The sequence below is a fragment of the Rhododendron vialii genome, chromosome 11a, assembly GCF_030253575.1.
Source record: "Rhododendron vialii isolate Sample 1 chromosome 11a, ASM3025357v1".
NCBI classification, from domain to species: Eukaryota; Viridiplantae; Streptophyta; class Magnoliopsida; order Ericales; family Ericaceae; genus Rhododendron; species Rhododendron vialii.
This window is the reverse complement of record NC_080567.1, coordinates 28,587,008-28,659,096: the sequence shown is the minus strand read 5'-3', so window position 1 is coordinate 28,659,096 and position 72,089 is coordinate 28,587,008. Positions and strand designations below refer to the sequence as shown.

Below are 72,089 nucleotides of genomic sequence, written 5' to 3'. Positions count from 1 at the left end.
CCATGGCCGGATTTGATTCTTTCGAAAATGGGTAGAAAGAGGAAACACCAAGCCACGAGTAGAGCAGAGACAATACAAGCACATGAGACTAACACAATCCAAACGACCCCATCTGCAATGAAGACAGATACAAGGCATGATAGGGTAACAACACCTGAAACCAAGACAGAAAAGAAAACCGTCAAACCAAACGGATAGCATCACTCAAACCCAAGCAGACAATTTTGATTGGTTTTTTAGTTAGTTTCAGTGCGCTCGGTTTTGAAATACTAAACATCAAATTTCGGTTCAATTTTGAGCTTAAAATTAAGATTCGTACACCAATTAAAACAGAACCATTATATTTGTACAATTGGATAACTACTGCATTTTGAGGCCTAAACCGATAGCATCGAACTACTTCAAAGCACAATGGATGGATTCGGTTATTGCAATTGATTTAATCACATGGATACCTGAGATCAGGACATTCATGTCGCGGATTCGATGGCAGTAGAGAAATTGCCCAGTGGTTTGCTCCTCCTCCTCCACTTTCACTGCTTTGGATTTGAGCAGAGCTGCTGGTGTGAAGACAGAGATGCATAGTGTTGCGAGGGAAATGGCTATGGCGGCGGGGCGAGTTTCAAATAGAGAAACTTTTCGGTTCTGATATATCTGGATGAGGCCCAGAAGCAACCCGAGATTGGCCAAGACCAAAGCATGCCATTCTGCAGATGAAATCCTTTCTGTTGCCTTTCCAATAACAACACTATTACAATTACCACAATGGCAAAAGTGTGAGTAGAAAGAAAGGGAGGACATCAGACTTCATCATTTTAAAAATATAATTTATGCAACCGAACTCAATTGGTTGGAACACAAGACTCGTTGCTTGACCAATTTCTAGTCCTAAAATAATGGGTTGCCCCAAGCGTTGAGCTGAAACCGATGTAGTATAATATCCGGTAAGTCCAGAGTCGAATCCACAAATACGGTGATGTGTGCTGACTAAAAACTCAGGTTGTTACTGATTAAACGGGCTCTTAGGTAGCCACCCTTTGTCGATTTGATTGAGATTAACTATAAATAACAGATAACTTGCTCAAATAATTAAAAAGAGAGGCACGGTCGTAGGGAATCCGGCGCTCGCTACCCAATCAGAATCCGCTCGCTTTTCAAAGTTTTAAAAACGGTTAAATTAGGGAGAATTGGAAACTCCGAAAAATGCGAATCCTTCTAAGGTTACCGGTCCCGTACACAGCGGCGAACAGGTTTTGGTCCCCCGTTCCCGCTCACATGAGTCCCGACAATGCCTCGGATTCGTCTAACGGACGTAGTTTTCACCAACTAAATTTATTTAATTAAATTAATATACGAAAACGCTGCGAGGAATCCTAATTGGGTCGCTGCGCGCTTTTACCCAGCGACCAAACCTCAGGAAAACTACTCACTCAGTATTAAAAATAAAAAGAATAAAATCCTAAAATTAATCATGCCTTTATTACGCGAGATAAAGAAAATAAATAAAAGATAACAACTTAATTAAATACCAGCGAATAACTTTAATAAAGAACATAAATCAATACGAATTACCGGAATGCAAAGATCTTAACAAAACTTTAAAAACTTGAAGGGAAAAGAAAATCTGAAAAAACGTAAGAAGAACGCTGTAAAATAATTCCCGGCCCTTCCTGATTGCCGCTCCCGTTCTTTTTTTCTGTTCTGTGTAAGAAGTCCTCTGAGAATAAAGCCGCACGTCAGAGCCCCCGTGCCTGTGCACAGCTCCTCCTTTTATAAGCTATATTGCTTCCAATTACAAAAACCCTCTTGGCCTCCTCCAATCAAAGCTGTGGGCCATGCCCCTTAGCCAGATTCTTTTACTTAGTCTAATACTAAGTTAAAATAAGATATATTGAATAGAAGCTCTTTGGGCCCACCATAAAAACATCTACAACTTTTATTCTTCTGCTGCCAATTGCGCCTTCATAATCACGTTCGCAGTTGGAACATTTTTAAGGCTCAATTCTTGTACCTCTAGTTATGATCAGGAATGTATTTTAATATATTCTCTAAAATACCTACAACACAAAAATTAAGCATTGAACTCCGAATAATAATATAAATAGGACTTAACAAAGATAAATTAGGGGGCGCTAATGTAAATATTTACGCGCCTATCACTCATTTAGTTTGGGTTGGTTAGTATTGTGCATTTAACTTACCGGTAGTACATACGTCATCTATTAAACTCCTTCCGCCCTAAATTGTTCATCCCCATTTTTTCCCTTGTATTTTCAGTATCTCGGGAAAAAAAAATCCTCTTCAAAATGCAATGACCAAAAGTTGGTGAGTACACCGTTCTCTTTCAAGTTAAGGTTTTGTACTATTGACAGTCCTATTGGGTGTCTATAAGGCATGAAAAACACACAAAAAAAAAAAATTACAGTTGAAAATAGGGAAATATGAGAGAAGATGAAAATGAGCCTTGTTGGACTTGCGTTTTGTCATAAAGTAGTAATTATAATTCCATGAACACATTGTAGTCTAGAGACGAAAGTTCAGTGAATGAAGACTTGCGTATGAGTAATTAATTATTTAGTGACTTTCAGGTATCGCCACGTGATGTCCCAACACTTCTCCATCACATATTTGGTAAGATTCATACATTTAGTCTCAAGTAAAACAAGAATATGTGGCAGAGAAAAGCATTAGGATCACCATGTGGCAGTGTCCTGAGAGCACTCCATACGTAGGAAACGCAGTACACTGCAACTGTAAAAATGTTTTTTTACAAATGAAATAACGAAAAGTCTGAGGTTCCCGACGGGAAATCCCGACCGGATTCCTGATGGCCCGCTGGGCCCACTCCGGCCATCGGACGGCTGATCCGAGCCGTCCAAAAATTCTAAAAAAAAAACCCGAGTGGGTTTGCTCAGGAGCCCGCTGGGCCCACTCCGGCCATCGGACGGCTGATCCGAGCCGTCCAAAAATTCTAAAAAAAAAACCCGAGTGGGCTTGCTCAGGAATCAATGGCATCCGAGGTGTGTAGGTGGCCAATCCAAGTACTCCATTTTTGTGCGTATAAACACTAAAAAATGGAGTGTTTATACACACAAAAATGGAGTGCTTAGATCGGCCACCTACACATGTCGGATGCCGTTGATTCCAGCAAAGGCCGGAGTGGGCCCAGCGGGCCGTCGTGAATTGTAGCGCTGCTCATGAAATAAATATTTATTGGGTCCTGTGGCTCACCGTTCCTTTTGTGTTGCTGACTATTGCATTTTTTGCAGCTGCTTTTTTCCGTTGTATTTTTTAAAAAAAAATTTCGATAACCATGTGTCTCCACTAATTTTGGGATCCAGATCATCTACGAGGCTTCTTCCCTATAAGGATCATGTGATGATTTTCATAGAATCCGGACCGTCCATCTCGACAGTCAATGGTCCGAATTAAAAACGAACTCGTATGTGGAAAAGTTAACTTTTCCTCACTCTTTTCTAGAAAGGTGTTGAGAGTTCGTTCGATGGATCAACCCGCCACTGCATGTTCAAGGCCCAATTTGTATGGGAGTAACGGCAAAAAGTCCACCACATTACTTGGACCTAATATAGGTTGAATGACCCATATCCACTTAAAAGGCTAAGCCATGTAAGTGGTAAGCCATCCAATTGTATATTAAGGTCCAACTCTTTTTCCTGTTTATCCGATGTGGGACTTAACGTTCACACATGTTCTAACAAAAGGTTTGTTTTCAATCCAAATCGTTAATTATCGAAATGGACAGTCTGAATGAAAACCCTCATATGATCCTCAAAGATAGAATCCTCACCCTGCCCACGTACTGGTCTATGCAACATCGGGCCATCATTCTCAGTATCCATATATACTAGATCTGGGGAAAAAATATTTCAAAGTAAAAGGCTTCGAAGGACTGTTTGCTATACTTTTTTTTGATGTTTGCGGCCAAAAACAAATTACTTTAATTTCTAATTAATTTGAGAGGGGCGAAATAAAATTTGGGGCTCTTCCAAGCCGGCCCTCTTTTATCACTCATTAGATGTTTAGGCCCTGTGCGCGTCACACCCATTCCGCACAAGTCCTTTTTTTCTTACTCCCACGCGCCTTGTGATTTTAGGATAGGAAAATTATCCCATGTGGATGAAATATTATACTGTAATGTCCCAACTCATGTACCCCATAATTATATATAGCTCATATATAGTTAAAACTTCAAGTAATTATAACTTTTGTTGTGCATAATCAATTTTGAAAAGAAAAATATTTTTGAAACCTAATCGATGAGATCTTTCAAATAAGATTCATTTTGAATATGAAATTGTATACACATAAAAAATTTATTTTATACACTTAATTAAGAATCCACACCCCTCCTAAACAAATTCACATTCTCTAAAATAAAAGAACTCACACCTCTCAAATAGAGCTCCTGCGAATGAAATATAGATTTATGGTCTCCTAGGGTTAATCGAGGTGCATGCGCGTAAGTTGGCTCGAACATTTTTTTATATAAAAAAAATCATGTGTATACGATCGTAAAGACTTCTTACATGGAATATTAGTTGTAAGAACCCTACATTACACGAACGAAAATAAAAAATAAAAAAATAATCACGTGCCTACTAATACCGAGTTGTTAAATTTACTGAGTGAATAAAATAAACAGTAAAAGACAGAAATTTGAAGCAAAGGGTTAGTTCTACTTCTACTCATGGAGTAGTAAAAAATGGACAAGTTTGAAATTTCAAGAAAAGAAGAGAATAAAAGAGTCAGGGGTACTCACGGAACTGCCAGATCCCACTGAGACTAGACACGGCGATGAAAGTCAAAAGCGTCAAACTTCAAAAAGCCCCCCGCTAAGAGCATCTCCTACTCATACTCTATATCTCAATTTAAGAGTATCAAAGCATTCCAACCCATCTTCTCAACCCTCCTCCATTTGAGAGTATTGGATTTTGATCTTCTATATTTAGACGATAAGAGAAAATATAGAGGATCATCTCCATAATACTATTCACCTTTTTAAAAGACATTTTTGTCTTTGTAAGCTTTTCTTACTAAATTTTTATACCAACCATATACTTATGAGAGTATAAAAAAAGGTTTTTTTTTTCATAAAGTGATTTTAGAGGGAAAAATAGAGAGTTTGTGGTTGGAGTAAATAAGAATAGTGATTTCCTCTAAAATCACTTTATGAATAAAATAGAGTATTTTGATACTATAAAATAGAGTATTGGATTGGAGATGCTCTGAGTTGCTGTCGCTAACCATATTATTATTACTCTCCCAACAGGCAAACAAGTCTTAATTTAACCATAATTATTTAATAGTACTAAACTTGTACTTCTATTGCGGCTTGTTTTCTTCTCTCTCACATGGCTCACCTCACCTCTATTTTTTTTTAAAACTCTTTTTTTCAGACACTTGATGGGGTTCATAATAAGCGGTGGTGGAAAAGTAAAATTTTACACCGACGATGGATAGAATTTATTCTCTAATTGTATTCCTCTCCCATCCCTTTCAGAGGAGTATTTTGAAAACCTAAACCGGCTAAACCCAATCGCCAAATATTCCTGATATGAGACTGTCTTATTTACAGAGTGTTTACAGCACCAACCAATTTCAGTCGTCTATTTGTGCAATTAATGGCTGTGATTCGTTTTCAATCATGACCGGTCACAATTAATTCTTTCTTAAAAAAGTTTTATTAACTTCTTCAAACGTAAAGAAGATTTTCTCTCCTGACATTACAATCCAAGGACTGCGCAGTAAAACAGGGAACTAGAGAAGCAAAAATCAGAAAACAAGATCATAGTCATGACCAAGGGGAATTGGAGAGAGACGAAATGAAGGCTAGCTTCGTAGTCCGTAGACACCACATCCCGATCGAACAAACAATATAATGAACAGCTTAAATAAGTCTGAGCGTGTGTGTATGAGAGAGAGAGAGAGGGGAGTATACATGGATAAAAAATTTCTACTAAAAGTAAGCATGCTTCGAGTGCATGCATAAGAAAGAAAGAAACATAACCAAGAGAAAAAATGTTACCGCGGATCATCTCCGTGACGACGACGATCGCGTATTTTCGGGTCTTGATCCTCTGGTTCTCCTCCTCCAAAGTGTTGTAAATATTCCTCTCTGCATGCGCGCGAACGTGTAAGTTTTTAATTAGTACTTAAAAGAATTAATGGAAGTAGTAAGTTGAGTTAAGTTACTGAGATAATTACATACATTTTTTCCTTGTAATTATCCCTCGGCAAATGATCAGTACGTACTATATAGGATTAATTCAACATGAATATGTGCTTACCTCGTGATGAAGATGTTGAAGGTGGCAGCTGCATGTCGCGGCCGGCGACGATGATGAATGAACAGTTGATGATCAGGCCTTGTTGGTCTTACCATAACTTCCTTCGTGGCCGGCCGTACGTTGAGATCTGAAACCCAGTAACTTAACTAACAATGGCTTCTTTTGCTAGTCCCTGGGATATATATAGGACTCTATGGGGGCTTCTTTTGCTTACCTCATGATCCCGTAGCTTTTAGGGGGCTTCTTTTGCTTCTTTTGCTTACGGAAAGTCTACAGTTACTGATCTAGAAATTTCGATCGGAATCCCGACGCCTTGCTGGGCACTCTCCGGCCACCAGATGGCCGATCGGATCCGTCCAATAATTCTAAAAAAAAAACCGAGTGGACTTACGCAAGAATAAATGGCCACTTACACATGTCGGATACTGTTTATTCTTATGTACGCCCACTCAGTTTTTTTTTTAGAATTATTGAACGGATCGGATCGGCCGTCAGATGGCCGGAACATGCCCGGCAGGGCATCGGGATTTCCCGATCGGTAACTGTAGACTTACTCTTTTGCTTACCTCATGATCCCGTAGCTTTTAGGGGGCTTCTTTTGCTTAAGTTTCTTAAAAGCGGGCTTCTTTTGCTTACCTCATGATCCCGTAGCTTTTGGGGGCTTCTTTTGCGTATCCCGATCACGGCCCACCCAATTAAGATGACCCAACGCACTTTAGAAGCGCGTGTAATTGCATTTACGCCATTATTCTGCTCTTTCTATAGTCTTTAGACTTTTATTGGAGATTGCCTCCACGCGCCATAAGTGAGAGTGGTGATCATTTGTGAGGTTGAGGCTGGCAAGTTGCTTCTTCTCTGGCCGATCTGTCCGGTTGTCTTTCTACCGACTTGCCTGTCTCTTGCTTGGACTGGGGGCCTCCGTCTCCTGCTTGGACGGGAGGCCTCAGCTGTCCCTCAATAGGGATCTGCTCTGGTCTTGTTTTGATGATTGAAAACGTTCATTTTGTAGAGCTCGTCAAGTACAACAACTCTGTAAAAAATCAATTCGATCGGATATTATTAAGTGCTTGATCAGACCATATATAACTCTCCGATAATGGATTCTAATGGATTTGATTCAGTGTTTCTGATTCATTCTTTCCAAGATAAAAATATTTCGACTAGGTATTTAATGATATCCGATTAAGCTAATTTTTTGTAAAGTTGTTCTACTCGATGAACTCTACGAAGTGAATGTTTTCAATCATTTTACCAAATCGAAGCGGGTCCTGTTTAGCCGAGACAGCAGGTGCTGCCCTTATTGAGGGACAGCAGAGCCCCCATCAGTGCCCGGACTTGCTCATAAAATTCTTTAATTATAAATCCCGTAGACCATTCTTTTTTCAACCAACATGCACACGAAAATCTTTACAAATCCAGTAACACTTTAAACAACTTGCCCGTGGCTTTTGTTTGGGACCGTAACACTTTAAACATGTAAATACTCTGTTGCGTTTTTCGCCCTTCGCCTTATTTACAAATCCCGTAGACCATACAGTAATCTGGCCGTTTCCAGTAACTTGTTGACAACAGTTAATTTTTAGTTTTGTCTTTATTCAATTTTTTCTCACGTATGCTGGTTTTACGTCAAATTTTTATATATTAAGCATTCGTCTTGACAAGAAAAATCGAAAAAGAAAAAATTTATTACTTTTACACAAGTTAAAAATTTTCCCTTGTTTACCAAAAAAAAATTGGTTTTATGAAATTTTTGGAAAAAAAATTACAATTTTACATACCACACAAATTAAATCTACATACCATTTACTATGATTAAAGTTACCATAATGTATACCCATACATATATTGTACTATGAGAGAGATTTAACCAATGGTTGATATTTAAAAATAGAGATCCGACGGTTGAGGAAAAATGGGGATGTCAATGCCTCTAAACCGGACTGGGGCATCATAGCCGGATCCAAAGGATTGTATGTCCCACAGCAAAGTTCATGTTTTCCAATACAATCCGACTAACTGCACAGCAATTGTGCACAAATTATAGTATGGGGCCCACTCCAAGTCTCATGCAAATGATTCAAGTCATTCGTTAAATGTAAAACTTTTTTAAGGGTTTCTGCAAAAAATCAGCTCAATTTGATATCTATAGGTGCTCATTCTAATCACCTAACTTTTCATTCAGATTTTAGGACTCTGAAAAATTAAATGATTGGATCGAGTACTTATATACATCGAATTGAAAAGATTTTTTACAGGAGTCTTTGAAAAAATGTTTTATATTTAATGAATAGCTTGGATCATTTGTGTGAGAGCAAGATCATGATCTGTGCACAATTGTTGTGCAGTTAGACCTTTTTTTTCAATATTCTTTTTAGAGGATAATGATTCTTCCAAGTCCACTGCAAGTCTCCGGTTTGCACCATTTATGAGCTGAAATTATACAATATTACGGGAGTACCACCACGATGGTACTCCGAACCACTTTACGATCACACATTTTTGTGGGGTTTGTCACTAAGTATATGGACTCCACAGAAATGTGTGGTTGTAAAATGATCCAAAGTACTACAGAGTGGTACTTAGGGATGGCAATCGGGGCATTCGGGGCAGATATGGGGATTTCCGTACCCGATCCCCGAAACCGAAAGCCTACCCATATCCGTCCCGATACCCGAACGGGGAGAGGAAGGAAGAACCATAACCAAACCAAATGGGTCCCCGAAACCGATTGGGTACCCGAATTTGGTACAAAATCAAAAACCAAAAAAAAAACCCACAAAATCAGCAACTCATATGGGCACCTGTGGATTTTGAAACCATAAAAGAGTACAAAATAGCTACCAACAGTTACAGAGATCTGTAGGGAGAGAGAAGCAGAAGATCTAATTTTTGTTCTCGGCCTTTACATATATAGGAGTATATTTTTTAAAGCAGTAGACCTGGAGGAGACTGGAGAAATGATTTGATTTGAGGAATTTGGGATTTTGATTAACTTCCAGCCCTTTGAATTTGTTGTGGGATCAATTTCTCCATTTGAGGAGGTTCTCTGCCTTAGGTGGGAGTTGCAGAAACCCATAATGGCCGGAAGAAAAAAATCAACAACGATGGCAATTGGGGCCTACTGAAGATGTACGATGACGGAAGAGGATGAGCGGGCTCCGTGGCCAGCGATGAATGAAGTGAGAGAGTTTGGGGGAGAAGGGAGTGGAGGTGCTTCGTGGAGAGAGAGAGAGAGAGAGAGAGAGAGAGAGAGAGAGAGAGAGAGAGACAGAGAGAGAGAGAGAGAGAGAGAGAGAGAGAGAGAGAGAGAGAGAGAGAGAGAGAGAGAGAGTTTTTTTGCAGAGAGGGAGAGAGAGAGACCTTAGATCTAAAATCGCCGCCTGGAAGTGAGAAGTGAGAAAATGAAATAGGACTGGAAAACCCTAACTCACGTATGTGTGTATATATATAGGCAGGGGTAATTTTGTTATTTACTAGTTCGGTTCAGTTCGGGTTCGGGTATCGGCTAAACCATAACCGAACCGAAACCTGTTCGGTTATCTTGTGTGCCAACCATACTCGTACCCACGGGGAAAATTTCGGCTATGGTTTGGGGATAATTTCGGTTATCGATTCGGGTACTCATCGGTTTGGTTCAAATTGCCATCCCTAGTGGTACTCCTGAACTATTAAATAATTACTCATTTATGAGAGTGGGATGTCCCACAACTCAGTTGCATGTTTTCAAGATGTTCCACAGCTTAGTTGCATGTTTTCAATTTGAGAAAAACTTATATATTGAACTTTGGTAAAGAAAATTTACAGAGCTCAATCTCGATATTTCAAAAGTGTATTGGATGGTCTGGATTGAAAATAATTTATCACCGTTATTAAATTATCTATTAACGGTAATAGATTGTTTCTAATCCGGACCGTCCACACATCCGTAAAGAGCTGCTCTTTCAATTTTCTTTATGATTCTTCCTAGTCACCGGCAATATCTGGCTTTCGCAATTTATGAGAGTAACATCTCCAAGAAAGTTCATATTTTAATCTACTTTGTGTTATTCTTGGAACCTACCCCTAAGTTGTTGATCAGTACTAGCTCTGTAAAATTGTTTAGTTGATAATTGAGGATTGGTATGGCTAATGAGTCACTTGGCTTATTTTTTGTCTTTATTCAAGAAATAATTCGCATTTGTTAGATTCGAGTCAATTATTTTGAATTATTTGTTAGTCTCGATCGAAACAGATCAATTTTTTTAAATAAAAATAAAAATAAGCCAAAAAGATCTGATCTATTAGCCAAAACCAGCCCTTCTAGTTGTATTTTTCCTGGATTGGTTTGTTGTTTTCTTCCGAGGGTATGCCTCTTTGTAGCTGGTAAGTTGTAAGGTTTTCTCTTTTGTTATAACTAGTGATTGAATTGACTCCACGCGCGACGCACAATCTAGGCCCGTTAAATGAACTTTCAAAAAAATACATTTACGAAAAATGAAGAGAGTTCTATTGCTACTGGCCGGTTGAAGTTCTACAATTTTAGTGTGAATTCCACCGGCAAATTAATTGAGAACGGATATGAGAATTTCTAGAAGAACTGTCAAACCAAAGGATCCTAGATTGAGAAGGCCATGTTGTAGAAGACAGCACATGGCATGGCAGCTCTTATAGCTTTAATGATCTTTTGCCCAGGAAAATTCTAAGAAGTACGTTGTTAACGTAATCCATGCATTTCGTGGTGATGATTGATTCTTCATCTGGGTAATGCTATCAAAACGGTTCGGGTGGAAACAAAGTCGTGCACAAAATCAAAGTCATTATCATCTTTCTGAATTTCACAGCGACGAAACACGACAAAAGTCACGAGATTGAACACCGCGTCCATTGCAATCTAAATGAGCGCGCAAAAAAAAAAGAGAGTAAAAAATCGAGCTTCATCAATAAAGTATCACCGGATCAATCTCAAAAACACAAGTTAAAGCAATTGTTTCAAGAACACCACATTTATCCCACACGCTTAACAGGTATTCTACAAATCACAATAACGTACATAAAGGAAATGAAAGAAACAGAGGGAATAAGATGAAGTCCCTTGCTTGCTTTAACATAAAAAAACACCACCCTTTTAAGAGACGATCCAGAGGCGTCCGTGCTGTGATTGTGAAGGCGTGCCGGCGTTTTGTTGGTGTTATTTTCCTTTCAAGAGTGGACCGGTGTGCCAGTTTGGGTTTCTGCTTCCGATTGACAATTTCATCTCGCGCTTACTTTGGGTTTGAGATGAGGATCCTTTTGGATCCTCTACTTCTGAGTCATTGACAGGTCTCTCATACCGGCACTTAGAGTCAGTTTGCTTCGGCAAAGTGTCATTGAGTCTGTAACTTATGTGCTTCTAGCAGTAACTTGTGTCTTTGATTTAGTAGTTTTGGTTCATTCTTGTATATTGTGATAAAATCTTTTCCCTTGGGATGATGAATGTAGTGATTGACGTTGATAAAAAAAAAAGAGAAAAAGAGAGAGAGAGATGCTCCAAAGCACTTCTATTGAATGCATTTTTTGGAACTAGACCTCATGTTTTCATCTCACAAATCTAGCCCCTAAAAATTTGAACTCAAACAGACACCTCCCATTCCAAAATGTAAAAAGGAATTGAAGGAGACATAATATGATGGTTGTCTTTATCCACTGATAACCAAATTAGCAAAAATCTTACTGGTGGTAACCCTAGCCCCAATCAAATCAGAGAATTCCAATCCCAAATCAAGCACCTACCAGGCGAATTATCCACAACACAAGTAAGCAGTGAAACCCCCTTCTTGTTTAAACATACCCTACTTGTAAACCCTAATCATCAAAACAAAAATAGCTTTTTTTTGCTTTAATGGAGCGTCAAAGGAAAATCAAACAACCATCTAGTTTAAACATACCCCCATTCGTACTCAACGTCACAGCAAAAAAATCAAACAACCACCTGCCATTGCTTCCCTACTATACATAAAGAGTGAGTTAAGGTTAGAGCATCTACATATCTCTCTCTCTACTCCCTCTTCTATTGTTGTCAGCCTCTATGGTCCCTTTGGGACAGCAGAGTCCCCCCAATCCCAAAAATTGTAAATTCCACTTCCTTTTCTTTTTTTCTTTTTTATCTATCATTGTAAACTCCGCTTTGAAGAAGCTACCAAGGCGAATTTAGATCTGCAGCATATTTTAAGGGATTTTGTTGTGTAATTTTGACTATGTCTCTGTCTCCAAGGTGTCTCGCGATATTGTGTGCCCTGCGCACAAATTTGGCCAAGTGAACCTTGTGATATTGTATGATGTCTTAGTTGTTGTTTAATGAATATGTTTTGTTTCTTAAAAAAAAATGGTCCTTGATCGGCCATCATCATTGTTGGATCAAACCTTCTGGCTCACAAATCCCTTACATAAAATTAAAAGGGAAATGATATTAATACTCCAAAAATTGATGTCGGCGTTCCAAAAAACAAAAGAAAGTGGCTTTGGAGTTACACTGATTTTGAAGTATCTGCATCAATTTTTGGAGTGCCAATATCATTTTCCAATTAAAACTGCATAGTGGGACCTACTTCGGACCCCATAAAAATACCCATAAATCAGCTTCAACAGATATCGGTAGATATATGTTTTTTGAATTCGTAGGGGCGAAATTTCGACCTATGAAAACATGAGTTTTTTTACTTTTCAATTTTACCTTTTCATTTCAATTAAAGTAAAAGACCTTAAAAATTTATTCTGTGCTTATATTTCTTAAATGTTATACTTGTTGCATAATGCATCCCACAAATATCGCAAAAATATATAACACAGAGGCTCCCAATTCCCAAATACCCCTGAAGTTTGGAGGGGACCTGATCCTCTCTCTCTCTCTCTCTCTCTCTCTCTCTCTCTCTCTCTCTCTCTCCAGTTTCTTCATCTTATGCGGGTTTTCTTTTTGATCCATTCATCTTATGCGGTTGAGATCGGATTACTTGAACCTGCCTTGCCCAATTCCCTAAGAGGAAATCTGCCTTGAAGCCATGAGTTAGCATCATCTAGCTAACCACTTCACTTACTGTCTTGTTTGGTTTTAATTTTGGTGTAGTACTACTTGGGATGAAAAGGTCAACATGGATGTCTTCTTAATTTATGTTTGTTTGTTGCCTTCACATATACAGTATACCATAGAACACGAGCCATATTGAAAATGCGAGGTTACGGATTATGGGAGACCATATCCAGACCATAAATAAAAATTTTAATTGTCAATTTGTGTAAAAATTTGAGTGAAAGCTCCAGCGCACTAATGGTAATGGAAAAGCCAGTTTTGGGTTGAATTTCAAGGCGACAATGGGAGTGCATCAGAAAAATCAATGGAGGCAGAGGATTCCAATTGAGTTCTTTCTCTTCATGGACTGCTTAGTAGTACTACTAGAAGCAGAACCTGAGTTTTGAAAGTACAACTCCTTGATGGTGCAATTCCTTGGGGCAGGTTAGTAGATTCAATTGTGCTTTGGTTCTTCTTTATTTTCTTAGGTAGATTGCATTTGGAAGTAGTTTGGAACACACACGGCGACTGATGTGATAGTGTTCATAATGCAAGATACAATATTTAAAATTGTAAAAGGTTGCAATTAGCATACATACAAGGCAAACAAGTTTACAATAAGACCTCTATATATTCTCATCACTTTTAAGTGGTTTGTATTGCGATGCTTCACACATGATCATATGATTAAAAAGGGAAATCATACACTTATTTAAGCTATAGACCTAGTATTCGACCATAATACAGCTCTTTCTAACATTTTATCTTGGTTTATATATGTATGTATAAGGATCAGGGATAGTGGAAATCTGACAAATGTTGCAAGATGGAGAATTACACCCTTCCTAGCCCCGATTCACCATGGCCGGATTTGGTCCTTCCAAAAATGGATAGAAACAGGAAACACCAAGCCACAAGTAGAGCAGAGACGATACAAGCACATGAGACTAACACAACCCAAACGAGCCCATCTGCGACGAAGACGGATACAAGGCATGACAGGGTAACAACACCTGAAACCAGGGATGAAAAAGAAAACCTTCAAACCAAACGGATAGCATCAATCAAACCCAAGCAGACAATTTTGATCGGTTTTTAAGTTAGTCCCGGTGTGCTCGGTTTTGAAAATACTAAGCATCAAATTTCAGTTCAACTTTGGGCTTAAAATTATGATTCGTACACCAATTAAAACCGAACCATTTTATTCGTACAATTGGATAACTACTGCATTTTGAGGCCTAAACTGATAGCATCGAACCATTTGATTCGATTATTGCAATTGATTTAATCACATGGATACCTGAGATCAGGACATTCATGTCGCGGTTTACACGGCAGTAGAGAAATTGCCCTGTGGTTTGCTCCTCCTCGTCCACTTTCACTGCTTTGAATTTGAGCAGTGCTGCTGGTGCGAAGACAGAGATGCATAATGCTGCGAGGGAAATGGACATGGCGGCGGGGCGAGTTTCAAATAGAGAAACTTTTCGGTTCTGATATATCTGGATGAGGCCCAGAAGCAACCCGAGATTGGCCAAGACCAAAGCATGCCATTCTCCAGATGAAATCCTTTCTGTTGCCTTTCCAAAAACAGCACTATTACAATTACCACAAATGGCAAAAGTGTGAGTAGAAAGAAATGGAGGACATCAGACTTTGTCATTTTAAAAATATAATTCATGCAACCGAACCCAATTACTCGTTTAGTTTGGGTTGGTCGATCAGTACTGTGCATTTAACTTACCGGTAGCACATACGTACTCTATCAAACTCCTTCCGCCCTAAATTGTTCATCCCCATTTTTTCCCTTGTATTTTCAGTGTCTCGAAAAAAAAATTCCTCTTCAAAATGCAATGACCAAGGTTGATGAGTACACCCTTTTCTTTCAAGTTAAGGTTTTGTACTATTGACAGTTCCATTGGGTGTCAATAAGGCTTGAAAAAAAAAAAAAACAGCTGAAAATAGGGAAATATGAGAGAAGATGAAAATGAGCCTTATTGGACTTGCGTTTTGTGATGAGTAATTATAATTCTATGAACACGTTGTAGTACAGAGACGAAAGTTCAGTGAATGAAGACTTGTTTATGAGTAATTAATTATTTAGTGGCTTTCACGTTTCGCCACGTGATGCCCCAACACTTCTCCATCACATATTTGGTAAGATTCATACATTTAGTCTCGAGTCAGACATGAATATGTGGTAGAGAAAAGCATTAGAGTCACCATGTGACGGCGCCCTGAGAGCACTCAATATGTTCGAAACGTAATACACTACAACTGTAAAAATATTTTTTTACAAATGAAAATAAATATTTATTGGGTCCTGTGGCCCACGTTCCTCAACACATAGAAAATTGCATTTTTTGCTGCTGCTTTTTTCTGTTGTATTTTTTTTTTTAAAATTTCAATAACCATGTGTCTCAACTAATTTTGGGATCCAGATCATCTACAAGGATTCTTCCCTATGAAGATTGTGTGACGATTTTCATTGAATCAGGACCATCCATCTCGACAATCAATTGTCCTGATTAAAAACTTACTCGTACGTGGAAAAGTTAATTTTTTCCTAACTCTTTCCTGGAAAAAGTTTGTTTTCAATTCAAATCATTAATTATCGAGATGGACAATCTGAATGAAAATATTCATAAGATCCTCACAAATAGAATCCTCACACTGCCCACGTACCGGTCTATGCTACGTCGGACCATCAGTATCAGTATCCATATATACTCGATAAGGGGAAAAAATATTCCGAAGTAAAAGGCTTCGAAGGACTGTTTGCTATACTTTTTTGATGTTTGCGGCCAAAAAGAAATTACTTTAATTTCTAGTTAATTTGAGAGGGGCGAAATAAAATTTCTATCTATTTGGCAGTAAATATTGACTTCTCGAATTTACGTTGCACGAAGAGAAAAAAAACCAGTAGTAAATATTGACTTCTAATTTGAGTCCTCCCTCTGATGGTCCCCACCCCAGTCCTCCCTCCTGGTCCAATTGGAGCACTGCATGGTGCCATAAACTCTTCTCTATCTTATATTTATGCGGCGTTTCATAATTTGTGATAGACACAAATATGTGATGAAGAATGAGTTTGGAACATCACGTGACGGTACCCCAGGTGTCAAGTAATAGTAGTCAAGGAACTACCAGCTCAGCTCCAAATGACGTCAGCTCCACCAATCAGTCAAAGTCTAGCTGGCAGTTAGCAAGTTAAATTGAAATGCAGATTGTAATTCCATTGAAATGTAGAGTGAAATTCCTTTGATTCATTTCATGTTCATTTCGGGTGTAATTCTGTATAAGTAGGGATACGTAATCATTGTAAGTCAAGTTCAATACAATGAAATGAAGATCAAGTTTCAGATTCTTCTCTCTTTAATTTTCTGTTACCAGGGACATTGAATAATTTTCCCTCTCCTGCCCCCTCTCTCATCTCTGGGTCAATTCCCAACTTCTGTGTCTCTCTCTCAGACTTGGAGATGTAAATTGTAATCAATCTGAAGTTCAATATTTGTAATCTTAATTGACAGGAAGAGAAAATCCCTTTAAAAAAAAAATTAGATGAAGAGAATTGGAGATGGTAATCTTATCTTCAGAGGAGATTAATCTTCAAACTTTGAATTAATTGAAGATTAATTAAGGGTGACTTCACACTACATATTTTGAATAAAAATAATTTTTAATAGTTTTTGTTTAGCTTTTTGCCGCGTTTCTTGTAATTAACCGCTTGTCTCGACAAAAAGAATCAAAAAAAGTATGAAATTGTAAATCGAAGTTGAAAAAAAATCATAATATATATTAGATGACACTTTAAACAGCTTTTCGTTTATTTTTGGTAAGGCTTTTTTAAACGACGCTGTAACACTAGAAAGGGTATACGCTGGGCCCATCTCATCCGTTGAATTCTCCGTTTAAAGGAGGTGCCCCCTCCCTAATTAGACAACTGGAAGATGTTTGGAGGCAAACTTAACAGAAGATCTCAATCTCTCGCGGCCCTCCTTCCTCCCTCCCTTCCAACATAACCCTATTCCTCTCCCGCCTAAACTGCTAAACCCAACTGCAAAATATTCCTAAAAATCAGAGCCGACCTGACTTTTCAGGGGCTTAAATTGAAAATAAATAATGAGACTCTTTTTTAGGACTATTATAAGAGGTTTAAAAAAAAGTAGGAGGGGACCTTGAAATTCAAAAAAATTTAGAGGTCTAAAACGATCGCAACACAAGTTTTAACTCAGAATCGGCTCTACCTGAAATCGTGACATTACACAATCCAAGGACTTCGTAAAAAAAGAGAAATAGACACCACATCCTGAACAATGAACAGCTGAAATAAGTCTGTGCGTGTGTGTGTGTGAGAGAGAGAGAGAGAGAGAGAGAGAGAGAGAGGGGGAGGATCGAAATCGCTGCATACAAGTATATATGGATAAATATGTGAGCACTGTTTGTCGGGGAAAAAAACATATGAGCACTAGATTTATATCTGTCTACTAACAAGTTACGGAAAAGAAAGCATGCCAAGTGCAGAAGAAAGAAAGGAACATAACCAACAAAAAATGTTACCGCCGATCATCATCTCCCCGACGACGACGACCACCATCACGTATCCTCGGGTCCTGATCCTCCGGTTCTTCTCCTCTCAATTGTTGTAATTCCTCTCTGCATATATTTTTTAATAACTAGTTAAGTTACTGAGATTACATACATTTTTATTCTTGTAATTACACCTTGACAAGTGATCAGTACGTATAACTAGTATTCAACATGAATGCTAACCTCATGATGAGGATGTTGAAGGTGGCAGCAGCATGTCGCCCGTGTCGACGACGACGATGAATGACCAGCAGTTGATCAGGCCTTGTCGTTTGTCGTACCATTCTTCCTTCGTGGCCGTGGAGAGATGAGATCTGAAAGTACTTGAGAGTACTAATGGCTTCTCTTGCTAGTGCATTGACGAGCCCCTTAATTTCCTTTCAGGTATAAGTATGGATCGTAGAAGTATATAGGAATCCGGGGAGGGTGGGTTTATATATTGGAGTAGCATTTACTGTCCGAAAAGTGGGTGTATTCATTTTTCAGTACAATTCGAAAAGTGGGCCCATCAACAACACAACAAAGGATTCGCGGGGTTGAATTCCCAGGTGGGTGTATTCATTCTTGAGTGCATGCAATTCGAAAAGTGGGCCCATCAACAACACAACAAAGGATTCGCGGGGTTGAATTTGCGGGTGGGTGTATACATTTGTTTTGAGTACAATCCAAAAAGTGGGCCCATCAACAATAATTCACGGGGTTGAATTCGCGGTGGGTGTATACATTTTTTTTGATCCGCTGGTGGGTGTATACATTTGTGGACTCAGATCCTAGTGCTGAGACAGTGATGTCTACCGCTGTTTAATTTTTTGAACAGCAAAGAAAATATATTAATTTTTGAAAACAGATTAGAAAAATCAGTGATGTCTACTGCTCGTCATTCCTTGAATTGTGGTTGAGGTTTTGGGATGCCCAAAAATCGTTGATTAAGCTTCCAAATTTATGGTTATGTCTCGTATCATTATTGGAGATCTAAGGTAGTTTGGGAAGTCTCAAATTGAGGTGTCTACAGTGTCCATGAAAGAAAATGAATGGTCCAGATTTAAACTATCTGAACCATTCATTTTTTTTATGGGCACTTTCATGGATCGAGTTTCATGTATTGCATCAATCATGTTATACTAATCTTTGAAATATGGGATCCGTTTTTGCCCAGGTCGTTATAGGGGGTAGCTTCCAAGAATAACACAAAGCTAGATTTATTTCTCCAAAAGTAGATCATTCAAAGTACCAGCCATGTTGCCATCCAATGGCTCATTAATGAGGTGTCGTCCTCAGGTTGAAATGTTTGGAAGATATTGAGATAAAGAAATGGGGAGAAAAGTCCACATTTGTTTTGAGTACAATAAAGGAAGCGATCTCACATTTATGGGAAGAGCCACCGCGTCTAGTTATCCTACTTCTTTCAAGTTTTTTTTTTTGAAAGGCAACTTCTTCTTCTTCTTCTTTCAAGTTTCAACGATCTACTTTTGGAGAAATAAATCTAGCTTTGTGTTATTCTTGGAAGCTTCCCCCTATAACGATTTGGGCAAAAACAGATCCCATATGTCAAAGATTAGTACAACATGATTGATGTAATACATGAAACTCGATCCATGAAAGTGCCCATAAAAAGAAATGAATGGTTCAGATAGTTTAAATCTGGACCATTCATTTTCTTTCATGAACACTGTAAACACCCCAATTTAAGACTCCTCAAACTACCTTAGATCTCCAATGATGATATGAGACATACCATAAATCTGGGGGCTTAATCAACGATTTTTGGGCATCCCAAAACCTGAACCACAATTCAAGGAATGACCAGCACTAGACATCATTATCTCAGCACTGAACACTCCGACCTCCACCCCAATGCTAAACAACAACTCCTCAGTGCTGGGAATCGTTTTCTATTTCTGACAGCTCTGACTGCTACAAGAATTTCATCATGACCCTACAAAACATCTAGCCGACTCTAAGTCTGTAAGGACACTCCTTCGTTTTTGTCTATAAATAGAGGTATTTAGAGCCACATACACACACAATACAACAAACCCCCCCACCCCCCGAAACTCTCTCTCAAGTTTGGAGCTCCTTTCTCTCTCTACAAATATATATACACTTGATACTTGAAGAGAATCTAAAATATCTTGTATTTTGAAGAGTAAAATCTCATTTTCATCCCAAAAATCCATATATCCTCAATACTTTACTGTAAAAATCCCTTTCATCATTTCCCAACTCAAAACGATCATCAAACCATTCAAATTAATACTCAAAGTCTTGATCAAGCACTAAGGTAGAAAGCTACCTGCATTTTTAGTTTCTGTTTATTTGAGAAAACCAGGAACCTAAAGCAGTGATACGAGCAGACTAATGCGATCATGGGCTTTCGTTACGAAAAAAAATGTAACTGCGTATGCCTAGCGCTGGGCATTCCCTCCCCAATGTTGAGCACTTCCTATTGGACTCGCTAATTAATTCAATATTAGTGGATCCAGGGGCTTTTACGTCTATTTCTAGCATTTATTACTCGTTTTCAATACTTTTCAATACAGTCTCCCTACTGTTTCATCTAGAAACACCACAAAATATTCTCAAAAAGCTATTATTCATGCATTTTTAATAATTAGTCCACTGTTAAGATAAAAAAAAATATTTTCCAAAAACTGGTCTAGACAGTAGCCCAGCGCTGGGCACAGGGACCACAGCACTGGGGTGTTGTCTTTCTGTAATTTTTGACAATTTGCATTCTTTTCATTCATCGCATGTAACTTTCTATTCTGTTTTACTCTTTTATATACTGAACAATCAGCACATGCCTACACCATACACTTTACTTGCTATATGTTTTTAAAGGTTAAGAATATACGCATATTCTAAAAATCCCACAAATATTTAGTAGAGACCAATCTTTGTATCGAGCGAGAAGAGTGCCGAACAAAAACCTTCTCTTCTTATAACGTGGCTCCCGAACTCAAAATCTCTGATTTATCTTTCAAACTCAAATATCATTTTCAAGTTCAAGGTTTCTTGGGTGGAAAACCATCTTACAAAAACTCGGGTGGCGACTCTTTTCAACTTTTCAATAAATAAAAACGAGCGGGGGCCTGGCCTGAGATTTGGTAGCCCACAGTGGCGACTCCACTGGGGAGAATTAATCCATACTTTGAATTTAATACACTCGTGAACAATCCATCAAAAGTCTGTCAAAAACAACAAATGCTCTATGCTTGTTGAGAAAGGAAATGTCGATTCTAACTGGATTCTCGCATCCGGCCTTTCTGACCTGGGACTTTTCCGATTGTTCATCCGTGTAGTCTCTTCAAAGTATTGATTAAAGAGAGCCAAACTTGAAAAATATTTGTGAAAATTTGAAAAATGCTTATATTCTTAACCTTTGCTTTCCACTTGCATTGTTCATTAGCCATGCTGGCATATTTTGGCAATCCTGCTAATGTCAAGGAATCCCAAAATGCACAACCTCCGACAAAGAAGGGTCACGCTGCAGTTCGACCACTGACCAACATACGCTCAGCAGTGGGAGGCATATCTATGACTCTGAGTCTGAGGAACCCTTCTTAAACCAAAAGCCGGCCTTTTGTACTTGTACATAACTATAGAACTTTCTCAACTAGGACAGGAACCCGTGGTTTAGGGTTATGTGGTATATCCTACTTATGTGCTGCATTGTTTTCATATATTGCATGACATCCTCATGTTACATCGTACATGTATACAGTTCAAACGTTAGGATGGTCATGGAAAAAAAAAAGCTTCTTTTCCCACAGTCCGAAAAGGTTGTTAAGACCCAATGAAGAGTCGTACATCCCATCAGAAGAATGTTTTGTCTCAAGATAACCCGTTTCAAACGATAAGCCTTGGGGGAAATCAAAACCTGCTACATCCTTTGCCCATTCGTCGGCCAAAGATTCAATGGAGAATGAGGAAAGGATCAAGTAATAACGTCATGATGCCCACACCGCTCAAACAATGGTGCCACGTCACCATTTGGCTAAAAGCGTCACGCCGCTCGCGCCACTATGGTTACGGTCTCATGTCGTTATTGCTAGGTTACTTCCAAAGTCAAAATCAAAACTTTGAATGAATGGTGAATTAAGGATCTAACCCGCTTTGGCATCCCCCGAGTCTTGTCCTTTTCCAATAAAAGGGCGCATCATTAAAAGAAACACTGAGGATCGAGGCAACCTTCGAGGGCCATTTCCAAAGAGGATCGAGGCAACCTTCGAGGGCCGTTTCCAAAGATTCTAAGAGACTTAAAATCTATGGAGCATACCTCCAATGTTAACCGTGCTCGAACGGCTCCCTGCTCTTGTTTAACCTTAAAATCCATGGACTAATAATCACAATGTTAATCCTGCTCAATTCGAATTAATTCCAACCTCAATCCCATTTTGTTAACAATCTACCAAATCTACCATGGTCATCAATCGAGATCTCTACCATAATAATATTATAAGTGGTCATATATTCACCTTGTATTTTTCCTTTTTTTCTTCTTCTATGCTTCTCTTGACAAAACAGATACTACCTCTATCCCAAAATGTTTGTCCAGTCCGCAAAACGCTATTCATATCGTAGCAACTCAAGACTCATAAGCGGTCAGTGTTTGCCGAGAAATTTGAACAGGCAGATGATTTGCCCCCAAAAGTCAAAATTGCGTTGTATTTGGTCAAGGATTAACAAAGAAGATACAGTATTATTGACGATGCAGAATACAAATTGATACTTACAGAAACATAATAAGCCTAAAAAACACAAATCGACAGCAAATTTTTACAGGGCCTAACAGTAGATCAATCTCTCACATATATAGGGTCATAAGACCAATCAATGGAGAGTTGAAGACATGCAAATGGTGCACTTCCAACACTCCCCTCCCCCCATCCAGAGGTAATATTAATACTTAATGAGTTAACTAATACTAGCTTTGACAGTTCAGTAAGATTGATTGATGCAGTCTCGCTGAGTGTGTTGATAACTTGATAGTTGATACAATCATTTTAAAACACCAGAACTTATTTGTCCGTGTCAAAAAAAGCGGCTTGTACATCCTCACGGCATAAATAAACTTGCTTACATTAACTAGGGCGTACGTTGTCGGGCCAAAAAACATAAGTGCTGGACATGATATCCATAGTACTGGAATCGCTGGATCATGGGTGGGATTAACCGAGATCAATTGCAGTCAACTTCCACCTTTTCATCCTGAGATGCTGCTTAAAGCAGGTTTACAAACACTTTGTGAACTGTAAGGGCTTCTGGTCGAGGAGAACATGGACATTTAAGGAGATAACAAGGTCACATCTACAATTTCAAGTTCTATTTAATGGTTGTATCAATGCTTAGAATAATTCTCTGTATTATAGACAGGTGATGATGCTAATGACTAATGCCAGCGCCGAAAATTTTCACATTTCAAGAGATACTCTTTTGCAGCTTACACTAAATGTGTTCATGACTTCATCTCAGTAACAAAACGGTAGAATGCATAATTTCATAGCTTCTAAATCTGTTTATAAATAGGCCAGACTGTAGAAAGGCAGTTCAGGACTTAACTAGATTTTAAACCATTACAAGATTTATCCAAGAGAGATCCCAGCATATGTTCGTAATATTAGTTAATAAAATGTCCTGACACTGAAGGGAGTTAAAGAAGAATAGTATGCACTTGGTAGAATGGAAGAAAATGGTAACTAACAATGTGACATATATCACATAAAGCTATTACCAATGAAAAACATTTCATTGGCATGAGAAAACATTAAAAAATAAAAACTTCATCCAAACTGGTATGACAGATTTATCTAATTGGGAAAAACTCCCCAAATTTTCATCAACAGGAAATGCTTACCTGCAAAACCTTTCCCAATATGACACCTAGCCTAAACATGCTGCTCATCTGGATTAACTTTCTCCGCAATATGCTTCTGCAGATTGAAAGGCAGGAGGGAAAGAAAGGCACTTATCGTACTATCCTTAAAAACAATTTAATGATAGCATTATACGGATTTCAGCAATGAAACCCTAATCTTAGAACACTGACCCTGGTCGATTACTCACCAGCACAGATAGGTTCCGAAGAGACTATATACTTGAAGAAACAATATTTGCAGCCTATAGCTCATATTAACAAATCATTGAGGGTTAGTCCAAGGAAGTAGAAATAGGATGAAATGATGACAAAGTAAAAACAACTGATATAGTTCAGAAACCTAAAATGGTACTTCACCATGAACGGGAGTTCAAAAGAAGAGGGAAAAGATACGGGGATGTGGTAGAAATCAGTCAACTCATAACAATGGAGAAATGAAATAAAGTGTAAAGACAATTTTGGATTTGCATACGTGGTTTTAAAAAGAGGGAACAATCACATAAGCCCGGGACCCTGGCCTCCAAAATGGAGCGGAGTTGCACTTTCTTGTTATTTTTTTTAAATCCATTTTGTGTTTCATTTCGTCTTGCTTGGTCTAGGCAAGACAAAAGTGGATCACAGCTGATGAGAAACCAAGTATGGAAGAACCAGTAGGACCAGAACATCTGTTTTCTGTTGAATGGATTTCAAAAGATTTCTATGTTCTGTTCTTCGTGTTTCGTGAGTGAAAAACTCTGGACTTAATTTTACTCCTTATAAGAAGAAAATCAAGTGGTCCGACATTTCATTTGACAGTACCACTGTTCAAAAGAACACAGGGAACTTCCGAGGAATATCCTTGTGGAAACTAACTCCACCAATGGTAATTAATTTGGCCAGTATCATCTCAATATGTCTCTGGAGGTATCCATACCCCACTTGTAACGGGCTGGTAGTTGATTGCTCTGAAGATCACGAGGCAACAATGGATGTTGAGGATATTTCTCTTCCAGATACACCAAATCAAAAAGAATGTGTTGAAAAAGTTCGAAGATGGTATTACAACCATTTGCAATACCACTAACATGAGGTGGAGAGGATAAATGTCCAAGCCCTCACCATCAAGATTGCAAAAGAGTCAGAAACTACAATGTCCTCATCCACCAACACCAGCACATAACCAATTGGATTGAGCTTTGTAAACACTGCAGCCAGTAACAGACAAAAATCGAAGGTTGAATCAAAGCCCTCATCCCTCTCTTTAGATTTCAAAACCCTCTTTTCCAGTTAATTAGTTTAAAGTTTAAACAATCGAAACTCAAACTTTCATTTACTCTTCGAATTATATAAATCAATTGAATCTACAGCAACTTAGCTTTTAATTCCTTGTGGAGGATCTCGGACTTAAATACCGTTCTATGGAATAATTGTTAATTCTGTGTTTCATAAATTTATTTTTGGTGCGATGGACGACAAACCATGTAGTTTTGGCAGATATATATAGAAAGGTTATAAAATTTAAACCGTAAGGAATAAGTAAGTACAATCTTCATTTTGAGCACACCAAATTATGATGAATGATGTTCTGCAACTATGATACTGCTTGCCATCGGAAGCTATGGTAGAAACAATATTCAAGATTTTTTTTGGGTAATTAAACCATTTTAGTAGAAAACATTTCAAGATCAATTCTTTAACTCATCAAAATTCATTCCATAAAAACTCGAATGAGTGGAATTCATCTTGAAAAATCATCCAACCAAAACTCCTCTCCTAGTTCTGCCCATCGACCTCGATTCCTGATTACACCACTGCGCTTAGCACACCCATTACCCTCAACTCAACCATAGCCCAATGAGGTGCATTTACAGGACGGAAGTGCACAATGTCAATGTTGGTCCCACATGTAAAATCTTTAAAATGGAGTCAAGCACCCAGTCAGTTAAGTACTACTCACCAGGACTGAACTGCTCCCCTTTTATCAAATTAACTGCTTTGCATTCATACTCCAGGCCTGTATTAAAGCGCAACAGTAAAGATAATTCAATCATCAGTTAATCAAAGATTAGGGTTACGAGGAGAAATCGAAAAACTCGCATACAAACGGATTGACCAAACAAGAAAATAGATAAAGGGAGAACCTTTCAAATTGAGAGCAAGAACTCCGGAAGTAAGAACAAAGCTTCAACTTCTTTTGCTCCTCCACGCCACTCGCCTGATTGTGGATTAGCATCGTTAAACCCAATATTCAGTTGTTTCAATTGGTTCCAACAGAAAATGTGTTAGAACTGTAGCTCATGCGTTAAGTATGAAGAGATACTAAGGAGTTCTAGAAAGAAGGTCAGATGCTGGAGCGTAGCGGAGCGACGACATCTGGCTCATCGCCGATGATTCCGTAATTGGGGGGGTGCGGGGGGCAACACCCCTATGGTACGGTACGGTATCGTACGACGGTATTTTTGGGATATGCCAAATCCGGTTAGGGTTAAAATAAAGTAGTTATAAATACTCTATGTTGTAAACCCTAATTCATACTGTGATAATAAAAGAACAGCAACCGCTCACGTTCCCGTAGACGTACCCGATTTTGGGGAACCATTTATATCTTTGTGTTGATTCTTTACTGTTTTAAACTCGTAAATCGTGTGCACGTGTGTGACGATCCTAACAAAAAGATTGCGCTCACGCGCGTACACAGAGAGAGAGAGACTAAAGAGATTCACCATGGTTTCAGCAAACTCTGATTGGGACTGCAAATTGGCTCGCTTTTAGTGATTGCTGGTCATTCATCTGGGTATAGTGTAGACCTGGGTAACAGATCGTGTCGAGTTGTGTTCGTGTTAGGTCAGTCAGGTTCGTATCACAAATCACCCAACCCGAACTCAACCTATTTAGAATTCGTGTTTCTCGAGTCGTGTCATTTTCGTGTTTCGTGTCAGAAATATTCAACCCTAACCCGTTAATTTTGTGTCCGGTTCGTGTCGTATTATCGTGTCCATTGCCTAACTCTATATAGAATTACAGATATACCATATATTATATTATATTATATATATATATATATATATATATATATATATATATATATGTTCGTGTTAATGGGTGACATAGATGAGTAACCGTGTTAGTCAAGTTAATTTCGCGTCTTGCGTGTTCAACCCGAACCCGACCCATTTAGAATTCGTGTTCTTGAGCCGTGTCATTTTCGTATTTCGTCTCAGAAATGTTCAACCCTAACCCGCTAACTTCATATCCGGTTCGTGTCGTGTTATCGTGCTTCGTGTCCGTTGCACAGCTCTAATATGGTGGTAGACTAGTGACGCAGCGGAATTCACGAAGAGATTAGTTGCGTACTAATCAGAATGAGATAGGTACTCGTAGCCACGAGCAGTTCTTGAATCCTCAAGAGAAAAAGACAAAGTCTGAATATTATTGATAAAATAAGCTGCATAAACTCTAGGTTACAAACCCTTAAATAGGCTGAAACCCTAGAAACCCTAAAAATAAACTTGGAAAATAAAAAGTCCCATAATTTGGGGTTTTTCCTAAAATTGAAAACGGGAAAGAAAAACAAAACTTTCCCAAAAAGAATCAACTTAAAAAGAATTACGGTCTAAGAGTTATTAAAGAAACAAATCTTTCCTTAAACAGCAAAATAACGCAATTGAAGGCCTAAACGAAGGAATTAGGCCGAAAAGCACCATCGATCATCAACTTAGGGTTATGAGTATTGACCGGAGCGCGAAAATAAGTCAGCCCACCAAGTTTGGGCCTATTCCGAGCTCGTCCGAATTTAGCCAATTTAGGTAATCTGAAATTAAACACCGTTTGGACTTTTGGGGCTTGGCTCGGTCCAGCTGATCATGGAATTGGGCCTCCACATGTTCTACATCAACTGGTAGGCGAATATGGCTACAGTGTTTGTTTGTTTTGGAATGCTACAGGCCAATTTACATTTGGGTGTGTTTGCAATTTGCGAAAATATGAGAAAATGATTAAAGCCCCATTTAAATTTAAAAATAATGGACTTACGAAACTAAATTTTAAATTTTTTTTGCATCGTATAAATATATAAATATGTAATATGAATCTTGTTTGAAAATTGTAAGAAAATGTACTTATTCGAAAAAAAAAGTTGGGGGAAAATTTTTACTACTGTATTTGTTCTTCCCTACTTTCATGTTTTTTCTCTTTTTCCACACCAACCAAATAAGATAAGGGAAATTTTCTTAATTTTCTCCTTCTTTCCAGAGGTTCTAAACAGAGAGAAAGAAAAAAAAAATTCCTTTGTTTCTTACTCCTAGTAAATTGAGAAGATAAATAAAATTATACTGTAAATAATAATAGTTGAAAGTGTATTCTTATTATTTTAAATTATTTTTCATAATTATTGGAGACATCTTATTATTGTTACAAATACCGTAAACATTTTCCCTCAACTTTCACTACATTTTTCTTATTACGTAAAAAAAAATCTTCTTAATCATTTTCTCTTATTTTCTCCTTCTTTTCACAAGGCTGTGTTTGGATAGCAGGTATCTTCTGAGGGTAGAATGAGAATGTGATTCCGAAATTCTAACATTCTTATGTTAGTGAAAAAAATCTTCTTTAATCATTTTCTCTGATTTTCTCCTTCTTTCCATAAAGTTGTGTTTGAATGACAGGTATCTTTTTAGAGGAGAATGAGAATGTGGTTCCAGAACTCTAACATTCTTATGTTTGTGAAGAGTGAGAATGAGAATGAAATTATTATTCTTCCAATCCATGAGGAATCACATTCCTGAACACAGGAGGAATCTGATCCCTTCCACTCTCATAGGAATCTTGGATTCCTGGCTCGATCAATATAAAAATGAAACGTTTGACTTTAAGATATTTCCAAAATTAATTATTCACAGAGAAGATTACTTAATTAATCCAAACGTCGGGATATAATTACTCCAGGTATCAAATTACTAGGAATTTGATTCCTGATAATCAAATTACTATTCATACAAAAGATTATGGACATCCAAAGTGAGCCTAAGTTCCAAAAGTACACATCCCAATGTAAATTGGTTAGTGCCCGTGCATTCCTTCCTGACCAAACAGTCTAACACACCCAAGCGGCCAAGCCATATACTCCTACACACCATATCCAGACGAATGACCAACAATCACTGAAAACGAGCCAATTTGCAGTCCCAATCAAAGTTTGCTGAAACCATGGTGACTCTCTCTCTCTCTCTCTCTCTCTCTCTCTCTCTCTCTCTCACCGTAGATGCAATCCCCCTTCACCCGGATTCGAATATATATACATATCTCAGCCAAAACATATTCTGCTTGTAGTAAGGGGATCCTCATTTTTTGGGGTAAAATGTTAGGCTCGGAGTCTAGCTAATTTTTGTTAGCTAGCCTATTCTACTGATTGGAAGTTGGTTTTTATTTTATTTTATTGAATTGTGTTAATATTAGAGCTGCTTGGTGTCTTTTAGCAAGGTTAAAACACCAGACGACATTCACGCCGACGCCGTTTTGGTTATGGTTCAACGCAGATCGGCAGATACTGAGGCAATAATTCATTGTCATTCCTTGCTGCATGAAAATTGAAGTTTTTCTTAATGGATAGTTGACTTTAATTTAGTTGATTTCGTTAGCCTCTTCTACTAACTGGAAGTAGCGTTTCAGCTAATTTTTAATCTCGTTCTGTAATTGTTAATGGTTAGATCATCAACGCCACTGCATCAATTTAAAGGCAAGATTCTCATCCATTTCACCAAAAATAGCAGTTTTTTTTTTTTTGGTTAAACGGGTTCCACACCGCCGGGCAACCCATTTCCCTCCCAAATTTGGCAAACGCCAAAAATTCTGCCACAGATGGCTGAGGATTTGGCTAAACGGCAATTTGGCGAAGATCCAGCCCGGGTGCAACCAATGGCACAACATTTTGCGGCACCCGAGCAATTTTTTTGGCAAAATGGCATCCATTAATGTCAATGGCAAATTTGGCTTTTCGGGTGTGGATGCTCAAGTTTTTCCCTGGCGATGTTTCTTCCTTACTCTAAAGTAATACTCCATAAGCTTCCAAGAAAAAAATTACTCAGTATTCTTTAATTGTTCTTGATTTGACTCTTCCTGATCTGATTAATAGTTGGACGTTACATGTGTTCTCCCTGTGTTCCAGGTTAGGTGCAACAGTGGAGAATTAAACGATGGAATTTTAAATTGCACATCTTTCGGCAGTGATGAAATTATACTTCGAAGCAGTCCTTTGCAATAGTAGTACTCCTACCAATTACCAAATCAGTCTTGCTATAGTCAGTCTACTGGGCTAACGATAAGTACATTAAAAGACAAGAAAAATATATATTTCTGTTTATTTTTAACACCCTTTAATACATATTCAAACACCTTCTATTATCAGTCCATTGGGTTAATTTTAGAATTTTTCATACACATATAGTGGAAATGTGACAAAGGTGGTAAGATGAATATTACACCATGCTAGGCCCCGCTGCACCACCTCAAAGCAATTCTTCGGATTGCACACAAAGCAGGGCAGAGTAACAACACTTGAAAATCAGGGACGTAAAAGAAAACTGTCAAACCAAACGGATAGCATCAATCAAACCCAAGCAGACAATTTTGAAGATCGGTTTTTAAAGTAGTTTCGGCATGCTCGGTTTTGAAATACTAAGATTTGCACACCAATTAAAACCGAACCATTGCTTCTTTTTTCAACCATGTAAAATATTGTACAATTGAATAACTACTGCATTTTGAGGTCTAAACCGATAGCATCGAACTACTCCAATGCACAACAGATTGATTTGGTTATTGCAATTGATGGTTAGTTTGGATCATAGAATTGCAAAACCGATATAATTGGTATGATGTGAAATTATATCTTAAAGACCAACCAAACCGAAGGGGTTTAATTACGTACATGGAGATATATATACCTGAGATTAGGACAACCATGTCGAGGATTCGATGACGGTAGAGAAAATGCCCAGTGGTTTGTTGCTCCTCCTCCTCCACTTTCACTGCTTTGGAATTGAATAGAGCTGTTGCTGCAAAGGCAGAGATGCATATTGCTACGAGGGAAATGGCCATGGTGGCGGGGTGAGTTTGGAAGGGAGAATCACTTCGGTTTTGATACATCATCTGGATGAGGTCCAGAAGCAACCCGAGCTTGGCCAAGGCCAAAGCATGCCATTCTGCAGATGAAATCCTTTCTGTTGCCTTTCCAGTAATAGCACTATTACAATTACCACAATTGCAAAAGTGTGAGTAGAAAGAAATGGAGGACATCAGACTTTGCCATTTTAAAAATAATCCTCGATAGAGTTCAATGGAAAAATAGAGTTCATGTAACCAAACCCAATCAATTGGAACACAAGATTCGTTTAGACCCCGTTCCACTTGACTTTTAGCACTTTTTGTCCTTATTTTGCACCAAAATTTTATGAATTATTGATTCGTCTTGACAAGACGAATCGGAAAAATAAAAAAAGTTTTACTTTAACCCAAATATTTTGAAAAATAAACAACTTTAGCAAAAAAAAAAAAAACAGTCAGACTTTATTTGGGTAGAAGTAAAAAAATTGTTCATTCCCATTTTTTCCTTGTATAAATATCTCGAAAAAAAATTCCTCTTCAAAGTGCAATGACCAAAAGTTGATGAGTGCACTTTACTTTTAATCCTTCTCTTTCAAATTAAGGTTTTTTGCGAATGAATGCCCATTGGGCATCAAAAAGACAAGAAAAACACACAAAAAACACAGTTCTCAATGCATTTTTAATATTTTTCAAGGCACTTTAACTAGTGGCGTAGCCATAGCAAAAAAATCCATACACACAACTTTGTTGTGAAAAATGAAAAATATTAGTCTCTTTTTTACAAACATGACGTGCCTTGATTTTCTTTCGCGCTATTTCTTCAAAACATGTTTCCATTTAGAAAAGTGTTTAATTATCGCGTTATCTTAAAATAGCTACAAAGACAATTTTCAAAAATAAATTTAAGTTGCAGATAAATTTATAAGTCCCCAAATAAAATAATACTCCTATAATTTCATTTTTAGATCTAAACGAATCATGTTCAACACAAAAGAGAGAGATGCTATCGATAGATTTAAGAAAAAAAACAGAGAAATAAGGGAGAATATGAAAATGAGCCTTGTTGAACTTGCGTTTTGTGATAAGATAGTAATTATAATCCCATGAACACGTGGTAGCTAGTCTGGGGACGTGAATGAAGATTTGCTTGTGAGTAATTAATTATTTAGTGGCTTTCGGGTATCGCCACTTGATGCCCCAACACCCTAATCCATCACATATTAGGTAAGACTCATACATTTAGTCTCGAGTAAGACAGGAATATGATGTAGGACAAGATTGGGGTTTTTCTATATTTTATTTCTATTGTTTTAGAATAAGATTTTTACTAGGAATATTTTCATTTAGGTTAGAATTATTAACTTTTTGTATTCGGTTTGATTTTAATTTCTACCTTTATTATAATTCTTGGTCTACAAGAATTAGGATTTTATTTAATTAATTAGAAAATATCTTTTTTTTAATGCTGCTTGTTTTGGCATTATTTAGGATTCTTTTTCAGTAGGATTTCTAGGGCTAGAATCTTATAAAAAGGGTTGTAACCTATTCAAACATTAAAACTTTGTGATCAATAATATCTAGATTTTGTCTCTTTCTCTCATGAACTCGAGTTTATCATTCGTTTAATTAGTACGTAACTAATCTCTTATTAATTCCACTGCGTTAAGTGGTATAAGAGCAAGGCTTTGCCTAGTAAGATGACATTCATCCATGGAAGATTCACAAACCCGATTGACGATGATCATAGGGAAGGATTTAACAGGACTCGCGCCAAGGGATTTGCTCATGGTCAACCTGTTAAACACGAAGTTAATAGGAACCGCGTTGAGGAATTTACCCATAACCAACCCATTAAAAAAAACGTTTCCAGAGGCTATCCTTATTATCAACACGACAATGGGGATGAATGTGGAGGCGTGATCTACGAAGATTTTTATGAATATCCGTCGGTGAAGCGACATCCGAAATACGATGGGTATAAGCGCATGAAACATGCTCGTCCTGATTTTAGGTATTTTGATAAGTATTTTAGATTGGATTCCAGACATCGAAGATTCCTTCAACTATGCGGAAATTCTGACCGAAGGGATGTGGAGATACTTCTTGGTAAACTGACGGGTCCAGCACTACAGTGGCGGCTAAATATACAATTTCTAAGAGATCGATTGGACAAGTGTCGAATTTATGCATGGTTGAGAATTAAAAGAAGTTTGATGGAAAGATTTTTATCATGGAATTATGAGCAATCGTTGGAGGAAAAATATAGGCCAAAGCAACATCATGCAGACCAAATAAAATATAAAAACACCTCAATCTTGTCCTACATCAGAATATGTGGTAGAGGAGAGCATTGGGGATATCATGTGGCGGCGCCCCAAGAGCACTCAATATGATCGAAAACTTTTAAAATGCGCTCCCTTGGTTCCTTTTTAAATGTCCAATAAGATTCCGCATGCTATTTGGAAATATTTTTTTACAAAGGAAAAATGAATATATAAGCAGGTCCCGTGCCCTACCGATAGAAAATTGGATTGTGGGTCAGCATGGGTGCTGGCCCAAGAAAACGGTCTAGTTTTGAAACAAAATACCAGCCCCTTCTTAATCCCTGTTTGGCAACCCACTTTTTGTTTTGGATAAATCATTTATTGATTTTTTGTATGGACTATTTTGGGTCTTACAAAAATGATTCAAATAACTCGTTGTCCATGAAATACTACATTTTTATGGTTTCCAACAAAAAATTTGGTTCAATCTCATGTCCTACTATACGAAATTTGAAAATGCTTTTAACGATATTAGATTGAACTAATTTTTTGCAATAACCCATAAAAGCATTTTAGAAATAATGAGCATTTTGAATTATTTTTTTGACCCGAAATAGGTCCCTTATAAAGACTAATAAGTCATTAATCTGAATTGAGTGTTTTGCCCTGCGAATTCTGAGAAAACCCTTACCGATATCAAATTAAGCTAATTTTTTTTGCAAGAACCCGCAAAAATGCATTTTAAGAATAATGAGCAAGTTGGATTATTTTGTAGAACCCGGAATCGACCTCACAAAAAATCAATACATGATGTATTCAAACAAAAGTTACAAAACGAAACGGAAAGAGGACTGCAAAACAGGAAGGCCCAACAGGATATAGGGGGCACTGGTCTTTTGTGTCAAAACTATGTCGTTTCCTTGGGCAGCACCCATGTTGACCCACCAGGCCAGCAAGCTCCCCCTTTCCTACTGGCTTCTGGAATTGACGTTGCACCAAAAACGCAAAAGAGAGTTAAAGATTGACTTCTTATTTGAGTCCTCCCTCCGGTGGTCCCCACCCCAGTCCTCCCCAACCCGTCCCGGACCCCTCCCTCTAGTAGTTACTGTGCAGTTTAATTTAAACCATTCATATTGACAATTAATGATTCGAATTTGTTGAATTTTTTATCAATAAAAGTACATTATTATCGGTAAAAGATTCAGAACAAATCTGAACCATTGAAAATGCTAATTGAGGTTGCGATCACTTATACTGCACATAAGCCAGATTCTTATTCTATGATCAGGGGCACTACTACATAGTGCCATAAATTTTCTTTGCCATGTATTTATGTAGGCGCCGCACACAATTTGTGGTGGAAATCACACAAATATGTGTGCAGTGTCCGGGGACATTGAATAATTTTCCATCTGCCTCTCATCCTTGGGTCAATTCTCAACTTCTCTCTCTCTCTCTCTCACAGACTTGGAGATTTCAATTTTTTGGAGATGTAAATTGTAGTCAATCTGAAGTTCAATTTGTGTAATTTTAATTGACAAGAAGAGAAAATCCCTTCCAAAAAAAATTACAGGAAGAGAATTGGAGATGTCATATCTTATCTTCAGAAGAAATTCAATCTTCTTGGATATGTGAATCCATTCCGCTACCCTTCTTATTTTTTGAGTAATTATTTTTTGCTTTACAAGACAAGTCATTTTCTTACAATACATCACTTTTAATTAAAAAATATGTATTTATTTGAAAAATAAGTAATTATTTTAGTTAGTAGAACACTAAGGGCGACTTCACAATATATTTTTTGAATAATTTTTCGTAGTTTTTGTTTAGCTTTTTACTGTGCTTTTTGTGATTAACTGCTCGTCTCGACAAGAGTAATCGAAAAAGTATGAAAATGTGGATTGAAGTTAAAATTAAAAACACACATGTTTTGAATTTTTTTTTTTTGTAACCCTTGTTAAACGTCGCTGTAACACTCGAAATGGTACTCTATTTTGGCATAATAAGAGAAATGACTTTTTTTTATTATTATTCAAAAAAAATTACATTTGTTAGTTTTTCGTCAATATTTTGTAAATTATTACTTCATCGTGACGAGAGGAATCTAAAAAGTAAAAATTACAATCGAAACACAAAATTTTCTGAATAAAGACAAAAATAAATCAATAAACCAATCGATGAAAAATTAACAAATGCGAATTTTTTTTAAATAAGAATAAAAAAGATAAGTCATTTTACTTATTAGGCCAAAATAGGCCTAATTATACATGTTGAGCCGATCTCATCCGTTGAAAATGAGGTTTCCACTCCTTATTTACGCAACAGGAAGATGGTTGGATCGAGAGAGACGAAGTGAGGGCTAGCTTCATATATAGACACCACATCCCGAACAAACAATGAACCGCTGAAATAAATCTGAGCGAGTGTGTGTGTGAGAGAGAGAGAGAGAGAGAGAAGGGATCCAAATCGCTGCACACAAAGTATACAAGGATAAACATATGAGCACTAGCTAGATTTATATCTGTCTACTAACAAATACTGTACGAAAAGTAAGCATGCCAAGTGCATAAGAAAGAAAGGAACATAACCAACAAGAAATTTTACCGCCGATGATCATCTCCGCCACGAGGACGACCATTGCGCATCCTCGGGCCCCTACCCTCCGATTCTCCTCCTCCTCCTCCTCCAAATTGTTGTAATTCCTCTCTGCATTGTAAATTAAAGAATGGAAGTAGTAATTAGTTAAGTTACAGATAGATTACATTTTTTTTCCCCTCATAATTAATTACCCCTTGACAACTGATCAGTACTAGGATTAGATTCAACACGAATCCTAGCTAATTAACCTCATGATGACGATGTTGAAGGTGGCAGCGTGTCGCGGGCGATGATGACGACGAATGAAGAGTTGATCAGGCGGCCTTGTTGGCCTTACCATTCTTCCTTCGTGGGCGCCGGCCGACGTGGAGATCTGAAACTTAACTACTACTCCTACAAATAATGGCTCCTTCTGCTAGTACTGCATGGACGAGAGCCCCTTTCAGATAGATAGATACTCGGGATTTATCCTGCTCTTTCACTGCTCTGTTTTAGACTTTCAGAGTCCCACTGTTGATACCGACGGATACCATCCAGAAGTCTTATCAACGGGCTCGTCGGGTCCACTCCGGCCACCAGACGGCCGATCCGAGCCGTTCAAAAATTCTAAAAAAATAAAACGAGTGGGTTTTCGCAAGAATCAACAGCATCCAACACGTATAGAGTGCTCGATCCAAACACTACCCGTCGGTACCAATATCATTTCGCTTTTATTGGAGAGTGACGCCATCAATGAGAGTAGTGTATATTTTTCCAAATTTTCATTCCGCGTACAATCTCCGGACCGCTTTAGCAAGACCAGTAGGGTCGGATGAGCTTATGGTACTAGCAAATGGAACTTTCACAGGAAGTTTAGCAAGACCAGTAGGGTCGGATGAGCTTATGGTACTAGCAAATGGAAACTTTCACCGGACGGAATCCATGTGCAACACTGGATTGTAATTTTTTTGAGACATTTATCAGAAGATCAATTCATTTTGGTATTATATCAAACGATATTCGATTAGCGTGATTTTTTATATGATCAATGTTCTTGAAGAGTTCTAAAACATAAACGATTTCGATCATTATTGTGGATCCTGAAATGCCCCAAAAATAATCCAAAACTAAACCAAACTGGTTGAAACTGAGATTGGACGGGATCCATATGCTTTTTCTTTTCTTTTTTTATTAAACTGGATCCATGTGCTAATCTTGTGTGTGAATCCAAAAGGGATGTGAGAATTTCTAGAAGAACTGTCAAACCAAAGGATCCTCACATACTTAAAGCAAACAATTAGAATCAATGATACAGAAGCAAAACGTACGCACACCTCACTTGCCCAAACTATGAGTTCTCCTAAACTTAAAAAAAAAAATTAGGTTGATTTTGTCCTTGTTTGAATTTTTTTTGCATTTGTTAGTTTTGCACCAAATTTTTATAGATTATTAATTTGTCTCGACCAAAGGAATTGGAAAAGTAATTTTTTTTTAAACTTTTACTCAAGTATTTTAGGAAATAACCATTTTTTAGCAAAATAAGTTAACATATTTCACTTATTTTGCTAAAAAGTGGTTATTTTTCAAAATACTTGTGTAAAATTAAAATTTTATTTCACTTAATGCAAGAAACGGTATTTAAAATTGTAAAATGTTGCAATTAGCATATATATACAAGGCCAATATAAGTTTACAATAAGACCTCTATACTCATCACTTTTAAGTGGTCTATATTTTGATATTTCACACATGATATATGGTTAAAAAGGGAAGAGGGAAGTCATACACTTATTTAAGCTATAGACCTAGTATTCGACAATAATACAGCTCATACTAACATTTTATCTTGATTCATCCCGTGTATAGCACGGATTTTTTTGCTACTATATATGTATGTATAAGGATTACAGACAGTAAAAATGTGACAAATGTGATAAGATGGAGAACTACATCTTGTTGGGCCCCAATTAAAACCAAAGCATTGTTTCTTTTTTCAACCATGTAATAAAATATTGTATTTGTGCTATTGGATGTATAACTATTGCATTTTAAGGCCTAAACTGATAGAGCATCGAACTACTTCAACGCACAATGAATTGATTCGCACGGTTATTGCAATTGAATGGGATGTAGTTGAAGGTGGCAGCAGCATGTCGCGGCCCGCGACAATGATGAATGAACGGTAGTTGATCAGGCCTTGTTGGTCTTACCATTCTTCCTTTGTGGCCGGCCCTCCGTGCATTGTTCGACGAGCCCCTTTGAGATATAAGTATGGATATATGTATAGTCCTTGTTGGTCTTATGACATCACTCCCCCAAGCCACCATGACGTCACCCCCTTTAAAATATAACTTGTGTTTGTATGGACCTACAATACCATTATATTTTATAATAGAGATTAGATGACATAAAGAGTGGAGATTTTCTTGTCTCGACAGAAGAGGAGGATTTTATAAAATATTAACATAAGAAATTGAACTTCACACTTCAAAGGGAAAGAAAGAGAGAAACTAAATTAATTAATTGGATAAAAGAATTATACGTGTATGGGAAGGTTTTCTGGGGACAAACTAGGGACAAACTAGCGTGGGATAAATCAAAAGTACATGTTTTTTCAATATATTCTCTCCATAGGAGTCCAATGCCAATATCCGGATCGCACTTTATGATCATGATGAGAGTGAAATCTCCAAGAAAGTCCATATGTTAATCAATCTTCTTTTTTTTTTTTTTTAGTTTGATCCAATTCATATTGTCAATCTACTTTTGGATAAAAATCTAGCTATGTGTTATTCTTGGAAGCTTCCCCGAAGTTGTCAGAGATTTTTCTGTGCCGAGCAGATATCTTCAAGAAAGTCCATTTGTTAATCAATGTTCTTTTTTTTTTTTTTCAGTTTGATCCGATTCATATTGTCAATCTACTTTTGGATAAAAATCTAGCTATGTGTTATTCTTGGAAGCTTCCCCCTAAGTTGTGAGAGATTTTTCAGTGCCGAGCGGGTATATTCCACGTGATACCCGTTCGGCGCATCTGAGCCATTCAATACACTTTTGGACAGCTCGGATTGAAACTCTTTTTCTCCTCTCTCCCCAATACTTTCTCTCTCTTTTTCTCTCTCTAAATCTAAGCCGTTCAAAAATAAAATGGACGGCTTGGATGCGGGAGCGGGCACCACGTGGTACCCTCACGGCACTGAAATTTTTTCCCTAAGTTATTGATTAGGACTAGAGCTCTGTGTGATTGTTTAGTTGATAACTGGGGATTGGTTTGGCTTATAAGTCACTCGATTTATTTTTATGAAAGTACAACTCCTTGGGGCAGGCTAGTTGATTGAATTGTGATTTGGGTCTTCCTTATTTTTTTTGGTACATTACATTTGGTGGAGACACACATGATGACTGGCGTGATAGTGTTGGTAATGCAAGAATTGGTATTTAAAATTGTGAAATGGTTGCAATTAGCACGTAAGACCAATAAGTTTACAATAAGCCTCTATTCTCACCACTTCAGATTTTATTTGGAGGGAGACACACATGGTGACTGGTGTGATAGTGTTCGTAATACAAGATACGGTATTCAATATATATATAAGGCCAATAAGTTTACAATAAGCCTCTATTCTCATCACTTCAGATTTCATTTAATCGGAGGAGACACACATGGTTTGACAGTGTTCATAATGCAAGAAACGGTATTTAAAGTTGTAAAAAGTTGCAATTAGCATATATATAAGGCCAATATAAGATTACAATAAGACCTTTATTCTCATCACTTTTAAGTGGTCTATATTAATTGTGATGTTTCACACATGATATGGTTAAAAAGGGAAGTCATACACTTATTTAAGCTATAGTATTCGACCATAATATAGCTCTTACTAAAATTTTATGTTGGTTCATCCCGTGTATAGCACGGATATTTTTACTACTATATATGTATGTATAAGGATTACAGACAATGAAAATGTGACAAATGTGATAAGATGGAGAACTACACCCTGTTGGGCCCCTATTCTACACCCTACTGGGCCCCAATTCACCATGGCCGGATTTGGTTCTTTTGAAAATGGGTAGAAACAGGAAACGCCAACCAACGAATAGAGCAAAGATGGTGCTAGCACAAGAGACAAACACAATCCAACCGAGCCCATCTGGGATGAAGATGGACACAAGGCAGCATAGGGTAACAACACCTGGAAAATCATGGACGAAAAAGCAAAACCGTCAAACCAAACGGATAGCATCGATCAATCAAACCCATGCGGAAAATTTTGATCGGTTTTTAATTAGTTTTTGCACGTTCAGTTTTGAAATACTATACATATCAAATTTCGGTTCAATTCGAAAATCCTATATGTACCGACCATTTTTGTAGGGAAACCGTACCGACGGCCGCGCGCGGCCGTCTCCGGCCACCGGACGGCCGATCCGAGCCGTCCAAAAAAATTTTTAAAAAAAACTAAGGGGCCCTACGCGGGAATCAACGGCATCCGATGTGTGTAGGGTGCTTGATCTAAACACCCTATTTTTCGTGTATATATGTATATGCGATGTGTGTAGGGTGCTTGATCTAAACACCCTATATTCGATGTGTGTAGGGTGCTTGATCTAAACACACATCGGATGCCGTTGATTCCCGCGTTAGGCCCCTCGGTTTTTTTTTTTAAAATTTTTGGACGGCTCGGATCGGCCGTCCAGTGGCCGGAGACGGCCGCACGCGGCCGTCGGTATACCGTCGGTATGTTTTGGTCGGTGTATATAGCAGTACTCGGTTCAATTTTGGGCTTAAAGTTGAGATTCACACACTAATTAAAATTGAACCATTGCATCTTTTTTCAACCATGTAATAAAATGTTGTATTTGTACTATTGGATATAACTATTGCATTTTGAGGCCTAAACCGATGGCATCGATCTACTTCAACGCACAATGGATTGATTCAGTTATTGCAATTGATGGTTAGTTCCGATTCACAGAATTGCAAAACCCACATAATTGGTACCATGTGAAAATTATATTTTAAAAACCGACCAAACTGAAGGGGTTTAATTACATGGATACCTGAGATCAGAACAAGCACGTCGAGGATTCGACGGCAGTAGAGAAAATATTTCCCAGTGATTTGTTGCTCCTCCTTGTCCTCCTCCTCCACTTTCACTGCTTTGGAATTGAGTAGAGTTGCTGCTGCGAAGCCAGAAATGCATATTGCTGCTACGGAAATGGCCATGGTAGCAGGGTGAGTTTGGAAGGGAGAATCACTCCGGTTCTGATACATTATCTGGATGAGGTCCAGAAGCAACCCGAGCTTGGCGAAGACCAAAGCATGCCATTCCGCAGATGAAATCCTTTCTGTTGCCTTTCCAATAATAGCACTATTACGATTATCACAGTGGCAAAAGTGTAAGTGTAAAGAAATGGAGGACATCAGACTTTGCCATTTTAAAAACATCTCCAAAAATAGCCCCGGATAAAATTCAATAAAAAAATATAAATAAGATGGCACCTTTTTTTTTTTATAAAAGAAAATGCCAAATGTTTGGTATTTTATCAGTTGAAAGTTGAAACACACAGGTTTCCGTTTTTTTTTGGTAAGCCTTGTTCAACGACGCTGGACAAAAGGTGTCCACTCTTTATTTAGAGAACTGGAAGATGGTTGGAGGCAAACTTAATAGTAACAGAGAAGATCTCAATCTCTGGCGGCCCTCTTCTCTCCCTCCCACAATAATCCTATCCCTCTCCCTCCAGAGAAGTATTTTGAAAACCTAATTAAACGGCTAAACCCAATCGCCAAATATTCCTGAAGTAGTCCTGACATTACAATCCAAGGACTGCGTAGTAGTAAAAAAGAGCAATAGAGAAGCAAAAATCAGAAAAGAAGATAGTCACCAAGGGGAATTGGAGAGAGACGGAATGGGCTTCATAAGCCTGTCAGTCCATGTACACGTGTGTGTGTGAGAGAGAGATGGACAGGGAATCCAAATCGGTGCATACAAAAGTATACATATGGATAAACACAGAAAACATCCAATAAGAGCGCCCTAAACTTATTAAGTTAAGGACGTTTCTTTCCCGACCAATTTGTGATGATCCGAGTCACTCAATATGTTCAGAACGCGATTTTAAGAATACATGCAAGAAATCAGAAAAAAATAAGACCGGAAAGAGTTTGATCCGAACAGTTTTTGTTTGTATTTTATCGAACGGTTCAAATAAAAACTGCTCAAATCAAGCTTTTTTCGGTCATTTTTTTTGGTGATTTCTTAAATATATGTTCTTAAAATCACGTTCTGAATACATTGAATGGTTCGAATCATCGAAATTTGATCGGAAAAGATGTGAAAATGGAATGTCCACATTTTATTTAAAATGAGAACGCCCTTATCTGAAGAGGATTCTGGATAAACCTATGAGCGCTAAATTTATATCTGTCTACTAACAAATATTTAAAGTAAGCATGCCAAGTGCACAAGAAAGAAAGAGACAACCAACAAAAAAATATTACCGCCGATCGTACCCACGACGACGATGTATCCCGGGGTCCTGATCCTCCGGTTCTCCTCCTCCAAATTGTTGTAGTAATTCCTCTCTGCATCATGCGTACGTGCATGTAATATTTTTGAAACAAATGGAAGTAAGTTAAGTTACTGATCAGATTACTTTTTTTTTTTTTTTCTTGTAATTATTTACCGATCATGAGTACTAGCTGGAGAATGCTAACCTCATGATGACGATGTTGAAGGTGGCAGCAGCTGCATGTCGCGGGCGACGACGATGAATGAACAGTACTTGATCAGGCCTTGCTGCTTTTACCATTCTTCCTTCGTGGCGGCGGTGGAGATCTGAAGCTTAACTATAATAATGGCTTCTTTTGCTAGTGCATGGACTTACGTACGAGCCCCCGGCCCCTTTCAGAATTCAGCTACAGGAATCCATGGGGGTCCCAGGTGGGTTTAGACTTTGGAGACATAGGTACCGCAAGTCCCTCTCCGATATGAATTTTTCTTCATGCCCCAACGTGGTAGATAGAGCCAATGCCGTAGTCATTAAATCAAAAATTCGTGAATATCAGAGCGCTGTTAGATCAAACTACACATAAAAAGTATTTTTGCAATTTGTTCTCCAAAAAATTGTACTTTTATTAACCACGAAAAACGACTATACATACTATGTTTTATAGTCACACTTATCATAAAATATGGTAATACTTACTACAAACTATGGCAATACATAGAGAGAGAAGGGCATGGATCCAACTGCTGGAATAAATCGAGAAAAATCCAAGGGTCTAAAAAAGAAATGGGAGCATAGATGCCCCAAACTGCCTTGGGGTATCACAGCCAGACCCTTAGATCTTGTTCGATTAATGGTTTTGAATTTTGAATTCTAATCATTATCTTATTTCTCTTCAATCATTATTTTTATTTTTCTTTTTATCTCTATCAAATTATTATCTCTATTTTCAATCATTAATTACTTTATTTCTATCTACGCTTATTATCTACAAATCCAAATTTAAAATCTCAAAATCAACAGGATCTTAGATATTGGAATCCACGGGGGGCAGGTGGGTTAAGACTTGGACTTCAAAGATATAGGAATCCTAAAAGATATAGGAATCCATGGGGGGCCAGGTGGGTTAAGACTTGGACTTAAAAAGCAGCTTGCAGAGTCTCAACAATCCATGGAACATCATGGGAATGGGGCCTCAATAGATTTTACGAATGGGACATCATGGAAAAGCCGATAGAAACAAAAAAAGAAAAAGAAAAGGGACAGTCATGGAAAGATGCAAGTTAAAAACTTTTACATATTCTTTATTTTTTGGTCAGGGTAGGATGTTAGTGAATTACTAGAGTTAGATTACTACATCAGGCCTACATGGTTCAGATCTATCGACAAAAAAAGGACCTCACACACTGGCACCTAAGAGCTCATTCACGACTGCTTGAGCTAAGGCTCTTAGTCAAAAGTTCAAGAAGGGAGAAATGATATTCACACTCCACATTTAGTCTCTCTTACCCCCTTTCCGAGGGCCTAAAGTACAAACGAAAAAAAAAGGAAACGAAAAAGAGTACTGAGTATTGTAGCATTCAAATTCTGTATTCTGCGCCTGCTTAATTATATACTATACAGAGGTACGGCTTCTGATTCTGTTTCACTAATTGTTGAGTTTCTTAACAGAGTGGAATGTTGATTTTCACTTTGATAGACGACTAGAGTGGGTGTATGTCTGAGGAAAACAATGACTTCTATTGTTTATGCCAGACATATCGTTAAATAGGACTAAATGTTTTTACTAATGACGCCATGAAAACTGTAATTGTAGTAGTATATTAATGACCGGCGCCCTCAACAACTAGATTGTAGCTCTGTCTACGCCGGGATGTGGTTTTACTAATCTATCCCCTCACTCTTTATTTCACTTGTAAAACGTATTGACTAGCTATTAGTTTGGCCAATTTAATGTATAAGGCCATATACCTTTTCCTCATTGGAATTAAAACTCTCACATAAAGGATTTCAATTACACTCATGTTACGGTCCTAATAATCTATAATCTGACGAGCCAACCATTATTTCAATTATCAATATGCGTTGCGTTCCCTAATTTGTGAAAAACCCTAACAAGCTAGAAATATTTGAACAAAACTCTTGAATAACAACTTTTATGTAAGGGTTCTCGTAAGAGGGCTGCTACGTACAAAGAAATTTAATCCGGAAATCACTCGAAATGCACTATTTATGACCGATCATAAATAGTGCATTCCGGGCTATTTACGACCGGTCATAAATAGTACATTCTAGGGTGATTTTCGAATAAAATTTCTTCGTACTTAACACTTTTGTTCTTGTAATCTCATATCAGAACTTTTGTCTAGTTAATACTGGTGCATGATCTCTATGGTTGAAAAAGAGGATGTCCCTGAGGATATTCTCCCAGCCAATTCCTAAACATCGATCTAAGTGGACCAACTAGCGACTAGCATGAAAGAAACTTATTCACGGCTCTGCGCGATTTTGGCCGTCTGTTTCGACTTTTGACGGTTTGGATTTCAATGAAATTTTTTCAAAAACGGGTTACACTTTTTCTCAAAAAAGTTTTAATATCATCCGAAACATTCAAAACATTTTTGAACGATCACAATTGACGCGGTAAATAACCATTCACGGCTAGTCAGAAACATTTTCTCTACAAGCACATGGCCTCGATTATACAGTGAATCTAGGTACTGTAGAATCAGCCGCTTACCTCACCTCACGGTCACGGCTCACCCAACTGGTCAAAATGACCCAACGCACTTTAAAAGCGCGTGTAATTGCATTTTTATGGTTGCCAGACTTTAGTTGGAGAGTGACTGCACGCGCCATTAATGAGATTCAAATCTTCTTTCCGCGTAGGCAATATCTCCGATTGCGTCCCTCACGGTGGACGCCATGGCAAAGCCCCAGTGGGGTCGGATGAGCTATAGCAAATCTAGCGGAGGGGAACATTTCATGCGACGGCTGATGGTCGTTTGCTTCTGATTCAGCCCAATCAACGGACAATAATAAATGTGTGAATATATATTAAAAAATATAAAAAAATACACAAGAATACGTGTTTTCTTTATCTTCTTGTATGAGTTGACAATAGAAAAATTGTTTACAAATTTTCTATAGACCTTCCAGTTGCCTACGTAACGTTTGTGGTTTCTAAAATAATTTTGGTAAGATTATACGGAGATCCACTTATTTATACGTTTTCAATATAAACACCCCTTAATCTTTAAAAACAAAAAAAACAAAAAGCATCCCTATCATTTATAACTGTTAACCAATCAGCTTCCTTCTGTCAAAAGAACATTAAAATGAAGGGGTTAGGGTGGATAATTTTTTATAGATGAGGGGATTCGTGTGGGCAATTTTTAGGGGGTAGAATCGTTATTTTCTCTCATTTCGTTAATAGAGTTAGCCAAAAAAATTGTATTTCATATAAATGAGGGGGTCCGAATGAATGATTTTAAACGTTAGGGGATCTCTGTGTTAAAAATTTATAGATTGAGGGATCTTTGTGTAATTTCACCAATAATTTTTTGTGCTGCTATCTTTTTTGTTGGGGCCGACTATTCGCAGCTCCGTATTTTCTTCCTTAGCCTGTTGAAAATTTTCAATTATACTCGACAATTAGTTACCGAAATTGAGATACATTTTCAGCATACAATTACCAAAATATAATATTTTTTTCAACAGCTATTTATCGAAAATCTATGTTCGGCAGTTGTCTACCGAAGATTGAACATATTTTCAACATGTAGTTACCGAAATATAATCTTGTTTTTAACATCTATTTACCGAAATGTTATATATGATTTTCAACAACTATTTACCGAAATGTAGTGGACTGAGGGAGAAAGTATGAGATTGTGAATAGTCTCGCCTTTTTGTTTTTTTGAAAATGTGCAGCTATCTTTTACAATATTCTAAAATGAGACCGTCATGCATGCATCATGTTCAAAGTAACCAAAAAAAAATTTAACCAAAAAAAAATAACGAAAAGTTTCGTGGCTTCCTTAAAATCAAAAGTCATATCTTATCAAATGAAGTTTCTAAAATTTAGAGGTCATTCTATTCAAATTTATATCATTTAATCAAGAATTCTAGCTCTGCCACGTTGCAGAGGCGGCTCCATGTGTAGCATTTCATAGTCAACTGAACACTCAAATAAATTTTATTTGCTTATAATACATGTAAAAATTATGGACAAGTCTTTCTTTGAATACCCAACTCAAATATTAATGAATACCCAAATTCTAATAGTCTTGAACACGTAAGCCAAAAAAAATTGAACACCCAACCTAAAATCAATCGAACCCTCAATCACAATCCACTTACAGCACATCAATCCAGATAGTTTATATTTAAATACCTAATACATTACCTCAAATAAAGCTCATAATCATAATAAAAAAGTTGAAAAAAGAAATAGAAAAAGAAAAATCTATTAGTGTAAGTATTATGTTCTGCGTTCTCTCTTCATCTTTATTGTCGATAATCTAAATGTGTTGATTTGCATTCATAATAATAACTACTTTTTTTTTGGTCTAGTTAGCTTATAGAATTACTGACAAAACTTTAGAAAAATTCAACTACATTGCACACCTTGTTAACTTGAACAATATCCGTCCCTGAATCTGATATGCATGTGTAGGTGTTCGATCCAATCTTCCATTATTTTTGTATTTTTTCAAAAAAAATTGAGTTTCAATCATAAATTTTTACCTTTTCAATTCATCTCGTTGAGACGAATTATAATTCACAAAATATTAATGCAAAACTAACAAATGCAAAAAAGTTTCAATCATAAATTTTTACATTTTCAATTCCGCTCATTTTTCTTTTTGGTAACTTTGTTTTCAATCTCATTATGAACCTAACAACAGCTGAATGCAAAAGATTAGACTATTGAATTTTACTCATAAATACGTGCTTGACATTTTTTCCCGTTAAATTACTCGTAAGGGATGTCCATTAATAATTCAATTCACGTATGTACTACCGTTAAGATAAGTGCAATAGTGCTATATTATTTAAATTGGCTAAGTCTGTTGGCTGTCCTCCATTTCTTTCTGCTCACCCTTTTGCCTTTGCGGGTACTAGTAGTAAAAGTGCTGTTACTGGAAAGGCAACATAAAGGATTTCATTTGCAGAATGGTATGCTTTGGTCATTGCATTTTGAACGGGAAAATTGTTTTTCAAGACACTGAAAAATACAAGGAGAAAAAGGGGATGAACAATTTGGGGCGGAAAGAGTTTGATTGAGTACGTACGTATGTCTACCGTTAAGTGAAATGCACAGTGCTAACTACTAACCAAGCCAAACTAAACGAGTCTTGTGACCAAACAAATTGTGTTCGGTTGCATGAATTCTATTTTTCCATTAAGCTCTCTCCGGGGCTATTTTTGAAATGGCAAGTCTGATGTCCTCCAATTCTTTCTACTGATCACACTTTTGCCATTGTGGTAATTGTAATAGTGCTATTATTGGAAAGGCAACAGAAATGATTTCATCTGCAGAATGGTATGCTTTGGTCTCGGCCAATCTCGGGTTGCTTCTGGGCCTCATCCAGGTATATCAGAACCGAAAAGATTCTCCATTTGAAACTCGACCCACCACCATGGCCATTTCCCTCGCAGCATTATGCATCTCTATCTTCGCAGCAGCAGCTTTGCTCAAATTCAAAGCAGTGAAAGTGGAGGAGGAGGAGCAACAAACCATTGGGCATTTTCTCTATTACTGTCGAATCCGCGACATGAATGTCCTGCTCTCAGGTATCCATGTCATTAAACCCCTTCGGTTTTGTCGATTTTTAAGATGTATTTTCACATGGTACCAATTGTATCGGTTTTGCAATTCTATGAATCGGAACTGACCATCAATTGCAATAACCGAATCAATCCATTGTGTTTTGAAGTAGTTCGATGCTATCGGTTTAGGCCTCAAAATGCAGTAGTTATCCAATTGTACAAATATAATGGTTCTGTTGTAATTGGTGTATGAATCTTAATTTTAAGCCCAAAATTGAACAGAAATTTGATGTTTACAATTTCAAAACCGAGAACTAACTTAAAAACCGATCAAAATTGTCTGCTTGGGTTTGATTGATGCTATTCGTTTGGTTTGACGATTTTTTTTTCGTCCCTGGTTTCAGGTGTTGTTACCCTGTCATGCATTGTATCCGTCTTCGTCGCAGATGGGCTTGTTTGGATTGTGTTTGTCTCATGTGCTTGTATTGTCTCTGCTCTACTCGTGGCTTGGTGTTTCCTGTTTCTACCCATTTTCGGAAGAACCAAATCCGGCCATGGTGAATCGGGTCCCAAAAGGGTGTAATTCTCCATCTTGCAGTTTTTGTCACATTTCCACTGTCCCTAATCCTTAATCCTTAAACATACATATATGAACCAAGATAAAATGTTAGTAAGAGGTTTTTTTTTTTTTCCTCGGTAAAATGATAGTAAGAGTTGTATTATAGTCGAATACTAGGTCTATAGCTTAAATAAGTGTATGACTTCCCTTTTTAATCATATGATCATGTGTGAAGCATCACAATATAGACCACTTAAAAGTGATGAGAATATATAGAGGTCTTATTATAAACTGAATGGCCTTGTATGTATGCTAATTGCAACCTTGTACAATTTTAAATATGTATCTTGCATTACGACCACTGTCACATCAGTCACTGTGTGCGTCTCCTCCATATGTAATCTACCTAGCTAAGAAAATAAGGAAAACCCAAAGCATAATTGAATCTACTAGCATGCCCCAAGGAGTTGCACAACCAAGGAGTTGTACTTTCAAAACTCAGGTTCTGCTTCTAGTAGTACTCCAATAAGCAATCCATGAAGAGAAAGAAGTCCTTGGAATCCTCTGCCTCCGTTGATTTCTCTAATGCACTTCCATTGTCGCCCTGAAATTCAACCAAAATCTGGCTTTTCCATTATCATTAGTGCGCTAGAGCTTTCACTCAAACTTTTACTCAAATTGAAGATTAAATTTTTTATTTATGGTCCAAATATGGTCTCCCATAATCCGTAACCTCGGATTTTCAATATGGCCCGTGTACTATGGCATACTGTATATGTGAAGGCAACAAACAAACACAAATTAAGAAGACATCCATGTTGACCTTTTAATCCCAAGTAGTACTACACCAAAATTAAAACCAAACAAGACAACGAAAGAGGAATCAAAGATAGTAAGCGAAATGGTTAGAGCCAGATGATGCTAACTCATGGCTTCGCGGCGGATTTATTCTTAGGGAATCAGGCGAGGCAGGTTCAAGTAATCCAATCTCAACCGCATAAGATGAACGGATCAAAAAGAAAACCCACATAAGATGAAGAAACCAGAGAGAGAGAGAGAGAGAGAGAGAGAGAGAGAGAGAGAGAGGGGGATCAGGTGATCATGACCTCCAAATTTCAAGGGTATTTGGGAATTGGGAGCCTCTGTGTTTTATATTTTTGCGATATTTGTGGAATGCAACAAGTATAACATTTAAGAAATATACGTGCCGAATACATTTTAAGGTCTTTTACTTTAATTAAAATGAAAAGTAAAAAAACTCATGATTTTATAGGTCGCAATTTCGCCCCTACGAATTCAGAAACATGTATCTACTGATATCTGTTAGAGCTGATTTTTTACCAGGCTCCATCAAAAAATATGTTAAAATTTATGGGTGTTTTTATGTATTTTTGCAGGGTCCGGAGTAGGCCCCACATGTTATGCAGTGGTCTCAGAATTTCTGGACTTTTTAATTTTATGTAAGGGATTTGTGAGCCAGAAGGTTTGATCCAACGACGATGATGGCCGATCAAGGACCATTTTTCTATAAGAAACAAAACATATCCATTAAACAACAACTAAGACATCATACAATATCACATGGTTCACTTGGCCAAATTGTGCGAAGGGCACACAATATCGCGAGACACCTTGGTGACACAAACATAGTCAAAATTACACAACAAAATCCCTTAAAATATGCTGCAGATCTAAATTCACCTTGGTAGCTTCTTCAAAGTGGAGTTTACAATGATAGGAAAAAAAAAAAAAAAAAGGAAGTGAAATTTACAATTTTTGGGATTGGGGGGACTCTGCTATCCCAAAGGGACCGTAGAGGCTGACAATAGAAGAGGGAGTAGAGAGAGAGATGCGGATGCTCTAACCATAACTCACTCTTTATGTATAGTAGGGAAGCAATGGCAGGTGGTTGTTTGATTTTTGTTTGAGACGTTGAGTTCGGATGGGAATATGTTTAAACTAGATGGTTGTTTGATTTCCTTTGACTCTCCATTAAAGCAAAAAAAACTAATTTTGTTTTGATGATTAGGGTTTACAAGTAGGGTATGTTTAAACAAGAATGGGGTTTCACTGCTTACTTGTGTTGTGGATAATTCACCTGGTAGGTGCTTGATTTGGGATTGGAATTCTCAGATTTGATTGGGGCTAGGGTTACCACCAGTAAGATTTTTGCTAATTTGGTTATCAGTGGATTAAGACAACCATCATATTATGTCCCCTTCAATTCCTTTTTACATTTTGGAATGGAAGGTGTCTGTTTGAGTTTAAATTTTCAGGGGCTAGATTTGTGAGATGGAAACATGAGGTCTAGTTCCAAAAAATGCATTCAATAGAAGTGCTTTGGAGCATCTCTCTCGCTCTCTATTTTTTTTTAATCAACGCCAAGCAATACATTCATCACCCAAGAAGGGAAAAGAATTCATCACAATGTACATGAATGAATCAAAATTACTAAATCAAAGACACGAGTTACTGCTAGAAGCACACAGGCTACAGACTCAAGGACACCCTATCGAAGCAAATCTACGTTAAGTGCCAGTATGAGAGACCCGTCAGTGACTCAGAAGTAGAGGATCCAAAAGGATCCCCAACTCAAACACGAAGTAAGCGCAAGATGAAATAGTCAATCGGAAGCAGAAATCCAAACTGGCACACCGGCCCGCTCTTGAAAGGAAAACAACACCAACGAAGTGCCGGTGCGCCTTCGCAATCACAGCACGAACGCCTTTGGATCATCTCTTAAAAGGGTGGTGTTTTTTTATGTTAAAGCAAGCAAGGGACTTCATCTTATTCTCTCTGTTTCTTTCATTTCCTTTATGTGATTGTGATTTGTAGAATCATATTAAGTTTGTGGGATAAATGTGGTGTTCTTGAAACATTTGCTTTAACTTGTGTTTTGAGATTGATCCGGTGATACTTTATTGATGAAGCTCGATTTTTTACTTCTATTTTTTGCGCTCTAATTTAGATTGCAGTGGACGCGGTGTTCAATATCCATTTATCTCATGACTTTGGTCATGTTTTGTCACTGTGAAATTCAGAAAGATGATAATGACTTTGATTTTGTGCACGACTTGGTTTCCACCCGAACCGTTTTGATAGCATTACCCAGATGAAGAATCAATCACCGCGATAAGAGCTGCCTTGTGTTGTCTTTTACAACATTGCCTTCTCAATCTAGGATAGTTGTTTCCTCAAACAGGTTTTAAATGTACATCTTTTTCTTTAATCAGCTTTGATTTGCGATTTAATATTGAAACAAAAACTTGAGTTACACATACTTTGGTCGAACTTCTATAATTACTTATGCATTTTTTGGTTTGATAATCATGGGGTTTTTTTCCTCTCTCTCCTACGTCTATTTTGCCAAATGAAAGGCACATGGAAATGCCTAATCCACCATACGGGGGGGAATCTAGACAATAACTTACAAATTAAGGGAGACTAATGCCATTGTTAGAACTTAGGGGAGTTTCCCGCATTTGTTAGAATGGAAGGTCACACTGTAATTTCCTCCTCGTAACCTAATCTAGTGAATCCGTGATAGTAAACTGATCAGCTAGACTTAAGGTAAGTTTGTCGGTACTTAGTTAAAAACATTTCCTCCTCATTTTACTTATTCATATTTTTTTTAACACTATATCAATACTATTTATTTAATCTATTCTCTATTAAAATACACATTCTTTCAATCTTTTCCTTTATCCTATTATTATGATATGAGAGAGAGGGGGAAAGGGAGAGGGAGAGGGAGAGGCAGAGAGAGAGAATTAAATAATCAAATAAATGATATTCCGGATGAACAGTTGTGAGGTATTAAATACAGAACCAATTCTTCAAAGCTATCTTACCTTTCTTTTTATCTCCTCTACTACAACCTGTTTTTTTGGTTCTCCTTCGGTAAAATAGCTCAAATGGCCATTTTAGCTCCCCTGATAAACTTGCTCTTAGGGTAGGTAAAGCAACATACTGCCTCTACGCATACGCTATACGGCATACATTTTGGTATTCTGGTGGGGACTCGGGGCATACGTTTTGGTATTTTGGTGGGGACACTTCCAACTAGATTCAATTCTCAATTTACAGGAGGCGGTGGGGGGGGCCGTGGGGCTCGGCAATTTTTCTTTTTTTTGGCAATAGTATGTGTACCCATTGTGAGTGGGAATGAGGGTTAGTGCACCGTGCATGTAGGGATTGGTGCTATGTAGCTGTTGCACAACACCGTGTTGTGCGGCTCAGATGCCGTCTGTTCGGCAATCTAACAATTCAAATCTCATCTCCACCCATGTTGAATTCAAGCCGTTCATTGCCAAGATGAGATTTGAACCATTGGATTGCTGAACGGACGACATCCAAGCCACGCAACACAGACAACATCCAAGCCGCGCTAAACCATTTGGTGTACACCACGTTGCGGGAGACCCTTTTGAGGTTTTATTTAAATGATTGGAGTCATTCAATTTGTTTAAAACATTATTTTGAGGTTCTTTGTAAAAATTCAGCTTATTCAAAAATCTATCTCAAATATCAGTAAAGATTTGACCACGCCTAAGTGAATAGAATAGTTGTGGCGGATTTGAAGACATAAAAAAAAACATTGGTGGTATGAGATGGCGGAGGCCGCATAAGAGTGACAACAAGTTTAAAAAAAAACATAAAAGTTGGACCCCCTTCATGCTATTTCGCAAATAAAAATAAATTCATGAGTATAAACTCTGTTTCCATTTTTTTTTTTGTTCAACATGACGGGTAATTTTCTTAATTATAATCGTCAAAAAGTAATTCCATAAAGCCCAAAAAAGTTAATTATTTCGGCTTTGATATAAATTTGATTTCACACAATTCTATTTTTTTAAATTTCATTAACAAACAAAAATCAAAAAAATTAATAAGATTAAGCCTAGTTGTTTTTAAGTTGATTCATTCCAAAAAATGAAAGTGACGAAGACTGATTCATTCTAAATAATTCTGTGCAATTTGTTTTCTTTGTCATGAGGGTATTTTTTGTACTTCTCTCGCCAATGTTAACACCATCCTTTGAAAAGTAACGGCAAGGGGTCCCTTTTTGCTGTGTCAGAAAAGGAAGGGAGGTTTAGTGTTATTTCAGAAATCTCAGAGGAGGTATTTGTTTGTGTCAGAAACCTCAAGGGAGGTTAATGAAATTTGCCCTATCAAGTAGATGAACAATTTGTATGAAATGGACAGTTCATATTGCTTAGAAGAAGAAAAAAACATGGACAGTTCACATAAATTTTTAAACTTGAGTTGTACATTATATGTAATTTGTTTATGTATTTATCAAAGGTGGTGATTTTCACACTTCATTTTTTTTAGAAACCATGCATACTCCCTTTTTCATCTTTATCTATATGAATTTATTATCTTGCCCATCTTTCAGTACAATTTTTTCACACATTAATGGCAACATTGTAAATTCATGTGGACAAAAACAAAAAATAAAGTGTGAAAATTATGATTCATTTCCCATTATCAATGAGCGACCAAGTTAAATATTTTGCTACCGCTGTTATTATTATCAATAAGTGTGAGATGAACAGTTCTCCTTGCTTCTGTTAGTCTTTGTAATCATTTTTAAAGATTAATAAAATTTATTTTGACAGTTCAAAAAAAAAGAGTAAACTATCAACAATTTAGATTACCGGTCTGCGCCCATAATGGGGCCCTAAAATTACAGTTTGGAAGGGTTTGGTGGATAACAAGGGGGTGGTTTGTTTATTGCTTTTTCGATTTTCAATTTTCCACTTTGCACTTGTGGGTTTTTGGATGTCCTCGCCCATAATGCATTCCATGAAGTTTGGAGGTGAGCTGATCCTCTCTCTCTCTCTCGCTCTCTCTCTCTCTCTCTTTGTTTATGATTTCTTCATCTTATGTGGTTGAGATCGGAGCTTGAACCTGCCTTGCCCAATTCCCTAAGAAGAAATCCACCGCGAAGCCATGAGTTAGCATCATCTGGCTAACCATTTCGCTTACTGTCTCTGATTCCTCTTTCGTTGTCTTGTTTGGTTTTAATTTTGGTGTAGTACTAAACTTGGGATGAAAAGGTCAACATGGATGTCTTCACATATACATTATTATACCGTGTTACGTAGACCGTATTGAAAATCTCAGGTCACGGATTATGAGAGACCATGTCCATGCCGGACCATAAATAAATTTTTTTATATAATCTTCAATTTGAGTACAAGTTTGGGTGAATCTCACTTTATTTCATTTATGCAGAAGCTTCAGGAAAGAATTGCAAAAGAGAACTAGACTACAGTAGTGGAGATTTTTCCATGGGACATTGGCAAAGTGAGTTGTGGAATGGAAAAGACAGATTTGGGTAGAATTTCAGGGCGACAATAGGAGTGCATCAAAGAAATCAACGGAGGCAAAGGATTCCAACTGAGTTCTTTCTCTTCATGGACTGCTTAGTACTACTAGAAGCAGAACCATAGTTTTAAAAGTACAACTCCTTGGTAGTGCAACTCCTTGGGGCAGGCTAGTAGATTCAATTGTGCTTTGGGTCTTCTTTATTTTTTTAGGTAGATTACATTTGGAGGAGACGCACACGGCGACTAATGTGACAGTGTTCGTAATGCAAGATACGGAATTTAAAATTGTAAATTATTGCAATTAGCATACATACAAGGCCAATAAGTTTACAATAAGACCTCTATATATTCTCATCACTTTTAAGTGGTTTGTATTGTGATACTTCACACTTGATCATATGATTAAAAAGGAAAGTCGTACACTTATTTAAGCTATAGACCTAGTATTCGACCATAATACAACTCTTTCTAATATTTTATCTTGGTTCATATATGTTTGTATAAGGATCAGGGATAGTGGAAATGTGACAAATGCTGCAAGACGGAGAATTACACCCTTCTGGGCCCCAATTCACCACGATCGGATTTGGTTCTTCCGAAAATGGGTAGACACAAGAAACACCAAGCCACGAGTAGAGCAGAGACGATACAAGCACATGAGACTAACACAATCCAAACGAGCCCATCTGCGACGAAGACAGATATAAGGCATGACAGGGTAACAACACCTGAAACCAGGGATGAAAAAGAAAATTGTCAAACCAAACAGATAGTATCAATCAAACCCAAACAAACAATTTTGATCGGATTTTAAGTTAGTTCGGGCGTGCTCAGTTTTGAAATACTAAACATCAAATTTCGGTTCAGTTTTGAGCTTAAAATTAAGATTCGTACACCAATTAAAACAGAACCATTATATTTGTACAATTGGATAACTTCTGCATTTTGAGGCCTAAACCGATAGCATCGAACTACTTCAAAGCTCACTAGATTGTTTCGGTTATTGCAATTGATGGTCAGTTCCAATTCATAGAATTGCAAAACCGATATAATTGGTACCATGTGAAATTATATCTTAAAAATCGACAAAATCGAAGGGGTTTAATCACATGGATACCTGAGATCAGGAAATGCATGTCACGGATTCGACAGCAGTAGAAAAAATGCCCAGTGGTTTGTTGCTCCTCCTCCTCCACTTTCATTGCTTTGGATTTGAGCAGAGCTGCTGGTGCAAAGACAGAGATGCATAGTGCCGCGAGGGAAATGGCCATGGTGGCGGGGCGAGTTTCAAATAGAGAAACTTTTCGATTTTGATATATCTGGATGAGGCCCAGAAGCAACCCGAGATTGGCCGAGACCAAAGCATGCCATTCTGCAGATGAAATCCTTTTTGTTGCCTTTCCAATAATAGCACCATTACAATTACCAGAATGGCAAAAGCTTGAGTAGAAAGAAATGGAGGACATCAGACTTTGCCATTTTAAAATAGCACCGGATAGAGCTTAATTAAAAAATAAAATTTATATAACCGAACTCAATTAATTAATTGCAACACAAGACTCGTTTAGTTTGGGTTGGTTAATACTGTGCACTTTAACATTTAACTTAACAATAGTACATACGTACTCTGGTAAACACCTTGCGCCCCATATTGTCCATCCCCATTTTTCCTTGTATTTTTCAGCTTCTCGAAAGAAATTTCTTCTTCAAAAGAAATGACCAAAAGTTAATGAGTGCACTTATTTTATCATTCTCTTTCAAATTAAGGTTTTGTACTATTTTTTTTGCTAAGCAAAGAAAACAAAGATAAAAGGATATTGGGCATACTGGTAAAATGCCACCCAAGAATCAAAACCAAAAGAAGGCAAGAAGCCAACCACACCAAAAAAACTGAAACGTATAGTAAAAAACCAAATAACGCCAAAAGCATCCTAAAAAATACCTGAAACCGATAGCCAAAAAAAAAAAACGCCAAAGAACAAGAAAACAACCCGAGAGAAACAAACCGAAAGCCAACAATCCTCGAAGTTAAAATTCCAAGGAAAGAGAATCCCCTTCCTCAAAATCAATAGCCTCCTCCAAGTGATCATCTGTATCCACATTATCAAGAGCACCGATTTTATCCACTATTTCTTTTTCCTCTATCTCAACGAATTTCTTTATGAGAAATTTCTCCCTCCTTTAACCTCGGGGCCCAACATGGTATCTAGATTCAATGTCTACAAGCTTTCCTGAAAAGAGAGTTCATATTCCGTATATCATCAGAAGATAAAGAAGAAGACGGGACCTTCTTTTTTCTAGGATTCAAGTTATCATCCTTAACCCCAAAAAGCAAGAAATTTCTTCTTTTTAACCTTTCTCTTCGACAATTCTCTCTCTCATTTCCAATTTGTGAGCCTCGAGGGATGATCTTTGTCTATGAATGCTACTCCAAAGGCCCACACAATAGTTAGAACGAGATCGATCAAGATTAAGGGCAACTGGCCTTTGAATCACCTTAGAAGGCCCAATGTCTTCAAAACTATGGTCCAATTATTTAAGCCCAGGAGGGCCATAATCTATAGAATCAGGTACAAATGAACACATCACATCTTCACTTTCCTTGCTCAAATTCAGACCATGAAGGTTTTGTACCTCAACAACCTAAGCCATGAATTTATCCCCTTTGCAATCCAACCATATTACCAGGTTAATGACGTTGAAACGTGAAGGTTTTGTACTATTGACAGCCATTGGGCGTCAATGAGGCAAGAAAAAGCACAAAAAAAAAAATTACAGTTAGCGGTGTAGCCATCGCTGAATATGTGTACTAATGGGGCCACAATTCATATATGCACGCGACTTTGTATTGAAAAAAGAGAAAATTATTTCTCTTTTTTACAAAACTTGCACTATTTCTTCAAGACATATTCCTATATGTAAAAGTGTTTAATTATCGCATTATTTTAAAATAGCTACAAAGAATTTTTTAAAAATAAAGTTGCATGCACCTGGGGCACCACCATATAGCTAGTGTCATAAACTCTTTTCTACCATACATTTATGCAGGCGCCACACAATTTGTGGTGAGAGCCAAATATGTGGTGGAGAAAGAGTTTGGAACACCACATGGCGGTGCTCCTGAAGCATTGAATAACTTTTCCCCTCTCTTCGCGGCCCTCTCTCATCTTTGGGTCAATTCTCAGCTTTCTGAGTCTCTCTCTCAGACTTGGAGATTTTCAATCTTTTGGAGATGTAAATGGTAATCAATCTGAAGATCAATTTGTGTAGCCTATTTTTTATTAATAGATCTATTTGGTTTTTTTTATTTAATTGTTTTTGATATTTCTAGTTTTTCGTCAATTTTTTGTGGATTATTGCTTCGTCATAACAAGAGAAATCTGAAAAGTAAAAAATTACAATCGAAACTCAATTTTTTGAACAAAGACAAAAATTCCTTCCAAAATAAATTACAGGAAGAGAATTGGAGATGTTAATCTTTTCTTCAGAAGAGATTCAATCTTCAAACTTTTGGATATGTTGCCTATCAAAAAAAACTTTTGGATATGTCGAATTGGAGATTAAGGGTGACTTCACACTACATTTAAAAAAAAAAAAAAATCTTTGTAGTTTTTTTTTAAGTTTTTCGTCGAGCTTTTTTTGTGATTAATCGCTCGTCACGACAAGAGGAATCGAAAAAAATATAAAAATGTGAATCTAAGTTGAAATTTTTTTAAATTGTGTTCAACGACGGGTAGCGCTTGGAAAGGTATGTACTTGTTATAGACGATGGCCCCATCTCATCCGTTAAATTCTCTGTTTTAATGAGGTGTCCACTCCTTATTCACAGATGAGGCAGCCCACTTCCCGCCCTCCCACCATAATCCAATGAGATTAAATTCTTAATTTCTATCCGCGGTGGAAAATTTAACTTTTTTATCACCACTTTTTTATCTGAACCGTTTATCTTGTAAATCTAGTATAGTAATGTATCCATGCAAAAAATAAATTTGATCGAACATCGATAGGTGTATCAAAAATTAAATTTTACTTTGTAAAATTGATAGTTTATCTTTATTATTATTTACAGAAATCAGATCGTTCATTTTATAAACTAAAATTCAAATTTTGATACACGTATTGACTTTCGATCAAGCTGATTTTTTACATGGCAATACTATATTGCGGTTCTTAAAATATGAACGGTTTGGATCACAACAATAAACACTCGGTGGAGCCCATAATAGACGGTGGTGAAAAAATGAGATTTTACACCGACGGTGGATAAAATTTATTCTCTAATCCCATCCCTTTCAGAAGAGTATTTTGAAAACCTAAACCGGCTAAACCCAATCGCCAAATAATCCTAACATGAGACTATCTTATTTACATAGTGTTTAGAGCACCAACCAATCTCGGCCGTTTATTCGTGCAATCAATGGCTAAGATTCGTTTTCAATCATAATCGATCATAATTAACTCTTCACCGAAAAAGTTTTATTAACTTCTTCACCCGTAAAAAAGATTTTCTCTGCTGACATTACAATCCAAGGATTGCGTAGTAAAACAGAGAAATAGAGAAGCAAAAATCAGAAAACTAGTTATGACCAAGGGGAATTGGAGAGAGACGAAATGAGGGCTAGCGTTGTAGACACCACATCCCGATCGAACAAACAATAAACAGCTTAAATAAGTCTGAGCGTGTGTGTGTATGAGAGAGAGAGAGAGAGATAGAGAGAGAGAGACGAAATGAGGGCTAGCTTCGTAGACACCACATCCCGATCGAACAAAAAATGAACAGCTTAAATAAGTCTGAGCGTGCGTGTATGAGAGAGAGAGAGAGAAAAATAAGTCTGAGCGTGTGTGTATGAGAGAGAGAGAGAGAGAGAGAGAGAGAGAGAGAGAGAGAGAGAGAGAGAGTAGTATATATGGATACAAAATTTCTACTAAAAGTAAGCATGCTTCGAGTGCATGCATAAGAAAGAAAGAAACATAACCAAGAAAAAATGTTACCGCGGATCATCTCCGTGACGATGACGACCATCGCGTATTTTCAGGTCCTGATCCTCCGGTTCTCCTCCTCCAAAGTGTTGTAAATATTCCTCTCTGCATGCGCGCGTGCGAGTGTTTTTTTAATTAGTACTTAAAAGAATTAATGGAAGTAGTAAGTTGAGTTAAGTTACTGAATAAATTACACACATTTTTTCCTTGTAATTACCCCTCGACAAATGATCAGTACGCGCGTACTATATAGGATTAATTCAACATGAATACGTGCTCACCTCGTGATGAAGATGTTGAAGGTGGCAGCGGCATGTCGCGGCCGGCGACGATGATGAATGAACAGTTGATGATCAGGCCTGGTTGGTCTTACCATAACTTCCTTTGTGGCCGGCCGTACGTCGAGATCTGAAACTCAGTAACTTAACTAATAATGGCTTCTTTTGCTAGTCCGTGAGGTATATATAGGACTCCAGGGGGGCTTCTTTTGCTTACCTCATGATCCAGTAACTTTTAGGAGGCTTCTTTTGCTTACCTCAGGATCCCGTAGCTTTTAGGGGGACTTCTTTTGCTTATCCGTAGCTTTTAGGGGGCTTCTTTTGCTTACCTCAGGATCCCGTAGCTTTTAGGGCATCCGCATCTCAATCGCTACCTCTCCTTTAAAGTTAGAATGAAGAGCAAAATCGAAGAAACTCTCCTGCATCAGCCTCACTCCATCCCTCGCTACTTCCCAATTTATGTAACTTTGCTACAGTGCCTCGGTTCTTCCCGCGAGGCACTGTTCATCACATTAATCATTATTTTACTATTTAATCTGTACTACACTTACTATTCATCAAAGCATCCTCATCAGATCTGTACTACACTTAATAAAGAATGAAATAAACAAGAATAAAGAAACAATAATTTTAGTGGAATAATTTTAATATAGAGAGCCTGATGCAGTAAATATTTTAAAAATAAATAACTAAAATAATAAAATAATTTTTTAAAATGTAATTTAATCCAAAATTTGAAAAAATTGATGCAGATGCTCTTGGGGCTTTCTTTTGCTTACCTACGAGATAGGGGGCTTCTTTTGCTTACCTCATGATCCGTAGCTTTTAGGGGGCTTCTTTTGCATTATCTCGATCACGGCCCACCCAATCAAGATGACCCAACGCACTTTAGAAGCCCGTGTAATTGCATTAACGGCATTATCCTGCTCTTTCTATAGTCTTTAGACTTTTATTGGAGAGTGCCTCCACGCGCCATAAGTGAGAGTGGTGATCGTTTATGAGGTTGAGGTTGGCAAGTTGCTTCTTCTCTGGCCGATCTGTCCGGTTGTTTCTACCGACTTTGCCCGTCTCTTGCTTGGACTGGGGGCCTCCGTCTCCTGCTTGGACCGGAGGCCTCCGCTGTTCCTCAATAGGGATCTGTTTTGATTTTGTTTTGATGATTGAAAACATTTATTTCGTTGAGTTTGTCGAGTACAGCAATTCTGTCTTGCCTCTTCTCTGGCCGATCTGTCCGGTTGTTTCTACCGACTTTGCCCGTCTCTTGCTTGGACTGGGGGCCTCCGTCTTCTGCTTGGACTGGAGGCCTTCGCTGTTCCTCAATAGGGACCTGTTTTGGTTTTGTTCTGATGATTGAAAGCATTTATTTCGTGGAGTTTGTCGAGTACAACAACTCTGTCTTGCCTCTTCTCTGGCCGATCTGTCCGGTTGTTTCTACCGACTTTGCCCGTCTCTTGCTTGGACTGGGGGCCTCCGTCTCCTGCTTGGACTGGAGGCCTCCGCTGTCCCTCAATAGGGACCTGCTCCGGTTTTGTTCTGATGATTGAAAACATTTATTTCGTAGAGCTTGTCGAGTACAACAACTTTGTAAAAAATCAGCTTGATCGGATATTATTAAGTGCTTGATCAGACCATATATAACTCTCCAATAATGGATTCTAATGGATTTGATTCAGTTCTGATTCATTCTTTCCAAGATAAAAATGTTTCGACTAGGCATTTATAATATCCGATTAAGCTAATTTTTTGTAGAATTATTCTACTCGATGATATCTACGAAGTAAATGTTTTCAATCATTTTAGCGAGACCGGAGCAGGTCCTGCCTAGCCAAGACAGCAGGTGCTGCCCTTATTGAGGGACAGCAGAGCCCCCGTCAGTGCCCGGACTTGCTCATAAAATTTTTTAATTATAAATCCCGTAGACCATTCTTTTTTGGGGGAATTGCATTTCAGTGGAGAGTGGGGCAAAAAATGCCCAACTCATGGACCATGTTTTTGGAATTGCTCAATCATGGGAAGGAAAACAATAATTCCCAAGACATGAAATTGAAGCCAAAATATCACTCCCTTCTGTCATGAATCAGGGGCAACTTAGGTTCATACACGGGGCAATTTAAATTCATACACAGGGCAACTTAGGTTCATACACGGAGCAACTTAGAGGGCAACTTAGGTTCATACTTTGGACAATTTAGATTCATACGCGGGGCAACTTAGATTCATACATGGAGCAATTTAGATTCATACACGGGGCAACTTAGAGGACAATTTAGGTTCATACATAGGGGAACTTAGAGGGCAACTTAAGTTCATACATAGGGCAATTTAAATTCATACATGGGGCAACTTAGAGGGCAATTTAAGCTTATACACGGGGCAACTTAGATTCATACATGAGGCAATTTAGATTCACACACGAGGCAACTTAGAGGACAACTTAAGTTCATACATGGGGTAACTTAGAGGGCAATTTAGGTTCATATACGGGGGCAATTTAGATTAATACATGGGGCAATTTAGATTCATACACATGGCAACTTCGAGGACAACTTAGGTTCATACACGGGGCAACTTAGATTCATACATGGGACAACTTAAATTAACACACCTTAATACCTTGATACAAGGTGCATCTTATTTTCATAACATCTTTGCACCGGCTCAAACAGATTAAAAATTAAAACACTTATTTTTTAACTATATTTTTTAATATGTATATAGGAAAAAAAGGAGAAAAAAAAAACCAGTTAGATTCATTAGAGGCAATACTTACACCTTATGCTTAGAGTGTTGATTCGTGTGCCAAAAATGTTATTTCTGGAGGCTATAAAAGGAGGACTTTGTGTTTCAACTATATTTTTTAACTAAAAAATTGAAATACATAATTTTTAACTATATTTTTAATATATAAATGGTATAAAAAAATGTTTCAAATTTTAATCCGTTTGAACCGGTACAAAGATATTATTTTTCTGACTATTTCATCCTAAATGGTCGTAGTAAATTTTTGACTCTAAGGCCTTTCAACGAACACCATAAGATTCCTTATTTAGTTTTAGAGTTCTCTTAGGGTGCACATTGAAAGGCCTTAAAGTGAAAAATTTATTACGACCATTTAGGATGAAATGATAAAAAAATAATATCTTTGTACCGGTTCAAACAGATTGAAAATTGAAACACTTATTTTTGTAACTATATTTTTTAATCTGTAAAGGACAAAAAAGGAAAAAAAAAAAAAAAACAAGTCGGATAGAAAGAGAGAAAAGGAAATAAAGAAAAAAAAACGAAAAAAAGGAAGATTCAAACTGGAAAGAAAAAAAAGGAAATAAAGAGAAAAAAAAAATAGAAAAAAAAAACAATCAAACTGAAAAGGGGGGTAAATGTGGAAATGTGGTTGTGGGGTCGGGGTGGGGCGTCAGGGAAAAAAAACCACAGAGTAAGAACTTAATTTTTAGGGTTTCAAATATGTATGGGTATATTAGTCCTTTTACATAACATTTTTCATGTATTGGGAATTACTTTTCTCCTTTTCATATTTAGATGAATTTTCAAAAAAGTGGTCCATGAGTTGGGCATTTTTTGCCCCTCTCTCCACTGAAATGTAATTCTCCCTTCTTTTTTCAGCCAACATGCACACGAAAGTCTGTTGCTCATAAAATACTTTAAACAACTTGCCCGTGGCTTTTGTTTGGGACTGTAACACTTTAAACATGTATAAATACTCTGTTGCCTTTTCGCCCTTCGTCTTGCTTACAAATTCCGTAGACCATACAGTAAACTGGCCGTTTCCAGTAACTTGTTGACAACAGTTTAATTTTTAGTTTTGTCTTTATTCAATTTTTTTCCACGTATGCTAGTTTAATGTCAAATTTTTATTCCCTCCGTCCCTTTTTAAATGTTCTATTTTGTAACTCCAACTTATTAAGAAAACATCATCATTATACATTTCACATCAACTTTTACCTCCACTTTCCCTATTTATCCTCTATGGAGATATATTATTACACTTTTACTCACTAACTTTTCAAAATAGAATATACTTTTAGGGGCAAAATGAAAAATGCATTAACTTTTACCCACTAACTTTACAAAATGGACACTTAATAAGGAACAGTCCAAAATGAAATACTAGACTTTAAAAAGGAGACAGAGGGAGTATATATTAAGCATTCGTCTCGACAAGAGAAATCGAAAAAATAAACATTTATTACTTTTAGACAAGTTAAAAATTTTCCCTTGTTTACCAAAAAAAATTGGTTTTATGAATTTTTTTGCAAAAAAATTACAATTTTACTTGCTAGACAAATTGAATCTACATACCATTTACTATGATTAAAGTTACCATAATGCATACCCATACTTATACTTTCTACAATATATGACCACATTTACTATGAGAGAGATTTTGTAATGATCCGCTCTATCTTTGTACAATATTGTCCGTTTTGAACGCCCCAAGTTCATAGACTTTCTAGTATGTCATTAATCCCAAAACTACCTCAGGATGAGCACGCTTAACTGTGAAGTTCCTATGCGTTCCCCCCCCAGCTTTAAAAGGCCTTGTACAAATAGGAGGGACATTTTCTTATAAACCATGACTTGTCCTCTCCCGTCCGAACGGAGCCTGCTATCCTGCAGTACCACCGGCCACCGGAAAGCGGGGTGTCTCAATCTACCCCCTTAGGGATGCAACGTCCTCGTTGCACAGGCCCAGCAACCTCCCCTGGTGTCCGTGGCAGCAGAGCGCATCATACCAAGTTGTAATGCCCTAATTTTGGGAACGTTAAATAAACATTTTCATTGAAAACTTAAATAGAGCCTGACTCATTATTACATTATATCTCTCACAATAGTACTTTTATTCAACAAAAGGAAGGGCAACTAGGGTTCCTATCTACTGCTCCTCCTGCTCTTCCATCCTAGCCAGCTCATCGGCTCCGAAAGCCTCTAAGGTGTACAGCTCACCATGTTCATCTACAAAGTCTGACACATTATACCAGCGTCGCCCCCAGTATAATATGTCAGGGTCACCAAAAGGTAACACCATAAGGTACAAGAGCTCAATAGAATAATTCATACCCTATAACCCTTAACTTACAAACATAAGATCACAAAATTAACGATTACCACATAGTTCATGCATATTTAACAAGGCCACAATGACATATTCACATTCACTATTCAAACTAACGTTGGTATCCATGATTTTCTGAGTTTCTCCTCTGCGACTTGTCGTAGAATGTGTCACCATTTTTTCCACCAAATCATCATTTTCAAAATCATTATTTACACACCCAACCTCGATTCAGCCGCGCTGGTCTCCCGAGTATCCTCACAATGGTTCTGCCGTGCCGGGTTTCCATTGACATACAAAATTTTGCATTGGCTCCTCTCCGCAGATAACTAAGCCACACACCCAACCTCGATTCTGCCGCGCCGGTCTCCCGAATATTCTCATAATGGTTCCGCCGCGACGGATTTCCATTGGCGCACACACACACATACACACACCACACAATGAGCTACTATGTTAGGCCACATTGCGATTTCCAAAGCATTTCTCTTTTTCAAAACACATTTTTCCATTAATCACACCCTAAGTGTCATGTTTCTACTTTTTCGATTTCTGTGTCTCGTTTTCATGCAACGACTCCGCGGTAGAACTTTTCACATACGTAATTATAAATCATTCATGTAATCTTGAAACTAAACTAGCAAGATCATCAAACTCTATATTACTTATAATGCTTATATCACAACTTAAAGCATAACGTCACATGTACGGACGCCTTTGGAGTGAAAATCATTTATGCTTTATCACACATTATGGCAAATAAATCTAGTGATCACGTATATATGCTCATAACCATTCTAAAGATCAAAATACGAATACTTCCAATCAAACGATAAATTCCTATCTTCCAAAGTCCGTTCTTTCCTCCTTTGTGAGAAGTTCAAAACAACATATATTTATTAGAGTAAAAGTCAATTATTCCAACAAGCTCATACTTCTATTAGCAAAAATAAGTTTATTAACTATCATGCATTCTAAACATTATAAGTAATAAACAACTTTATATACTTAGAGAAAGCGGTTAAGGATTGTCTATTTATACTTAGAGTTAGAGAATAAGGACATTCTACCGTTCTTCTTGGCGGTAGGGCGACTAGGTACGGAAAAGTAAGTTGGCGATCGAATGGAGTAACTTCCTACGGAAAGCTTCGGTAGCTTCGGAAGAGAAAAGGTTTCCCTCGAAACTAGTTCTTGACTAAAATTACTAACTTTTGGAATCGAGAGGGTGGTCGAATGGTTGTTTAGTGACGGCCTAGGATGAGTTTCTTGAAGAACTTAGGAAGAAACTCAAGAACAAAAAAGAGAAAAGATCAAACTCAAGAATTCTAGACAGAGAAGTTGGAAGGCTTGAAGGTATGAGTTGAATGGTAAGTGAGGGGTCCTATTTATAGTAAAATGTTGGCTCCCTCTCCCCTCGTTATGGCCGGCCCTCTCTCTCTCTTTTTCTCCCATGGATTTGCTCCATTGTGTAGTCAAATCACATCTTTAGACATGCCATGCCTTGTCATCTAATTTTAGGTTCAAAATCTAGGTTATCATGAAGATTTTTTGGCTTGTCTTGTCCTATGATGACTTGCTTGTAAGAAAACAATTAGAATCAATGATACAGAAGCAAAACGTACACACAACCCACTTGCCCAAACTATGAGTTCTCCTAAACTTACAAAAAAAAAATTAGTTGATTTTGTCCTTATTTGAAATTTTTTTTGCATTTGCTAGTTTTGCGCCAAATTTTTATGGATTATTGATTCGTCTCGACCAGAGAAATTGAAAAAGTAATTTTTTCTTTTTACTTTTACTCAAGTATTTTGGAAAATAACTACTCCCTCCGTCCCTTTTTTTGTGTCCAGTATTTCATTTTGGGCTGTCGCTTAATAAGTGTCCATTTTGTAAAGTTAGGGGGGTAAAAGTTGGTGTATTGTCTATTTGTCCCTAAAAGTAAATTTTATTTTGAAAAGTTAGTAGGTAAAAGTGTAATGATGATGGGTAAGTAGGGAAAGTGGAGGAAAAAGTTGATGTGAAAGGTGTGATGTCTTTTTAATAAGTTGGAGTTACGAAGCAGGACATTTAAAAAGGGACGAAGGGAGTACTTTTTAGCAAAATAAGTCAATTTATTTCACTTATTTTGCTAAAATTGATTATTTTTCAAAATGCTTGGGTAAAAGTAAAATTTTATTTCACTTAAAACAATAAACGGTATTTAAAATTGCAAAAAGTTGTAATTAGCATGTATATAAGGCCAATATAAGTTTACAATAAGACCTCTATTCTCATCACTTTTAAGTGGTCTATATATTGATGTTTCACACATGATATATGGTTAAAAAGGGAAGAGGCTAGGGAAGTCATACACTTATTTAAGCTATAGACCTAGCATTCGACCATAATACAGCTCATACTAACATTTTATCTTAGTTCATCCTGTGTATAGCATAGATTTTTTTGCTACTATATGTGTATGTATAAGAATTACAGACAGTAGAAACGTGAAAAATGTGATAAGATGAAGAACTATACCCTGCTGAGCCCTAATTCACCGTGGCCGGAGTTGGTTCTTCCAAAAATGGGTAAAAATAGGAAACGCCAACCCACGACTAGAGCAGATATCACTACAACACGAATGGGCTATAGCGAGGAAAATGAATTTTCTCGCTAAAAGTATATTATTTGCGAGGAAATTCAATTTCGTCGCCTTTTCTAGTGAGGAAACAAATTTCCTCGCCAAATGTAACATTTTTGCGAGAAAATATTTTTCCTCGCCAAAATGTAACTTTTCGATGAGAAAATATTTCGTCACCTTTTTTAGGATTCATTTTTTTTATATATAAGTTATTATTAATTATATTCCTATGTATTTTGTAATATCATGACGGTATGACATAATAAACTATACCATTATGAAATTTATTAAAATAAAAAAGTGTTAAAAGGGAACAAATAGTTTTCATCACCAATCGCATAGAATTGGTGAAGAAACCTCGTATTTGTCACTTTTCTTATTCTAATTAGCAATGAAAGATATCTTGAAGTGTAGGTATCGATGATTTTTTTCATAAAAGTGAAAAACTCAACAGAAGATAAAGTTAAAAATATCTTAAGTTACTGATGTTGTATTTAAAATATCTCCAAGTTGGATCATCACAATTCTATTTTCAGAACATCTACATAAAAATGCACTATTTCACAAAAAATACACTATTTCATATGTATTATGCATTCATGCTGTAATTTTTTTTTCCCCTGTAAATAGTTTGTTGATTTTTATTTAAACCAACTTAAGTCATTGTAATGGCATTCCTTTATAACCAGATAAATATGTTAAGTATTAATTTCAAATGCAATTTTGTAAGTATCATGGATAATTTTATTTATACATATACATATTGTGTGTGTGTGTGTGTGAGAGAGAGAGAGAGAGAGAGAGAGAGGGGCAATTTAAAATTTAAAATTTTTTATTAAAGATTAAAAAATTTAAAAAGTATGTTCTTTAGTGCTCTTTTCGGGGCACTCTGAGGTAAATTTTTTTTGTCCCTAACTTTTTCGTTGAAATATATCTCAAGCTTATGACGACAAAATTAATCTCATTCCATAAAAGTTAGGATTATCCCATAAAAAAATGAGAATAATAACACATATTATTAGTTCTTCAAAAGTTGTTAGATAAAATTGTTGTGCTAGCAAAAAATTAACTTGTTCAAATAAAGTTCAGACACTATAAAACTACAATAAGTAGAAAGGCCAAAATTAATGATGAAAAAATTAATTTGGAGTGGTGAAAGAGATAATATATAAATAAAGTTTCACCTATTTCACGGAAAGTACAGTGTAGCGTGGTTGGTAGTTGCTTCGCGCCTTATGGCAGAGGTCCAAGGTTCGAGTACCAGTAGCTGCAAAAAGCGCGGAGAGAACTTCTGTTTTGGGATTCTTTTTGTTTAGCGAGAAAAAAATTTCCTCGCCTATTGATAAATTCGTAGCTTATTTGACGACAAATGGTATTTGCGAGGAAAACATTTAGCGAGGAATTTAAGCATTTAGCGAGGAAAAAATTCCTCGCAACACATCAAATTAGGCGAGGAATTTATTTTCCTCGCAAATACTTTTTGCGACAGTGTTTTAGCGAGGAAAACTAGTGACAAAATTTTTCCTCGCTAATACATTTTGTGAGGAAATCAGGTGCTTTTGTGAGGAAACTAAATCCTCGCTATAGCCCTTTCGTGTTGTAGTGTTATATGGTACTAGCACATGAAACGAACACAATCCAACCGGGCCCATCTGGGACGAAAACAAACACAAAGCAGGACAAGGTAAAAACACATGAAAATCAGGGATGTAAAAGAAAACCGTCAAACCAAACGGATAGCATCAATCAAACCCAAGCAAACAATTTTGATCGATTTTCAAGTTAGTTTCAGCAAGTTTGGTTTTGGAATAGTAAACGGATCAAATTTGGGTTAAGTTTTGGGCTTAGGTTGCATTCTTATGGACTTAACTTAAACTTAACTTAAATCTGAAAATTGTCCTTATTTGAATTTTTTTCGCATTTGTTAGTTTTGCGCCAAACTTTTATGAGCTATTGATTCGTCTCGACGAAACAAATTTGAAAATAAAAAAAATTTACTTTTACCCAAGTATTTTGAGAAACCGAAATGCTACTGGTACATACAATCTGTGCACAGATTGTGCACAAATTTTGTGGTGGGGCCCACCATGGGTCCCATACAAATGATCCAAGCCGTTCATTAAATGTAAAATATTTTTTCAAAAGTTCCTATAAAAAATCAACTCAATCCAATACCTATAGGTGCTTGATCTAATCATCGAATTTTTCATTAGCCGAAAATCTGAATGAAAATTTAGATGATTGGATCGAGCACTTGTAGGTATTAGATTGAGCTGATTTTTTACGGAGACTCTTGAAAAAATATTTTACATTTAATGAACGGCTCGGATCATTTGTGTGGGACCAGTGGTGGGCCCTACCACAAAATCTGTGCACCGATTGTCTGTACCAGTAGCATGGTTCTTTGAGAAATAACCACTTTTTTAGAGCAAAAAGTCAAAATAACCACTTTTTAGAGCAAAAATGACTTTTTGCTCTAAAAAGTGGTTATTTTTTAAAATACTTGGGTAAAATAAAAAAATTTACTTTTTCGATTCCTCTCGTTGAGACAAATCAATAACCGTCAAAATTTTGGTGCAAAACTAACAAATGCAAAAAAAATTCAAATAAAGACAAAATTCTCAAATTTAAGTTAAGTTGATTTAAAATTAAGATTCGCACACCAACTAAAACCAAAGCATTGTTTCTTTTTTCAACCATGTAATAAAATATTGTATTTGTACTATTATATATATAACTACTGCATTTTAAGTCCTAAACCGACAGAGCATTGAACTACTTCAACGCACAATGGATTGATTCGCACGGTTATTGCAATTGATGTCACTTCCCATTAATTCATAGAATTGCAAAACCGATTATATAATTGGTACTATGTGAAATTATATCTTAAAAGCTGACCAAACCGATATAATTGCCCTTGTTGGTCTTACCATTCTTCCTTCGTGGCCGGCCCTCCGTGCGATATAAAAGTATGGATATATGCATAGGCCTTCGTTGGTCTTATGACGTCAGCACTAGGAGGTCACCCCCATGATGTCACCATCCAAGGCACCATGACGTCACCCCGTCACTATGCCGTGTGCACAAGCCATGTGGAGTAGTTTTTTTTTTCCCTGGGCAACTCTCCCTCTCTCTCCACGCCTTCTAGTTCTTCCTCCCTCCACCTCTCGACTCGGAGATTTGGCCGTGTTTGGATGAGTTTTTGAGAAATTTTTTAAGAGAGTAATGATTGAAAGTACGGATAATAAGCAAATATGGATGAAGAGAGATATGAGAATAATAATTGAAGATAAAGATAATGAGTGAAGAGTAATGATTGAAAATAGGAGTAGTAAGTATTTTTTGAGTTGAAATTTTTTTTTCAAAAGGGATCCAAACACAGCATTGGTGTTGACCCCAACAAAACGATGCTGTGGCATGAGCACTCATTTCCCCTTGGTCCCTAATTGGTGCTCAATAAATCGGCATGATGATTAACGATTTTGTGGGACTTATTTTGAAAAAAATTCAAATCGCAAGTTATTCTTGAAATATATATTTCTCTTGATGCATGTATTGTTCTTCCCACGTTTTCTGTGTTATGGTTTGGTTGATTTTTGAACACTTATGATCAAAACATGAATACGTGTTCATATATAGACGTCTTGTGAACAATGTCAAACTAAAAACCAAGTAATTGTATCATCTACTCCGTAACTGATGAAAAAAAGAAAGAATATTCTTTCCGTTCCAGATCATATTCCGTTCCAGATCATACACGGTGCATTATCAGCATTCCTTTATCGTGGACGAACAGGGTTGATTTGGCATTAGTCACATGTGGGTACTTATAATGTCAGCTCTCGAATTGAAGAATTGAAGGTCTATGGGAAATCGAGAGGACGGGGGGACTGTTTTGAAGGCTGAGAATGGGGCGCTTTGGAAACCTATTTGGGGGCTCAATATCCCCAATAAAATTAAACATTTTTTTGTGGAGGTGTTGTCATGAAATTCTCCCAACTAGGAAAGCTCTGTAGCGGAGGAGGGTTATCGACGATCCTAGCTATCCAGTTTGTGGTTCTAGCCAAGAATCTGTTGTCCATGTACTTTGTAATTGCCCTTTAGCTGTTCAAGCACGGCGTTTATCGCCTTTGCAAGTAAGTATGGGGGCAGTACAAGTTTCTTCTTTTTCTTCTTTTTGGGGCTCTATGGAACTGTGGCGGTAGGATCAAAGCAATAAGGAATGACCTATGTCGGTTGCTGC

General features: G+C 37.3%; 4 protein-coding genes across 5 annotated transcripts; 1 reads left to right on the top strand and 3 right to left on the bottom strand.

The window, feature by feature from the left end:
* Positions 1 to 13,921: 13,921 nt before the first annotated feature.
* LOC131307073 (uncharacterized) lies at positions 13,922 to 18,200 on the bottom strand. The gene is made up of 4 exons (XM_058333490.1): positions 18,100 to 18,200; positions 17,887 to 17,982; positions 14,630 to 14,922; positions 13,922 to 14,342 (listed from the first exon to the last, which is right to left on the bottom strand). Exons 1-4 carry the CDS (start codon positions 18,198 to 18,200, stop codon positions 14,164 to 14,166), a joined length of 669 nt encoding a protein of 222 aa, XP_058189473.1. The 3' UTR covers positions 13,922 to 14,163.
* A 6,475-nt stretch (positions 18,201 to 24,675) lies between these two features.
* Positions 24,676 to 26,006, bottom strand: LOC131307072 (glutathione S-transferase zeta class-like). Its single transcript, XM_058333489.1, has 4 exons — positions 25,898 to 26,006; positions 25,731 to 25,790; positions 24,895 to 24,978; positions 24,676 to 24,791 (listed from the first exon to the last, which is right to left on the bottom strand). Exons 1-4 carry the CDS (start codon positions 26,004 to 26,006, stop codon positions 24,676 to 24,678), a joined length of 369 nt encoding a protein of 122 aa, XP_058189472.1.
* Positions 26,007 to 47,113: 21,107 nt separating this feature from the next.
* On the top strand, positions 47,114 to 49,026 carry LOC131306317 (uncharacterized). Of its 2 annotated transcripts, XR_009193829.1 has the most exons (3): positions 47,114 to 48,024; positions 48,405 to 48,677; positions 48,715 to 49,026. XR_009193829.1 is itself a non-coding variant. In XM_058332470.1 (2 exons), exons 1-2 carry the CDS (start codon positions 47,754 to 47,756, stop codon positions 48,581 to 48,583), a joined length of 450 nt encoding a protein of 149 aa, XP_058188453.1. In that variant the 5' UTR covers positions 47,114 to 47,753; the 3' UTR covers positions 48,584 to 49,026. The 2 variants fall into 2 exon arrangements, 1 of the variants encoding a protein (XP_058188453.1); XM_058332470.1 differs by having other exon boundaries at positions 48,405 to 49,026.
* Positions 49,027 to 55,292: 6,266 nt separating this feature from the next.
* LOC131306316 (uncharacterized) lies at positions 55,293 to 56,389 on the bottom strand. Its single transcript, XM_058332469.1, has 2 exons — positions 56,012 to 56,389; positions 55,293 to 55,622 (listed from the first exon to the last, which is right to left on the bottom strand). Exons 1-2 carry the CDS (start codon positions 56,358 to 56,360, stop codon positions 55,444 to 55,446), a joined length of 528 nt encoding a protein of 175 aa, XP_058188452.1. The 5' UTR covers positions 56,361 to 56,389; the 3' UTR covers positions 55,293 to 55,443.
* Between the last annotated feature and the right edge of the window lie 15,700 nt (positions 56,390 to 72,089).

Coding starts and splice junctions, on each gene's coding strand:
- LOC131307073 (XM_058333490.1), bottom strand. CDS start 18,200: ATGGTACGACAAACGACAAGGCCTGATCAACTGCTGGTCATTCATCGT. Junction 17,983..18,099: donor TTCAACATCCTCATCATGAG/GTTAGCATTCAT, acceptor AAATATATGCAG/AGAGGAATTACAACAATTGA. Junction 14,923..17,886: donor CGGGGAGATGATGATCGGCG/GTAACATTTTTT, acceptor TAATTGTAATAG/TGCTGTTTTTGGAAAGGCAA.
- LOC131307072 (XM_058333489.1), bottom strand. CDS start 26,006: ATGCTAATCCACAATCAGGCGAGTGGCGTGGAGGAGCAAAAGAAGTTG. Junction 25,791..25,897: donor AAGGTTCTCCCTTTATCTAT/TTTCTTGTTTGG, acceptor TGCGCTTTAATA/CAGGCCTGGAGTATGAATGC. Junction 24,792..24,894: donor TGACTCTTTTGCAATCTTGA/TGGTGAGGGCTT, acceptor TTTTTGATTTGG/TGTATCTGGAAGAGAAATAT.
- LOC131306317 (XM_058332470.1), top strand. CDS start 47,754: ATGATTTCATCTGCAGAATGGTATGCTTTGGTCTCGGCCAATCTCGGG. Junction 48,025..48,404: donor CATGAATGTCCTGCTCTCAG/GTATCCATGTCA, acceptor CCCTGGTTTCAG/GTGTTGTTACCCTGTCATGC.
- LOC131306316 (XM_058332469.1), bottom strand. CDS start 56,360: ATGTCCTCCATTTCTTTCTACTCAAGCTTTTGCCATTCTGGTAATTGT. Junction 55,623..56,011: donor CATGCATTTCCTGATCTCAG/GTATCCATGTGA, acceptor CCCTGGTTTCAG/GTGTTGTTACCCTGTCATGC.